This window comes from Fukomys damarensis, unplaced genomic scaffold (assembly GCF_012274545.1).
Source record: "Fukomys damarensis isolate Sample0158 unplaced genomic scaffold, DMR_v1.0_HiC HiC_scaffold_21, whole genome shotgun sequence".
Lineage (NCBI taxonomy): Eukaryota > Metazoa > Chordata > Mammalia > Rodentia > Bathyergidae > Fukomys > Fukomys damarensis.
The window spans coordinates 649,635-721,723 of NW_022900933.1; positions in this window are offsets into that span (position 1 = coordinate 649,635).

Genomic DNA, 72,089 nt, shown 5'->3' on the forward strand with positions numbered 1-72,089 from the left:
GGAAGTCCTCTTTCCTGCCTTTGTGTGGTGTGATCAAAAGTGCAGTGAATACTGCTGCTCAGTGCCATCCAAAGGAAAGGCAGCTCCCAAAAGCATCACGGTACAGTCGGTTCACGGTACTCACCCTGTCCGGCCCTGTGCAGCTTCCGGCTCTTCCTCAGAGTTAAGTGGCCATGACAGGTAAAAGTTTTCAATCAGTTCAGGACATCAAGGGCGGGGGATTTAGCTCAGGTTCCACTGCCAGCCTCGCAAGTGCAAGTTCCCGAGTTTGATACCAAGGCAGCCAGAATAGTGCAGTGAAAGACACAAAAGAGAGCTTCCGGAGAACGACGGGGCTTACATTTGTTGAAAGTGAAGAGCAGCATTGTGAAGGGACTTAAAGGCAATGTGTTTTTTGCTGTAATATATTTTTTACATTTAAACATATACTATGCATTTCAGTCTTACCTCCTAAGTTTTTAAAACTATGAAACATCGTGTGCGTGTTTAGATACTCTAAAATTTTTATTATAAATTAGTTTAAAAGTATAATTTCCAACGTATTAAAGCCATTGACATTTTGAAAAAAACCTTTACATTGCCCTTTTAAAGTTATCCAAGAGAATCTAAGCATCACAATGATTTTATACACATTACCCACTTAAACAATGGCTGTATTACAGCTAAGAAAAATCCTCTCATGTCAAAAGATATATAGAGATATTTAAACCTCGGCTTTTAAAAAATTGGGATTCTACACCATTTCCATTTTTCCTTCACCTTACTGCCTAGAAATTTATTTTAAATCAATATTTTCACTTAAAAATCTTACATTTGTTCCTCTTTTACATTTTGCAACAAAAACGTGTACTGTCTCTAAAAAAATAGATACATTTTTAATCCCTGTGAACAGGTCTTTAAGTGATAAAATGTCTTCTAGACCGATTGTCGTTATAAATATTAGAAATATTAAGTTAGCCATAAACAACAAAGTTCAGAAATCATTAAATATAACAGGAAAGTTTTATTGCAAAGTTATCTCAATATGATTAGAGCACTTAAGTCTTTCACCAAATCACGTATCAATAAACGGATGCGTTTATTGCTAACGTAAATTAGGATTCAGCAGCAATTCCATTCCCAGTCTTACTTTTACTGATGTAAACTGAGAAACTACAGTCAGCCCGGCATGAGAATTATCTGCACAGACTCCACGGCCAGTCTACTGAATTCAAGTCCCAGCTCTGCCATTCACTACCTGTGTTCGTTTTCTCAGGTGTTTGTTTTTCAGAAGACGAGGTCACAAGAGGGTCAGCTCCAGAGAAGGCTGCACCTCAAAGTCAGAGATCATCCAGTTGGCCCAGAATACTTCCCTTGGCCTTGGCCAGTGCGTGAATCCTGCCCTCGCTGTCCTTGGGAGCCCACTGAGAACCTGTACTTCCTCTGGTTAAGTGTACTGCACAGAATTAGCTGGAATATCCAGTTTATCAGCGGCCTGGAAATTTAGGCACCAATGGTTTGGTACAATTTGGCCTTCTGTTTGAAGCAGGAGGTGCCAAGATGAGAAGCTCCTTTTTCGAGAGCCAGGAAGATGAGTGTACAAAAGAATCCATCACCAAGGGTCACCAAGTACTGACTGCTGGGCAAAGAACTGTCCTAGGTTCAGAGGCTGCTTCTTCAGGGGTTGCACTTTCACCTGTAGGAATCAGCTTCTATTTGTTGGTCAAAACACTGAGCTTCAGCGGCTGTTTGCTCTGGGGTTGGGGACAGGGTGGGGGGCAGGGCAATGGCCAAGTCCTTGGCTCACAGAGCACAGTGTGTCTGGCATCAGCAGATAAGGAAGCAGTAGCCAAGAGGGGCTAAGACGAGCCACATCCTCCTGGGAGCCACTGTGCACTTCCAGTGCCACCTCTTAGCATGACACAAAGCCGGAAGCACAGCTCCCTCCGAGGCGAGAGCTCATCTGCCCAACGCACGGTGGTTTAAATTGAGGCATATGTGGCTTTCCCTTTCCCGCTCATATCAAAGTCTCATGCATGTATCTCTTCTTTGAGTTGCTTGGAAATAGGATTTTTTAAAAGTTGTATCCCCATGCCTCCTTTTAAAACTTAGAAATGAACTCAAATAGCCAGTTATGTTTTGAATTACCAGTTATTTTTCAAATTCCACATCACAGTTGGCTAGGAAAGGCTCCTTGGCTTTCAGGAGATGCGTGTGGGTGTGACGTTGCCTCATGGTCCCCAGTGGGGCCGTTGTTTCCCCCAAACACATCGAACCTCCTTCTGCCCTCACGCACTATCACTCCATACCAATTAAGTAGCTCCCAATCGGGGCTGTGTTATCTGTTACATTTGTTATATTTTGTTGTCCCTCTTTCTTGGGAAAATTAAGAAATATGCCAAAACTCTGTGTAGTTGTAAGAGGCTTTGCAATGCCCCAAACGTCTTGTACAATTTTCTGAATTCTGTAATCAAAAGCCAGAATTTGGAGAAGTGATAGGAGGCTCCCATATATAGAAAGAATGGGACAGGATCAAAGAAAAGATTAAAAAGTTCTATTCCAAAGGGCTCTAGATTATTTGTAGAAACATCAGACAATGAGAACTGACAAAATTACTTTCCAGTATTAGATGGTCGACTATCACCCAGAGAATTTTTCATCTGATTGAAAATAATTATTGCTGGCATTACATCCAACTGGCGTCCCCTGCATGATTTTCTTTTTCTATCTCATGCTGCTGCCGTAACCTGACATTGTGGAGCTGGCACTCTGGTTCTGAGAATTCGTACTTTGTAAATATTAGGAGACCCGGCCCTGGCTGGCCCAACAGTCCTGAAGGGAAACAGGTGCAGACAAGCCCGTTTCTTGTGTTCCACTCTCATTGAGGTATCAGACCCCAGACCACAAAGGAAGCTGTGGGTCCCTTTCCGAGAAATCTTGTTCAGAGCGAACAGTAATCAGAGACATGTGACTGGACTTTGTGGCATGCACTGTGCTTTCTAGAAGAGCACACCATGTCTCTGTCTGGCTAGCACTGTGTAGTTGACAAACTGCTATATTTAGCCTAATCCAGGATAAGTAGGGTCCTTGGGAAAAGGGAGTCTTTGCACACGGACATGCACAGGTGTCGCGGAGAGATGGAGATGGCCATCTCCAAGCCGGGGCAAAGGCCGGGAACAGACCCTTCCCTCATGGCCTTTGGAACCAGACATATCTGTCAACACCTTGGTTCTAGGCTTCATCCTCAGCACTGTGAGACAACACATTTCTGTTCTCTAAACCGCTCCACTGTGGTGCTTTGTGACACAGCATCCTGAGCACACGAGTACAGAAAGAAACAATACCGCCTTGCTCTTTGGGGCACCTATGTGTGATGGTTTTGCCTTCTGTGAGAAGGAAGCACTTCTCTCCAGGAGGGCGCTGCTCAGAGGACCCTTGTCCCTCTCTCCCTCCTTAAGGAGGTGGGATCATCAGACTGCTGACATGGCGCAGGTGTCACGGACCCCTGTGACCCCATCCACTCTCACTGTGTCCGTCCTTCTCAGATTCAGCCTCCTTCTTTCCCTCTCCTGCTCCCTCACAGTGAACTGTTTCTGCCATCCTCCCGACTGGGTAACCATCCTCACTTCCTCCAGTGTGGTAGTCATCGTGCATTTGAGGGAAGCAGAAAGAGGTCCCACGCCAGGCTCTGCTCATGTCTGCTCTCTAGCCAGCACCCACAGTAGCAAAATTAGTAGGTTGTTATCTATTGTCCCTGGTCCTTGACACTGGAATTCTAGGTCCCTGAGGAAACTTCTTAGTGTTTATTGAACTATTAGGTGAGGCTGTTCCAGGCTCTTCTGGTGACCAGAATGTGACAGTGATGCTCACCCTACTTGTTTATGTGAGGGTATACTATCAAAAATTGAAACTTTTACAGAAACATGAAAATAGTAATTACCATATTTAGCTACCATTGGACCTAAGCTGAGACTTTTCTGCTCGTGCCATTTGTGGGCATCTAACAGTTCCAAAACAGCCTGGGAACGTGTCTGATCAGTATTTCCTTGGTGATAGCTGCTGATGCTTCAAGGACCACACAGAAAATCATTCCCTAGTTGCACATCACTTCTAATGGACTTTTAGAAGGGAATTCCCCATGTGGTGATGGGTGTCTCCACAGGGACCCTGTCCTCATTCTGAATTCTGTGGCCCTCAGTTTAGCAGTTGCCAGAGGCAAGACTGACTCTCTCAAGACACTAATTTATCTCTTACCTGCTTTCTCTGTTACCTTCTAATTGCTGAGAAAAAATACCTGACACCTGCAAGTTAAGGAGAAGAGGTTTATTTTAGCTCACAGTTTGTAGAGGTTTCAGCCCATAGTTGGCTGGCTCCAAGGCAGGGCGGCGTGGCAGAGAGGCATCGCAGAGGGGAAACAGTCCATGACAGGGCAAGCAGGGCAGGAAGCAAGGAGCCTTCCTTCTTCTTTTCCTTTTTATCCCATCCAGGCTTCAAGCCTATTGGGTGGTGCCACCCACACCCCCCATACCCAGGGTGGGGCTTCTCTTCTCAGTAAATTCATCATCCACACCCAGAATCCTGCTAAACCAATCAGTGGACTAATCCATTATCAATACATCAATACATGATCTAATCTCTCCGCAAAGCCCCAAAAGCTCATAAGGCTTTTGGGAGACATCTAGATATAAGCCATAACACCTGCTCATTGTGAAAAATCATTTTTCCACATTGAATATATCTTTCTAAATATTTGTGACGTGTAATTAATCAGGGTGGAAAAAATTTTCCCAGTCAGCAAAGTCAAAGACTGGAAGCTCTTTGGTGTAGAAAATTAATTGTGTAGAAAATAATGTCAACTGCCATTTAAAATGAAGAGCAACAGAAGAAATAAGAGAAAAATATAAGGCAAATGAGCAACTTTGTTGCTATTATAGCAGCCAGAAAAGATGCTTTATAGGGGTAGAGAGTCTGCTTTTCTTGTTTTTCTGAAACTGTGAACCAGGGCCCAGTCATACAATCAGAAAAAGGAAGTGGGGAGTGGAGGGCAGGCCAGGAAGATTCAAAAGTGACTATTAGCAGGCTTTTGAGGGACCAAAATAAGAAGGAGGTGTCTGCATATATTTCCTTCTGAATAAACATGCACAGGTAAAATTAAATACCAGGGCTTTTCTAAATAGCCACCAATTTCTATAATTAAACAATAGACAATGGCATTTAAAAATAGCATTTAGATAGAAGGTGAGTTCATGGTTCTTTATCTCTTACCAAACAAAACTACCTCACATAGAAAAATAAAATAAAATCAGGTTTTATAGCCTGTGTGCGCAGCTGAAATGAGTTCAACACCTACTTAACAGAGAAAGAGGGTGACTTGGGAAGAGCATTGTCAGCATTTTCTGCCAGCTGGTGAGAAGAGCGCGTTGTGTGAGTCCGACCAACAGAAGGAAAACACGCAGGAGGCCTTGCGGTTGAAGTTGTTCAAGGTGCCACAGTTCCCTTGCTGGTTCTCACCGAAGTGGACCCTGAGAGGAGAGCAGTGGAGCTGGAGGAGCCCATCATCACCCTGCTCCGGGTAGAGAACGTTAGAAGGCGTGGCGTGGGCCGCAGGGCAGGAGTGGCTGCATCTCCCTCGCTGTGGCCTGAGCAGAGCACCTCAGTGCCGTGAAGGGCTATGCCACGATGATAAATTAAACCTGCGGCTCCAGGTACATGTTAAGAAGTTTTGGACCCTTCAGAAACAGACATGGACTGTGCTTGCTTCAGGCTTCAGGGCATTTTAAAGATATAATCATTGCCATGCTTTTGAGCAGTTATTGGACTTGAAGCATCTCAAAGACAGGTAGGTCCATCTTTCACATGCCTTTGGGATGTTCCCTCCTCCTCCTTCCTACCTACCTCATGTTTCATTCTTCTTTATCAAGTGTAAAGTCTCAGACATGCCCCCCGCCAAGATGAGGATGAAGGACATCATCAGTCTGGCTCTTGGTTCTCCATCACACACGGCCCCACCATAGCCTGGCCTTTTGTCCTTATTGCGCACTGCTGAGGTGCTCCTTGTCCATGCCCACCTGGTCTTTGGGGAAAGTCAGTGCTACCTTCCATGCCACCTGAGTTTAGGGGTGTCTATGAAGGCTGAGAGTTGACGTCTAGGACACAGGTTTCCCCAAGAATACCCCTCTGCCACTTGTTTAGGCTTGTCCGTCCCTATAGGGTACTACAAGGGTCAAGGCTCAGAAGACCTGGGATCCGAAGAGCTCAGCACAAGTGTAATTGCAAGGAAGCTTCTCTACCCTGGTTCCCTATGTCATGTTTAACTCTAGCACTCTGAGCACTTCCTGTAAACATTCTTCATCTGGAGAATCGCAGGTGACTGCAATTATTGTATTTGAAAATACATCCTGAAAAAGGATTTGGAGCAAGATTGCCAATGCCAGTCAGTTTTCTCAGTTACTCATCCAGTTGTGCACTCATTTCACACTCACCATACAAACATTATATTAGTTTTGGGTTTTTTGTGGCAGGGGGCCCCGGGGATCAAACTTGGGACCTTGCGCTTGCAGGGTAGGTGGCAGCACCACTGAGCTAAATCCCACCCTCTTGTTCATTACCTTCACAAGTTCAGTGTCTCCTCTACCCAACTAGATTGTAAGTTTCTGCAGGAAACTTATATCAAGCTTTTATATCCTTTGCAGTGCCAGAAGCTAGGTCCCTTTTCTTTGCTGAAATTCCTAGTGAATCCAGCTTTCTTGTAGAGGTTTTAATCCTCCCCACCCCCCAGTGCTAGGAATCAAACCCAGGGCCTAGAGCACCCAATTTGTCACTGAACCACACCCCAGCATCCCCAGTTCCTTCTTTTAAAGAAGGGTGGGACTCACTATGACCTCCAAAGGCTATGCGTATGTTAGGATCTGATTTAAATGTCATCCCTTCCATGATGCTTTCCCTGATGTCTGTAAATAATGTTTCTTCTCTATAAGCCAACAAAATACTTTAGCCCTTTTTTCTTTTGTTCAGTCCTAGATCCTGAAGAAGTAGGAGTGAAGTGGTTAAGAACACCGATCCTGGAGTCAAATATCCTGAGTCCAAACTCTGGCTAAGAGCCTTCTGCATCTCAGGGTTGTTTTCACAAGGACCCAAACTAAGCCATGTCTCTAACACCCTTTGAAAAAGCAAAATATGGCCATAACTAATTCCTGTAAGTATTGTGATCATTCGTATTGAATATGTTGTTCTGATAAACAATCACCGAGTTCTACAACTTCACCGATGTGTACCAACTTAGTGTTTGCCTTCCTCAGAACACCATGAAACTGGGCTTATTTAAGTTATACAGTGCCCTCTTTTTTAAAATTTAGAACCACACCCATGTATAATTTAAATAAGCCCAGTTTCATGGTGTCCCGAGGACGGCAAACACTGAGGTGGAGGCTGATTTGCGGGAAGTTTATTGAGAAGCGCTGAGGACCCTGAGAGTAGGACTGGGCAGCAGGAGAAGATGAACAAAGATCAAGGGACCACAGAGGGTTTGTTTGATGCCACAGGTGACCTCAAGTTTGGGTGGCTCTCTGGAATGATCCAGCATCCAAAGAAGAGTGGAGCCCTTGCATACCCACCCCCACACCCCGCGTGTAGGTACGCTGGCCTGCCTGAGGAGTGAGGGGCCGAGCCCTGGGTGAGGTCGCTTCCCTCCCCTGTGGGCCCCTCCTCAAGGGACAGCTCAGCAGCTAGCGCCCAAGGGAGCTGAGAGGATGAGCACCTAGATCCTGAGAACAGGATCCCGAGAACAGCACCTGCCACACCACGCAGAGTCAAAAATCCGTCTAACTGGACTTAGGTTCTGTTAATGAGGCAGAAGATGCCGTAATTTCAGTGCTAAATAAGTTTCCTATGTATTAATTATATCCCCCCCACACACACATGCACAGGGATTGAGAAAAGAGCCTCACAGATGATAGTTAAGGTCACACTGAGCTACACCCCAGCTCTCTTTACTTTTATTTTGAGACCGGGTCCCCTTAAATTGTGCAGGCTGGTGCGGAACTTGTCATCTTCCTGCCTCAGCCTCCCGGGTATGTGGGATCGTAAGCATGTGCCACCATACGTGGCTAAACAGGGTTTTTATGTGGTCATTAGAGATGTTATTTAAGAAATGGCCATGTTGGAAGCAAACGTCACCTGGATCTGTATGAAGCTGTATAGCCAAGAGTTTTCCTTTATCAAGGCTTTTACAGCTTTAAGAAACAGATTCCCAATTCTGGTGATACTTGTTCCTCTAGGACCAAAAGAATGGTGCATCCATCCCTTGCCCATTGAGTTCATCTTCATCCTCTGTAGGCAAGTGAAGGTGGTGTCAGTGTGGTAACTGCATGGACAGTGAAGCTCAAAGTATTTTCTTCTACACGGAAAATAGAAGCCTGTTACAGTGCCATAACTCGGTTCGTTGGTTTGAAATTTGATTAAAACTCAGGAGTAAAGAACACATATTAATTGATCCATGCATGTAAGTAGATGATAACTTTGGGCCCTTGGGTTGGTTTTCTTGAGTAAGCCCATAATGTGAATTAGCCGTTCTTTATTGATCACTGGTCATGCAGCTCAGTCTTCAAGCCCACACAGTGGTCCTGCTTTCTGCATCCTGTGTGGTTACAGGAAAGAAGCGGACTTAATCTCGCAGAGATCGGGCTTTTCTACAGTGTCAGAGTTTTGCTCTGTGGCTTTCAACCTTTAACAGAAGCATCGCGATGAGCATCTGGCTTTCTCACTTGTCGTGGCAGTGAGAATATGAGCAAGGGAAACGTGTCCGTGTGGACCTAGGGGACAGCACCACAGCCCAGAACGAAGCCAGGCATTCTTCTGCCAGTCGGATGAGTCACATTTCCTTTGGGCTCAGTTATCACCAATGACTTTAATTAAAGGGTCGCACCAAGTTTCTGTCTTGGCAAACATGGGCCATGTGGGCTTTGGTGCTTTGCTGTGATCACCCTCTTCCCAAAGACCCTGTTAACATTCACTCTCTTTGGCGCTGTATCTCCTAAGCTTGCAAAGGCCGAGGGCTCACTGTGCCAGTGGCCAGGTTTACCCTGGGATTTAACTGACTATGAAGCTGGAATTATTCTTGCTCATTTGAGGCTTCCAACTTGGAATTCGAAAGATAAATGAGTCAGTTGCAGCTATTCTCTAGCAATTAACTGGTAATTGGGGCATTTAATCAGAAAATTGACTTGAAGGACTTTAGCCTGATTAGATGCTGTTGGCATGAAAAAAGATTCAACTCCTAGCTCATCTCATTCATACACTACGTCTGCACCCCAAATCCAGATCAGACCGAAATCTGGCTTGTCAGTGAATGTTTTTTGAAGAGGTGGGCACTCATGAAAATGTTTTATGGGAAATTCTCAGATCAATATTCACTCTGTTATGTTTAACTGTGCTTCTACTTGGTACAAGGAAGCTACTTACAGGTATATAAACCTGAGCAATATGGGTGTTGAATCACAGAAGTCTGGTTGACCTACACTTTGCTTCGACCAGAGTATAAATAAAAGTAAATAACTCCCTCAGTTTCCTCTCTGAAAATCAGAGAGACACCCCAACATGACGGTACAGTAAATATATAAGATAAGCGAGGCTTAGTGGTGTGCACAAAAATAGCCAAGATCACGCACACACATAAAAAAAGTCAATCATTTAAGCTTGGCTGTGTGTTAGAAATGCCTGGAAGGTTTTAAAAGCATGACGCCTGGTCGTTCACCTCCTGTGGTTTGGCTGTGGGGTGAAGGGGACCCCAGGTGTGTGTGTTGGGACTGGGGTCCTTGGTGTGGTGACACCAGATGCCATGAACCCTGTGAAAGCTGGGGCTCCGAGCAGGGAAAAGAAGGGGCTCGGAGGGGGCTGATGTGGTTCTTGTGGGACCCAAGTTGCTCTGGCAAGAATGGCTATCGCCGGAGGGAGACTGGCCTCTACCTCTCTAGCTTCCTGCTGGCCATGCAATCATGGTCACAGGCAATCCTGCCATTGCAGTGCCAGCACTGTGTGAACCCTCAGAGCTGAGCCCCTGCCGGCAGCAGGCCCTCTGACCTCTGCAACAGGGAGCTAAGTGAATCCCCTTTCTCTACACACGTCCAGCTGTGGAAATTCTGCTTTGGCAATGTAAAATGGACAATACAACAACTCAGATCTGCTAAGTCTGAATATCCAGGAATAGAACCCTTTCACCAATTTTTAAAGCAAGTTAGATTTTTTTCCCAAGTAACTAGGAATTGATCTCAGGATCTTTGCACTAAGCTACATCTCCAGCCCATTTTTAAAATTTTAAAAATTTTGAGTCTCCTTAAATCGTTATATTGCCCAGAGTGGTGTTGAACTTGTAGTCCCACGGTCTCAGCCTCCCAGAGTGATGAAATTACTGGCCTGTACCACCACGCCTGGCTTAGGTTATTTTAATGAGTAAAGAATGCCGATGTAAGCAAATAAGAAAAGGGGATGGATACAGAGGCAGCACAAGAAGACGGTGGATCCTTAGTGTGTGGGTCCCAGGGAATGCGGTGGTGATGTAAAGAGGTGGCATGGGAGCCAGGAAGTTCTCCTCTGCCGTCTGAGTCTGCTCGGAAGTTGCCCGCCCTCTCAGGAATGGATGGCCTGACGGGCCCGCAGAAACAGCTGCAGGAGCACAGCCTCCTGTGTCACATCTGAGTCCAGAACTTAAGTGAGTATCAGGCTCTTTCCTTCTGCAGAATGGGAAGATTGAAAGAAGGTGAAAGTGGGTTCAACCACACGATCTACATATTCCTCACCCACGTATTCCCCCACCACCACCAGTAAGGGAAAGGCAAGCATCATTCAGCCAGGTCATTTGATTAGTTTTCCTCTTAGACCGGACCCTTACTAAGGTTGCTGTTCCCAGGGTTCTATGCCTGTGGCATTTCTTGCTCAACGGGCCGAGAACAATCCCTAGAGACCATATTCATTCTCTGTGTTTAAACCACTGTCTAAATGATGGTGTTACTAAAATCAGTGCCTTTTCCTTGAATTTCAAATTTGTAACTGTGTGCTAGGCAGCCCCACATAGAGTCCGAGAAGTTGCAGCACCGTCTACCCAAGCACCTGGCTGCTTTCCCGCCTCTGTGTCCAGCTCCTAGTTTGGCACATCTGTAAATAGAACAAACATTTTTAAGCATTTTATGTATTTGTTTGTTTGTTTTGGGTACCAGAGATTGAACTCAGGACCTTGTGGTTGCAAGGCAGGCGGCGGCACTACTGAGCTAAATCCCTGGTCCCTACCATTTAAAAAGATAAAGAACCATACAAAAGCAAACTAAAAAGCTGGTACTGTGAAGACTATGGCACACATAGAGGCCTGTGTGTGAGCTGCACACGCAGCCCAGGAGGAGGAGGGAAGTGAATGCCAGTGCTGTAAGGTTCTGCGGTCCGCACAGCAGCATGACATGACTTGAGAGGAGACAATGAGTCAGTGGCGGTGTATAACATAACCTTGAAAGCAACTTTTAAAATAAAATAACAAAAGATCGTAATAAGTCAACTAACCTTAAAAGGAAGAAGAAGGCTAAATGAGGGACAAAAGCTGAAAAGGAAGAAGCGAAACTGTATTTGCAGACATGATTGTGCGTGGACAAAATTTTATGAAATATAAAAGCTATGGCTACCTGAGACAAGATAAATAATTTTAAAATAAGCTGTGTTGCTCTATACTATCAATGAACTGTGGGAGACCGCAATATTGGTCATTCCCAAAATTGGCAGTAAGCAGTGCAGTCTGTGAAGAGTGAAGCCCACAATCAGCTCGTTTTGAGAAGCGAGTCCAGCCAAGCCCTATGTGCTGAGGTCAGAGTAACTCCCACCCAAACTCCATTTCCACAACTGAAACCTTCTTAACTAGGACAGTGCTCTAACTACAAGCATATATTTTGTCTAATCTGTTCCTAATTCGAGAATGACTTCTCTTATCCGTTACAAGGCTTGCTTACATTAATTTCCATAAAAACCTCATAACTACATGTCCACGCATATACTTCTACCCTCACATGTAGCTTACCTTTACCCCTATTGATTACCAGTAAAAATCAGTGGCTTGGACTGGCCAGCACCTTTGGCCATCCTGGCTTCCAGCTTTCTGACCCTCTTAGCTCTATCTTTTAATCTTTTGTTCCTCAGGCTTGCGTCATACACTGAGCAGGCGTCTAGAACCTGCCACAGAGGTGTCAATAACAGTTCAGAGGTCTACAGTGGTGGACAATGTAAATCGCATTATTTCATAATAGCATCAAGAACATGTAATACTTGGGGATAAATTCGACAACAGATACTCAAGACCTATACATTGAACACTATACAACATTGTGGAGAGAAACTAAAGATCTAAGTAAATGAAAAGATATATATGTTCATGGATCAAAACTCTCAATATTGTTAAGATATGAACTGTATAGACTTCATCCAACCCAGAAAATGCAATCCCAACCCCCAAAATCTCGGGGGACTTTTGAAGAAATTGACGGGCCAATTGAGAGAATGCAGAGAACCTAGAAAGACCAAAATAACTTTGAAAAAGAAGAACAAAGTTGGACAGCTCATATTACTTGACTTTTTATAAGGCTGCAATAACCAAATCTGTATAACACTGCCATACAGACAAATACATCAGTGTAACAGAATGGAGAGTATTAGAAAGAAACTCACACGTATAGTCCACCGATTTTCAGTAAGTGCAAAGGCCATCAAGGGAGAACAACCTTTTCAATAAATGATACTGGAACAATTGGACATCCAGGTTAAAATGGACCTTCAATCTGGACATTCAAAGCTAAGCTATGAAATGTCTAGAAGTACACAGAAGAGAAGGTTGTAAGGACTTTGTATTAGGCAGTGATTTCTTGCAGAGGATACTAAAAGCATGACGTATAAAAGGTGAAGTTGGTAAACCACATATCATCAAAATTAGGAACTTCTTAAGACAATGTGGAGTGAAGAGTATGCAAAGATACCGGGTGTCATGGTGCATGCCTTTGATCCCAGCACTGAAGAGGACGAGGCAGGAGGATTGCCACAAGTTTAAGTCCAGCCTGGGCTACATAGTGAGACCCTCTCTTAAAAAAGCTTCCAAAGATAATTTGTGGTCTAAGGGTACACTTGAAAATCATATATTTGATAAAAGACCTATCTAGAGCATAAAAAGAGCACTCAGAAGCATTAAGAACATCAACAGTTCAAGTTTTAAAAATCGTGAAAGTGTTTTGAATAGACATTTCCAGCAAAGAAATGAATAAATGCTTCTCGGGGGGGATGAGAAAGGCTATGACTTCCAAGTGCTGCCGAGGATGGAGAGCAATTAAGACCCTCAGGGGCTGCAGGGATATGTGTACAATGACTCAACCCCCTTGGAAAATGCTTTGTCCATCTCCTACCACTTAACATAGCCATTTTATTTCTATATTCACCCATGAGAAGTGGAGGCATATGTCCACACAAAAACTTGCAGCTCTTCTGTGCAAAAGCTGCATTTGTGATACAAAAGCAAAACAACCCAAATACTCATGACTAGGAAAAGGGACAATTGTGCTATATCCAAGCAGTGAAGGCCACTCAGTATTTAAAAAGAATGAACATATACAACAGCGTGAACAAATCTTAAAAATAAGTATGCTGAGTCAAAGAAGCCTCACCTAAAACATGATTCCACTTTACAAGGTCTAGAAAATGAAACTGATCTATGGCCACAGGAAGCAAATCAGTGGTCCCCAGAGTCGGAGGAGGAGCAGGAAGCAGAGAACAGAGAATGTAAGAGAATGTGGGCAGGACGGCACACATCTGCGTCACCGTAACCCCGGCGATGGGCTCGTGGCATGCGGATTTGTCAAGACTTAGCAGATTGTATGCTTTCGTGTAACTTATTTTAACAGTGGAAACAACTGCAGTGTCCATCAACGGGAACAATAAACATAATACACGGACACATATGCACTTATGTATTATAATACAGGAGCAAATTCTAGCATTGCCGTAGGATGAAATGAAACAGGGAAGGGTTCTAACCTTTGTATGTGAAGAAACCACTGGAGAATGTTTAGTCTGGCATGGAGGTTGAGATTTGAGAAATAGAAAGGTGCAGGGCTGGGGATGAAGCTCAGGGGTTCTGCCGCCTGCCTGGCAAGCTCAAGGACCCGAGTTCTACCCCTGGTACCCCGCAAAAAATGAATACATATAGAAAGGTGGAAGCCTACCTCTTAGTGGTGCTGCTGCCACCAGGCCGGGGAACACAGTGCATGTAATATTGCATGGATACACTAGATTTATCTACACCAACATGGGCAATGCTAGGGTTTGAGTAATTTGTTTCCTCTAACTGCGTGCAGAAGTTTAATTCCTAAAGTCTCATCTACGGTATTAAGAGAATAGGAACTTCATCTGACCTTAGTGTTTAGAGGCTGGGCCTCAGGGATGTGATGAGGTCAGACTGGGTGAGAGGATTAAGGCCCCACGGAGAGAAGCCACATGGACCGCGAGGCATGAGTGACACTGCCATGGAGTGAGGTCGCGGAGGAGGAGCTTCCCCGGCTCCTCTGCCACGCTCTTTGGAACGTGTCCATCTACAGTCATAAACCCAAATAAACCTCCTTTCTGGGTCAGGCATACCTCTTCAGGTGTTTCGTTACAGTAACTAACAGTGGAATAATGCAACGCTCAGATCTGTAAATGGAGAGGGGAAGAGCAAGTTGCTGGAAGAGTTCTACTGCGTGACAGTTTGGGCATTAAAGTTTAAAAATGAAAATCCATACTAGACTTTGTTCATGGACGTGACTGTGTGAGGCCGAGGATCAATACTGACACGGGGATCAGAAGACACTGGGAAGTGTGGTTGGAGGAGCAGACAAAAGGGAAGAAATGCTGCAAATACCACCGTGCTCTGTTTTATTCATGTGTTTATTTAAAACTCTAAAGTAAAATGTAAAATAGTAACAGTTAGTCTTTCTTTTGGGTGTGTATACAAATATTTTATAGGATCTTGTGAACTATGAAATATTTCAAGCATATAAAAACAAACACAAAAGGAAATTAATGCTCAAACTGCACCTGCCACATGAATTCAGATTTGGCACAATTATGCCCAGAAACTTGCACTCAAGTGGGCTGTGTTGCCCTGGATCTTGAGGACAGACGCCCAGGAACCTATGCCGATGAGGGGCAGCCTCCCCATCTGGATGTGTAGATTACCTCGGCAGGCTCTGCCAGGCTCCCATTTGTGGCCTTAGACTTGGTCTTAATCCATGTGATGCTGCTATAACAAAACTCCTGGCACTAGGTGGTTACTACTACCTCACAGCCTGGCTTCTGGGAAGTCCAGAATCATGATGCCGACACCAGGCAAGAGCCTCTGCTTTCTCTTCCCTTGGTGAGCAGTGGGAGCAAGTGATGGCGTGAGAGGGAAAGTGTGAAAGGGAAGGAGGTGCGGGTGAGTCCATCCCTTTAGTGAGGAGCCCACACCCACAATGCAAGCCTTCTCTGTGATGATGTTTTGGAGCTGCTCACTCCTGAGGTGCCCCCTCTCCACACTTACAGTGGCAATGCTGTGTCAGAGGGAGTTTTGCAGAGCTGTTGAGACCGCAGAGGGCTCCCAAGCAAGGTCCACTTTGTACAATTTCCTTTCTTTGGTCATCAGATTGCACCCTATGGCTGAGACTCTTTGGAGTTTGTGTGATAGGTGCGTATCTGGCTGGTGCAATTTTATCATTTGTGCGCACGCACACACACACACACACACACACACACACACACACACACACACCGAATGGGGACAGGGACGGAGAGAGACTAGGGACTGAAAACAGGCCCTTGAGCATATTAGGCAAGTGGTCTACCTCTTAACTGCATGCCCAGCCTCTGACCATAATGCATTTTGGGTGCAGATGGCAAAGCTTGCTTGAGTGGGGAGATGGCTACCACCACCTGATATTAAAGAGTGAGTTACTGCAGGCTGCTCTCTTGTAGTATCAGAAAATGGACCAGCCTCCAGGACTGACTGCTGCCTTTTAGAGAGCTCAACTTTAGCTGCCCCCTACAAGGAGGAGACCCAAAGAGGTCTGAGGAATCAGGATGGTTCCTTACTGGTGTCGGAGCTCCTGAGACCTCTGAACATGCGGGCTCTTTCTCCTCACCAATCGAATGAAGAATGACAACAACCCAGCTTCCCAGAAACCCACAGGCCATCAGAGAAACACCCACTTTAGAGTCAGGCCCTCTTTAACTGTTGAGAAAGTTTAGCCCATCGTTGTAAAGAGAGTCCCCCTCTTTTTCCTTGCTTGGTTGTGGGAGGACAGCAGGGGCACTAAAGTGTACCAGTTTCTGGTGTGGAGAAAGACCACACTTCCCTTCCCAAACTAGGAAATGACTGGACCCCGCTGGAGGTTCTTCTGGGCCTTGAGGCCAGAGCACTGCAAAGGGAGCCTCTACTTGCCCAGGTGGTCCTTGTGGGCAGCAGCAGGCCCGCTAGGACCCGGAGGCCTGGGGTCCTTGCAGGCCACAAAAAGGCCCCACTTGAGGTGAAACTTGGCTCCTGTCCCTGCACCTGTGGAGGTGGGAACGCACTGCACTCATTGTTGGGAAGCTGGACTGACGCCACCATACCACATGGCCAATGATCTTGTCTCCACTCTGGTAAAATGAGAAGAATGCTTCTCTGTCTTTAGCTTAGCCAGAGGGGCCGGGACCAAGAAGGAAAGGTTGTCAGAGAGGTTTATTGAGCCCTGAAGTGCTACAGTGCTTACTATATAGCTGACTGTTTCACACAACTGAGTTCTTTTCTACGGTGACACATCCTGCCACCTGGCTAGCGCAGGAAGACCCTGGTGTGAGCTAGAATCACTGCTCCATTCTGTGCCTGCCATCCCCAGACTTCTCGTTCCCTGTGTGGACTCCTCTCCAAAGACTCCATTGTCCTCAGCTCTTAGGAGGCCAGCTCAGGCCATCAGATAATGGCTGCATGGATGTCGCTCCAGGAGTGGACAGGATTTGAGTCCTCTGTCTTCCCAGGATACTTCAGTCGCCATGTAAATTAGCAGATGAGAATGGATGTCCAAGGGAGGGAACAGAGTCTAAATCTACTTACCAAAGACCTCCAGGGCTCCAATCCCACCTAAAGGACACTAGGCTGTCGGTATGTACCCCCCATGCAGGCATGTGGGTCCACACACCTTACCCTTTTGATTACCACATGAATTCTCTCAGCTTATTTTTTCAGATATCTCCCTGGACATTCAGTGAATCATAAGTGAAGCAGTAGTTTGTAGAAGAGAGAAGATAAGATGAGCTAAGTTTGTTAAAAGAAAGATTTAGAAAGCAACTGTGAAAAGTGGCATTTTAAGTTTGAGTCTCTGGGGAAGGTCCATAGCCCAAGCAAAGAATTTAGAGGCAGGAAGAGCTCTGTCTGCAGAGAGAGGACATGAGGAGACAGCGTGCTGGGAAGTGGCTGGAGGTAGATGGAGTAGCTCTGTCTCAGAGCTATCCCACATCAGGCAGGAGCGCTAAGGCAGGCTATCCAGCAAGGACAGGAAGTCCTGCCCAGTACTCACATGAGGTGGTGTGGACGAGGTCAAGAGAGTGGGAGGAGAGAAAGCACTTACGTCAGAAATTACTACAGGACCCAAAACAACAATGACCTAATCTGAGGTCATAGCAGAAAAGAACAAATCTCAGGCATTTCAAAACCAAACAGCACATAGTAGCAGACAGAGACTAGGGGGATGTAAACGTTCACGGTGCCTAGGAGAAGCTCTGCCGCAAATGGGACAGTTGGGAGGAAGAGCCATTTTGGAAGGAAAAACAAATCCCTGTGAGACACAGTGAGCTTGACGTGACAGAAAAGTTTGAAATCCACCAAAAGATAACTTTTTAAAGATATACATCCATTAATTATAAAGATGGAACTCAACTCTGGAGAGGAGCAAGTCAGGATTGAGTGTCCCCATATTAAGCAACCATACAATGTCTGGGATGTTGCACAGATAGACATGGGCGAAGTGGTCCTGGGAACTGGAAATAAGAGGATGGTCACCAGAATAACTGAGGGACAATTGTGCTGAACAGTACAAGACCAAGGCAAGTGTTAACATGGAGGGAAGCACCTTATTCATTTCTGTTAGTCATATCATGTAAGAATGAGAAGTGTCAAGCAAGGCATGGTGGCACACACCTGTAATCCGAGCACTCGGGAGGCTGAGGAGGAGGATCGCTGTGAGTTCGAGACCAGCCTGGGCTACATAGTGAGTTCCAGGTCAATCTAAACTACGTAGGGAGACCCTGTCTCAAAAAAACAAAGAGAGAGAGAGAGAGAGAGAGAGAGAGAGAGAGAGAGAGGTGTGGGCCTGGTAAATCAGAAGAGAGCAAGTTTCTGAGATCTCCAGGGCTCTGGGCATTGTTTTAGTAAAAGACAGACATAGTTTAGCTAAAATCCCAAAATGGCAATGGGAAAACTGGGCCTGACCTTTGAACTGAATCAACAATGTGAGGAAGAAAATCACTATTCTAATAAGGACTGTGTTCTGGAAAGCCCTTCTTATTTGCTGAATATCTCACAGATTTCAGTCACGTGAAGTTGACCCAGGGACTCTGGAAGTTTGAATGGCTGTGTATTAGATGTGAGGAGCTTAGAGAGTGGGATTTGGAGCAGGAGATCACTTGGCATGTGTGGGAGGGACGGACAGGGGCTGAAATCTGTAGGAAACATCTCCGTATGGAGGGGCCAGTGTGAAATCTCGGTAGAGAAGACAGTAGATACATCCAATGTCGAGCAATGCTGAAATCCTAAGTGAAAAATATAACTTTTTGAAGTGGGCAAAAATATCTAAAGTACAACTTAAAAATGTATGAACCACAAAAGAAAAATTTGACATCAAAATTAAAACATTTTCTTCTGAATCAAAAAAATGAATAGACAAGACAGTGGGAGAAAATGTTAGCAAAATATATATCTGATAGAGGACTTTAATCCAGAACATATAAAGGGATCTCACAAGTCATTAGCAGGAAGACAAACAGCACAGTAAAGTGGGTTAGAGATTTGAATAGACAAATGAGCCAAAAGAGATATGCTAGTGGCAAATAAGCATATGAAGATATACAACATAATTAATCACAAGAGAAAGGCCAATTAAAGCCACACTGAGATACCACTACACGCCCATTAAAACAGCTAACATTAAAAAGACTGCCAATACTCAGTGCTGGTGCAGACTAAAGGAGCTAGCATTCTTATTGTTAGGGAATTGATCATGTTAAAGTATTTTATGATGCTACCATCACAGGCTGCATTTTCCTAGTGCTTCTTGGCTCTTAAAATGACCTCATGCTCTTATCTTTAGTTTCCCTCCCACCAAGGCCACAGTGAGACAGAAAGGTTAAACCTAAATTTCTGCAAAACTGAACCCATAAAAGGCAACCTGGCCTGTGATAGGTTAAAAGTAGCCCACCCCTCATAAGTAAGCAATAACCCAGCCCAAAACCAATAAAAGGACCTTCTTTTCTTTGTTCTCTTCTTCTTCCTTCTTTCTCTGTGCTCTCTCTGCTCTCTGTCTCTACTCCCACTCCTTGAATAAAATCTCCAGTCAGACCTCTCGGTGTGTGGCCTAGTTCTTGAGCGTCGCGGTTCCCTTTCACTTATACCCTCCTGGTGGGATTTTAAAATGGCAGCATGATTTTGAAAAATAGAACTCTTATGAAATTATTCATACCTACCATATGGTCCAATAATTTCCAGTTCTGGGTAAGCCTATACACAGACTTTTAAATTAATGTTCATAGCGGACTTATCCATAATAGCCAGACAACTCAAATATATTCCAACATCTACTCGCAAGTGAGTAGATGAACATTTTACATCGTAGCCATGCAGTGAATGCTGTTCAGAGGGGAACTTAATACCCGAATCTTGATGTAGGCATTCACTACTTAACCGGAATCCCTCCTGAGAAATGTACCCATAGGCAATCTCATTATTGTGCCAGTGCCACAGTGAGCACTTACATGAATTAAAAGTGATGGCACCACTGGGTGTGCAATCTTCTGGGGCCATTGTCACATACACGCCAGTTGTTAACCATATCATGTGCACTGTCTGACTATACACGCAGCACAGAAGTGTCTCAAAACCACGCTGAGCAAAAGAAGCCAGGCACAACAGTCCGAGTGCTACTGATTTCATTCATGTGACATTGTAAATAAAGCAAAACTATATACAGGCATAAAGCAGATTGGTCGTTGTCTGGGACCACAGTGCAGGAGATGGGGAAGGACCAGGGCTCAGAGGGCATTTTTTAGAAACAATGCAAGTGTCTTACACCCTCATTATAACGGTGGTTACGAAATAACTACATTTGTAACATGTAATTGAACCATACTCTTCAACAAGATGAGTTTTACCATGTACACATAAAACAGATTTTTAAAAATTTTTATTACCTCAAATATTCAATAAACTACCTCACACATCTAAAGCCATGTGTGTTTCAGAAATGGAAATATTTCACAGCTGTGAACTAGCTGAGCAAGGATGGGCCCCTTGAGCCAACAGTAAACATGGGTACCTGAATGCAGACTCTCCCTCACGCCTTCGCCAGACCTGAGTAGGTCTGCGGGCAGAGACCTCAGCTCCCACGTGGGCAATCTTAACAGTAACCCTCCTCCCAGGCCCTCCTGATAGGGTGCATCGGATCAGATAAGCTTTTAAAAACTTTGCATCAGAACTTGAAGAATGTTTTGAATACACCCTACCTGCAGTGCGTGTTACGCTACTCTCACTGGTGAGTTTTCTGGACGATATTAAATACAGCAATTAAATTCTTTTGCTTCTGCTCTTTGTAAAAGCTACAAAGTTAATCTTGTCTCTTTCTCCAACCCTCCTTCACTCGTCTATATTTTGTGGGGCTCCTTCCTCTCATTTTATGTTTTTCTATCCTTTTGTCTTTGTATTGGTTTAAGAAAAATGTTTCTCCCACTTGCAAAAAGGGGCACTAAATATGCAAGAGTAAAAACTAAGATTTGATTCTTTAATATTGGGTATTATTTTTAACCCCTAATCCCATACACAAGAAAAAAATCAGTGAAAACTGGACTTCAGATAATTTGTCTACATGGTACAGTTTATGAGGGTGCCCTGGATCAGACATTATTGAATCTTCACCTAAAAATAAAAAAATAAATTAGTTAAAACTGACCCAAAGGTCAGCTGATGGATAAACGAGAGCCTTTTATCAACCCACACAGAGTACGGCTGTCCTCACGTTGTCCTTCGTTTGTAGCCTTTCATAGTAAACACCAAGCAATACATCGCCAATACCAAGCCTGCAAGTGCTCAGCACGTTTGCTGACAAGACTAGCAAAGGCTGAAACATGTTATTTTTGTGTTTCTTTTGTTGGGACTGTTTTAAGTCTGAGCTTGGTAAAACTAAGAACACAATCAATTTTGAGAGAGACACAAAAATCCTCTGCAATTCTCTGGAGAGAACAGAAATAGCTTCCAACGCAAGCAAGAATAACTGACTCGTCAGAAAGCCTTCCTCTCAGCGTTCCTTTTCTGTCTCTCCCCAGGCTCCCAAAGCAGCTTACAACCAGGGAGAGAAAAACCTTGCGGAGCTTGTTCTAAGGGAAGTTATTTTGGGGAAAGTGTAACTGAAGAAATCATGGCCACTTGGCTTAGAATCTGCTCATGTAAAATGCATGCCTTCCACAGCACACAAAGGAGTCCTGTTAGAAGCCTCCCTCACACCCAGGAGGAGCAGGTCTATGGGCAAGGGTACCTAGGGGGCTCTCAGCTTAAGTATGATTGGTCGTCTGTGAAATCTTTTGCAGATGGTAGAATTATTTTAATTCACTCTGATGTCCTCCAGATGAAAGCGAGAAGGGGGGAGAGGAGGAGGAAGGAAGGGAGGAGGGAAAGGAGGAAAGGAAGGAAAAGGGTTACAGAAGGAGAAAGCAAAGAATGATCTGTAAGCTGTGAATATCGGAATCTAATTAGTCACACAATGCAGATATTTCACAGGAAGCTGGACTGTGTAGTTGATGTCAACAACTCCTATAGAAAAACAAAGACAAATTACTATTTCTCAAATAATTGAGTACTTCGTGGCAACACGTTTCCCCCTAAATCAGACCTACCTTGAAAATAAGTTCTAGCATGATTTTAAGAGATGTCTTGCAAAATCGGGCTCATCTTCAGGAGCTGTCTCTCCTAAAATCCGGGTGGGTCTTATTTTCAGGGAAGTCGGGTAGGTAACGGAAAAGAAGGAAGGGAAGGGACGGAGGGAGGGAAAAAGGGCAGCAAGAAGAGAAGCAAAGAACATAGGATTGGTGAAGGGCAGACTTTCCATCTCGTTGCACGAAGAGAAATTTTACGAGAAAATAAAGTCCACCTATCCCTCTCCAACAGCATCAGTTTTCGGCACTCAGACCACGGCTTTCAAGTACTGCGCCCCTGTGCGCCGAACGTGTGTGGACAAGGAAACCTCGTCTCGCGTCCTGGCACCAGAACGTCTCAGACCCGGAGAGCCAGCCTAGGGTCAAGACCAAGCCGGAGGTGAGGGAGCCCAGCAGCTCAGGGCTCGGCCCAGGGGGACAGCGGACCTGCGTCCTACTGGGGCTCTTTCCGTGATCCCTCCCTCAACTTCTCTCCTTTATCCCAGCCCCCGAGTGTCCGTCCACCGTCCCAGCAGCCGTCACTACCACAGAAGCCCAAGAGGAGAGGGCAGGGGTGGCGCAGGGGCCGAGCCCGGACTCGGTCCTGCGAGAAACACGGTGCTGTTTGCGCCTCCTGAGATAGTTCTGGCTCAGCCTTAACCTGGCAGCTCTTCTGTGCTGCTTTCAATGTGGGAAGGACGCTGTGACGCAGAGGCCTCAGACCGCTCCGAGGCCCCTGGGAGCAGCTGGGCCGCAGCGCTGCGGGCCGGCGGAGGAGGAAGGGAGGGTGCTCCTGTTCCACGCGCTCCTGGGGAAGATCTGACCCAGGTTTCCGACTCCACAGGGCTCGCAGCCCAGCCAGAGACGCGAGCGCAGCAGGGCTGTGCTGCAAGGAGAGTGGTGGGGTCAGCCAGAGCCAGAGCAAGCCCCTGCGTCCTGACCCAAAGGAGCACACGCTCTCGCGAAGGTGGACGCGCGGTGGCGGTGGCCGCAGGGCTGGCCACGAGCAGCCTGAAGCGCGCTCAAGTCACAAACACCTGAAGGGCCAATGGGAGCCGCGGCGGCTGCGTCCGAGGTCCCCGGGTGGGGTCCAGGTGGGTCACCCTGCCCCGAGCTGGCTTCCTTCTCTTACCGCGGCGGGCCCCGGGGGCCAGACCCAGCCTCCCATCCTCCTCGGCTTCCATCCGCCAAGGTAACCTTTGGACAGAAGAGCCGCTTGCTGTTTTTAAAAATTTTTTCGTTGAGCTTATTGGTACATTTAGGTGTACAGCACAGTTACATTCATCACTGGGATCTTGTACGTGTACATGACAAGTCTTGATTCTCATTTTTTCCCCTTACCCCTGCCCTCCCTTACCCCCTCCTCCCTATTTACAAAGACTTTGTTTCCATTTTTTTCTTTTCTCATATTTTCTCTTGTCCCTTATTTCCTTTCCTTTCCCCTACCTTTCCCACTTCCCCTACAGCTTTAGCCCTTTTCTTCCTATTTCACATTGTCAGTTATACAATTTGGATCTTACACTTTTAGTTTTTCATACCAGAAAAACTATTCAGTATTTACACGTATGGCTTATTTATTTCACTTAAGAGTATGGCCTCAATATGCATCCATTTTCCTATGAATGACTCTAGTTTCTCATTCTCTATGGCTGAGTAGTACTCCATTTTATAGAAAAACCACATCTTCTTTATCCAGTCTCCAGTCGATGGGCAATTAGGGGGTTTCCAAGTTTTAGCTATTACAAACTGTGCCACTATCAACATGGGTGTTCATGTATCATTGTGGTATGATTCTTTTATTATTTGGGAAAGATACCCAGCAGAGGGACAGCTGGGTCAAATGGAACCTCTAATCCTAATTCTTTGAGGTATCTCCATATTGATTTCTACGGTGGTTGCACCAGTCTGCACACCCACCCACAATGTCTCGAGAAGGCATCATTTCTCCTCATGGCCCCACTGCCATTTTTTTATTGGTTGATTCTTGATAGCAGCCATTCTTTCTGGGGTAAGGTGGAATCTCAATGTTGTTTTCATCTGCATCTCTTGAATGACCAGTGATGTTGCACATTTTTTCATATATTTATTTGTTGCTTTTACTTCTTTGTCTGAGAAATGTCTGTTCATTTCAGATGCCCATGTTTGAATCGGTCCTTATATTTGGGGGCCTGATTTTTTGTGTTCTTTATATATTCTAGGTAATAATCCTTTGTCTGAGGAGCAGCTGTTAAAAATTTTTTCCCACATTGTAGGTTGTCTTTTAGCTCTGTTAGTGGTTTCTCTTGCAGTGCAGAAGCTCCTTAATAAAATGAAATCCCAGTTGTTGATTCTTTGTACTAGTTCCCGTGCTACTGAGGGTTTGTTCATAAAGAGATGCGTGCTGTTTTAACAGCACCTTGAAACTATCCACACTCATTCTTTTAGATTTGCATTTTTACCAATCAGTTTAGTCTCATCACTTTTATAACCTAAATCTGCCTTGCTCATTTGATAAATATCAGCAATGACTTGTTCTGGTTGGTTAGAATTTCCTCAGAGAAGCACTCTAAGTCAAACCAGTGTAGCTAGTTGTCCTAATCCTTAAAGAAAAACAGGACTTCTCTTCAGAGACCAACTCTGGGCAAAAACACACATCCTGTGAATGTGGAATCCGACATGTTCCTCCACAGTAATAAAGCAAAACAAAAGTTCAGAAAACAATTTTTATAACTGATTTAACTATGTATTCAAGTATTATTCAGTATTCCCAAGCATGATATTTTTCCTCTGCAAAGTCTGTGTAAATATAAGAAAACAACAGGAAAAGTGGGATTCACTGAGGCTTTTATTAATTCCTTGATATGCTTCCTGTTTACGTCTTAAATGGGTTACAGAGTGTGGGTGGCCTGAGAACCACAGTGTAGGTTAAACCTGTGTTTTACCAATCAATTTAATGAGTTTCAACCAGCAGGGGTTTTTTTTTCATAAAAAAGGAATACAAAATACCAGCATTTATCACATATTACAAAGTAACAGTTTTTCATTGTTTGCTTCAGTTGTTAGTGTATTGGTTCTTAGTCCTGGTGTTTCTGTGGGTCTCATGAAAACGTGAAAGCTACTGTCTAGAGAGCACAGCAAACTGCAGTTTTCATTAGATGGAGAGAAGTATTTTTCAGAACATAAAAACATAAAGACAAGGAGCTTGACTTCATGTAAAATTCATTTCAGCTTCTTAAGGAGAAATGATATGATAAAAGAAAGTGTTTTTTAAGAGTCTGGCCGTGGAATGGGTGCTAGTTTATTGGGGGAGAGGCCAAGCACAGAAACTGGAATATTGCTGGAACCAATTCTTGCTGTCTTGTGCAGGAAGGGAAGTTTGCAAGTGGTCTAAAGCAGCGCTCTCAGGCATGATGGGTAAGTGGAGGGACCAGGTTCGGCAGTTGAGCGGAAACTAAACTGGAACCTAGTAGAAACAGCTCCTTTGCTGTGCACCGAGGTTCTCACAGCACATATGCTAAGCGCTGGGTACTCTAACCAACTGGGGGTGCTGGATCCTCCTGTGTGACCCTGATGATATCCCCTGGTACTGCTACTGCTACTGCTGCTGCAAAGGAACTGTCAATGAGCTCTGCCTCAGCGCCCTACTACCCCGGAGAAGGGATCGAGGTTGGGGTTGCTCCTAGCCACATCCGGGTACCTGAGTTCCCACTCCAGAGAGGCTGGGAAAGAGAGCTTCTGCTCCTTTGGCTTCCCCAGCACGAAGTGTCTCTGTCTCCCCTCAAGAGCCACACAGCAGAGACTGGAGAGACTTCTGTTCATCGTGGACAGGGTAGGCTATTGCAGAGGGCCAGGGGAGGTAGCAAGAGCTTGGAGCAGGAGGATGACAAAGAAAAGAGGCCAGAGGAAGGAATCTGAGAGGCTGGGGAAGAAACAGATTTGGTGAAGGATTGGGTATAGACAAGGAACAATGGGAAGGGAAAGAGCTCACCTGAGTTTCTGTCCTGGAGTCAATAAAAGAAATTTGTACTGGCCAGGTGTGACGGTGTACACCTGCAATCCCAGCACTCAGGAGGCTGAGGCAGGAGGATTGTTGTGAGTTCAAGAGCAGCCTGGGCTACATAGTGAGTTTCCAGGGCAGCCTGGACTACGTAGTGAGATCCTGTCTCAAGGGGAAAGAGAGAGAGAGAGAGAGAGAGAGAGAGAGAGAGAGAGGGAGAGGTTTGTACTTCTGGTGGATATAAGAACTGAGAGAAGAAGAAACTAGTAAACATCATGAAGCCACCTGAATGCGGACGAATGGACTAATCATGTCTGACTTAGTGGTTGTGGTGAACATAGCTCCATCAGCAAGCCACAGTCTCTGAGGCCATCTGTAGACTGACCGCGTGTCCTTGTCTTGCATGGCTCCTCTATATAAGGTCACCTGTGGGTGGGTTGTGTGTTTGGGACTTCTGGGGTCAGTGTTCCCTACACCTTTTGATATTTATTTGTACAAACATTTTGAAGATCCGGCTAGAAAAAGCTAAATGTGCTTTATTTCTTTTAAAACTGTAACACTTAGCACCTAAAGGAGTCAGGATTCCCCCTGAGGCTTGGCAAGTTGAAGGACACAAGGGTGTGGGTCCAGAGCAAACACAGGAGCACAGAGAGGCACTGCGTGGTGACTCCATGTGGCCATGCACGGCCCCTGCTTTTCTGTCCCCAAATGAGGCACTGCTCTGTATCTGTCCTAGCGCCAGAGTTCTCTGCCCTCCCCAGCTGGGTTTAGGGAGCAACCTCTCTGTTACACAAACTTGTTCCTCTACTTCTTGTCTGACTACAACTTCTCATTACTTCAAACTGGGCAATTAAGAGAATGTAATAGGCTGGGCTATGAATAGATTAAGAGAAGATCAGAGTGGGTTCAATTTCATTTTCAGCAGTTGACGTCTAGAAGAATGGACTCAGAGCCACTAAACATACCGGAATATTAGTTTCCTGGTGTCCTCTTTCCTAATTACTCCCTCCCACCTCCTTTCATATGCAGAGCTCTTCTTAGGCTTCAAATCTCCTAGCTTTTAAGATGAAAGCAAGATACTGAAGTCACCCTAGTCACTCGGGAGCTCTCTTCCCATCTGGTATCCCGATGTCTGTGCTTGGCAAGTTCTGCTCTTCTCCTTGTCGTGTTTCAGAAAGCAGTGAGGAAGTTATAAGGAAGGGATTGAGCCCTGATGGGAGTGAGGCGAATATCCAGAAACTGGGGAAGAGGGGAATCTTTTCCAGTTCTGGGTAATATAAAAGAGGACCAAAGACCAAGGCCTTGCTCAGTTTAAAATGCATTTCAATACATTTTTCATTCGTAAGATTTTTTAAACCATGCCCCCAAAAGTCACCATAGACTCCAGACTTCCCTTCTCCCCTAATACAGCTAAAGCTGGCAGATTCTTGCTGCCAGCAAGTGTTAGTGATTGGACATTATGTGCTTACATCACACCTTTCTAAGTCAATGAGAGATTAAAAAAAGAAAAAGAAAAAGTGACAGCCACAGTGTGCTTGACTTGCTAGGCTAGAAGTTGTGTCACACTGTGGGAAACTCTCAACACCTCTGCATCCTGGTCCCTTCCACTGGAATCTCCTTCTGCTGCCTGGCCACATCCTTCAACTCAGGAACACCACTCCTTCACCTCATGGATTTCAGCTCAGATGCCATCTCCTCCGGGAAGCTGTCCCTGAGCCCAAGACCAGATCATGTGCCCTGTTACCTTCTTTTCATAATACTCAGGTTGTACTCTATTAAGTACAGCTTGAGTTCTCTCTGCACATGGGGCAGGAGTATGCCTCTTGGTTTGCTTATCTGTTCTTAGATATTGCGCAGTGCTGACATGTGGTAATTGATCAATAACCAGTTCTTTAATTAATTCCTTTATCATGAGTCAGGGTCCTAGCTTCCAATGCTAACCTTCCTTCCAAATACCTCTGTGACCATGAAAGATCTGTCTTTTTCTTGTTGAATTTGGTTTTTTAATCATAAAGTGAATTTTTGAGACCGGCTAAGACCTTATGAATTTCCACTTCAGATTGCATGGTCTTAAAATGTTATATATGTACTCTTTGAAAAAAATAAGTAATAATAAAGTTTTGCCTTTAAGAACATTTCTATAGTAAATTCTTATTGATAGAGGCAGGTAAGAAACCTCCTTACTAGTTCAAAGATATTATCAAGACAAGAAATCTGATTGTTTCAAACAGGAGGGGAATACTTATTTTGAAACGCTGGATTTTTCCTACACTCATCGGGTTGTCTGTTCCTAGGAAATTCAAACTTGGACAAACTGATGAGGACAGTGGTGATTGCAGGAGCAGCTGTCAGAGAGAGCTGAAAAGGCCGACTGATGGGAGAACGAGAAATGGATGTTTATGTGCGTGTGAGAGGTTTCTACATTGCCCGGGCAGACAGTACATCCTTTTGAAAGTGAATAGTTGTGTGCTGCAGGTTTCATCTCACGGATTCTGAAAACCATGTCTAAGAACATTTTGATCTCTCTCTATGCTTCTTCATCCAACTCTGTGTTCTGCAGTCTTCCAGCCAGGTTTTAGAAAGATGTAGGTGCAAAGGGATCTTGAGCCCTACCTGGCCCTCTGAGGAGGATGCCTTTCTGCCTCAGAGAGTGACCAGAAGGAAACAGGCTGTGCTGAGATTTGAAAATCAAACAAGGCTTTTGACACCTGCTGATGTGTTTCATAAAAATGTCAGTGTTGTGAATGGGGCTGAGAGACATAACATCTACTGGCCTGGAGGGAGGCGGGAAGACGCTTGCTGAGCTGGTATGCTGGGTAAGGCATAAACTCCAGCCAAGGCTGGTCCTGGGGGCCAGAAGGGAGAGATTAGGGGGCATTGTGTCACTGCCCCTTGGGCTCAGCAGCTCAGGGCCAGAGCAAGTGCCCAGTTAGAGGGATGAGAAGACCAGGAGGCTCAGGGGGCTGCTGCCCTCAAGAATCCATGCTGTTCACCAAAGGAGGGCAGGCAAGTGGACATGGAGGCCCCGCCCAAGGCCTGCTCCCAGCATGCCTCAGGCCTGCAGGGCCGCTTCATAGACAGCAGTGACACTCCCAGCCATGGTGGAGTGCCCCCGGGCCACCACTGCCTGGCTCCTGTGGTTCCCGTCTCATTCTCTCCTCTCCCAGCAGGTAGGTGGTGAGAGTCTGCTCCAAAAGAGCAATGAAGAACTGAGGTTTACGGAGCGGCTCTGGGCCAAAGTGGTCAGTGCCCCATATACAGGACCTCTTTATTCAAACAGTGACCTTACATTGCAGAAGCTATTTACTTTTCTCTTTTTTATTTTAATTGAGTTTATTGGTACATTTTAGATATACAGTACAGTTACATTCATCGTTGGGATCTTGTACCTTTACATGACAGGTCTTGGTTCTCATTTTTTCCCCTTACCCCTTCCCTCCCTTCACCCCCTCCACCCTTCCCTATTTACAAAGACTTTGTTTCCATTTTTTCTTTTCTTATATTTTTCTTTTCCCTTATTTCCTTTCCCCTACCCTTCCCAGTTCCCTTACAGCTTTAGCCCTTTTCTTCCTATTTCACATTGTCAATTATACAATTTGGATCTTACTTACACTTTTAGTTTCTCACACCAGAGAAACTAGTCAGTATTTACACGTGTGGCTTATTTATTTCACTTAAGAGCATGGCCTCAATATGCATCCATCTTCCTATGAATGACTCTAGGTTCTCATTCTTTATGGCTGAGTAGTACTCCATTTTACAGAAAAACCACATCTTCTTTATCTAGTCTCCAGTTGATGGGCAATTAGGCTGTTTCCAAGTTTTAGCTATTACAAACTGTGCCGCTATAAACATGGGTGCACATATATCACTGTGGTATGATTCTTTCAATTCTTTTAGAAAGATACCCAGCAGAGGAATAGCTGGGTTAAATGGAAGCTCTTGTAGAAGTTATTTCCTGGACTAGGAAATTGAGGCACAGATTAAATAACTCACTCAAGGCCTATGGCTGGTCAGTAGTAGAACCAAGGTTTGGACCCAGAATATAAGACTTCACAGTCCACAGACCCTAGGTACATGATCGAATGACCCCAAACACTTAGCCCAAGCTCCATCAGTATTTACAGATGGATTAAGAGGCATTTAGGTCGATTGAGCTCAGTGGTTGACACAGTAAAGATCAGTTGCAGCTGTTTACATGAGTGCTTTGCTTTGTTTTGTTTTGGCAGCACTGGGGGCTGAAGCCAGGGCCTTGCAAGCACTCTCCCACTGAATTACATCCCCATTCCATTTTATTTATTTTGAGACAGGGTCTGAAGTTGCCCAGGCTGGCCTTGAACTTGTGATCGACTTGCCTCAGCCTCCCTAGTAGCCAAAATGACCAGCATGTGTCAGTCACTATGCCTGTGACTACATCACCATATCTTATCACAAAGGTTTTCTCTTTTTTTTAGAGAAATATTGAAAAAAGCAAGGAAATGATCTCCCTGGGATTGAGATCAATTAAATGGCTTATAAACAAGATGCAGCCAGGTAAGATTTGTTTCCATGACTGATGTGTGGGGGCCTGTCCAGCAGGGATGAGGATGTCTTGAGGCTTGGGGCACTAATTTGAAAGACCTGCAGTCTAATCGTGAAGAAGGGCTGAGTCTTAGATGAGCTCTGCCTCCCAAGACTTTGAAAAAGTGCTTACACTGGGGCTCTGGTTCCTCTTCCAAAAACTAGGGGCAGTTAGATCAGGTGCTCCTTGTAATCACCCGGAGAGCTGATCCCCACCCAAGTGGTTCTGATTGACTCTGTCAAGCTTGGGACCTAAATATTCACAATAATTTTAAGCAGTCCTGGATGCTAATGTACACCCAGGTTGAGGACATCGTAACTGATGACCTCTTGCTTTCCTGCTAGATCTAAAGTTCCAAAATCTTCCAAAGAGCCACAGGGCCAGGAGAGAGGAAGTTTCACATGAGATTTAAGGGTAGTTTGGTTTCAGAATCAGGAAGTGGAGAAGGATGGATGTATAAAAATTTTATATATTACAGTCCTGGATGCTAATGTACACCCAGGTTGAGGACATCGTAACTGATGACCTCTTGCTTTCCTGCTAGATCTAAAGTTCCAAAATCTTCCAAAGAGCCACAGGGCCAGGAGAGAGGAAGTTTCACATGAGATTTAAGGGTAGTTTGGTTTCAGAATCAGGAAGTGGAGAAGGATGGATGTATAAAAATTTTATATATTACTTAATGCTGTTTGTGGGCTAGACAAGGTCTGTGTTAGGAAAATGTTGTGTTGTCTCTTAACTGGCTGAAATAAATCAAAATTCCCTCAGTCATTCTTATTTGCTTTTAGCCTGTTGTAGCAAACTGGGGGTTGTATTGTTAAGAATAGAGCTATGGCCTGAAAGCTGGGAAAGAGCCTGAGCACAGGGCCAGGGATCTAGCTCAGTGGTTCTGCTGCCTGCCTCACAAGTGCAAGGTCCCGAGTTAGATCCCTGGTACAAAAAAAAAAAAAAAAAAAAAAAAAAAAAAAAAAAAAAAAAAAAAAAAGGAAAGTGAGGGGAAGGTATTTGCTTTGTAAATATGTGGTCTCAATGTCTTTGTTGGTGAGTCATTTTCTGAATTAAGGTAGGACCATCACTCCTTTGGTCAAGGGGATAGGGAATAATGTTGATATGTTGGTTAAGTGATATGCTAGTAAATATTTAACAACTGGAGAAAAGGCTCAACCTGTAGCATTTACCAGTTTCTCTAGTGTAAAAAACTCGATGCCACCAAGTGGAGAGTTGAAGGGATAGGTGCAGTTGATTCCTGCGAATCATTACAAACTGCCCCAGCATGTATTTTAGGTTCATAAAACAGCACAGTGGACACATAAATTAATCAACCGGATTGACAGTCTCTGTTGTTGAGCTACCCGAGCAGGAAGAAAGCTCGGAATTGAGAATGAGGTAACAAAAGCACCTGTGGGAGGTCAGGCAAAAGCAGGAAAGAAAGATGGGAAGTAACATCTACTTGGTTGTCACGCGTGCAATAGGTGCTCATAAATTGTTCTTTGCAAACTCCTTCAACACGTATGTGGTTGGGAACTGGAGAACTGCATTGCAGATCGGACTTAACTGTAACTTGTTCCTTCCATTGGTCTACAGTCTGAGTTGGCTCAGATCTGAATCTTGGATAGGGCTCATGGTGATGGAGGATGGTCCTTACCCAGGGGTTTACACTGAGGAAAGTTTAAAATGAATCCTTTGTAACAGTGAGGAGAAGTAGTAGACAGGGTTTCTGTGACAGTGATTATCTCGCTCCTAACACCTAAGGGAAAGAAGCAGCAATCCATAATGTCATTTTAGGAAAAGGAGGAACATAGCTCATTGTTATCTGATCATTCACACAGAAGCGTTCTGCTGCCATGTTGCAACTGTGGGTCCATTACTCTTGTACTGAAGTAAATACAAAACCACTTCAGGCCAACTATTAATAATTATTTGAATCATTCCTGGGTTTTGGCATCCCCCCCAAAAAAGAAGAAAAGCTTGATCTGTAATCCTGTTTTATTTCAGTAGAAGAGTTAGATGATAAGATGGTGCCACATTGCAATATCTGCTACCTGAAACAGTCAGAGTACTCTCAATTCCAAGCAACATCAGTTCAGTTATTCAATATATTCATTCATTCAGTAGGATTTTATTTAGGATCTTCTGAGTACTGGGCCCTGCAGTAAGTACTAGAGATACAGCAGAGAATAAGAGATATGCAGTCATTTTCTTGATTATACTTAAAATTAACTGGAAGGACTCAGGTAATGGCAACCCAATGGTTACCCACTGTGGAAATATCGAGTAAGCACCCTAATCAAAAAATCTGAACCATGGAATGTGCTGGAATCCAGAACTGAGGTAGTGCTGACTTCCTCAAAAAGTTTTAGACTTTGGATTTTTAGGTTAGGGATGCTCAACTGATGAAGTCTATGCAAATATTCCCACATCTGTAAAACTCAGAACTGGAAACATTACTGGTTCCAAGCATTTGATAAGGGATATTCAACCTGTACTAAGAAGAAAATAAACAGAGAGTCATGGTAAAGGAACTCATGGGGAATGTAGTCTCCAGGCACTCAGGCAAGCCTGGAATGGATTAGATTTCAATGTAGGCAAAAGAGTCAAACCAAGTGTGAGAAAAGGAAGTGGGGATCCCTGGAGGGAGGCCCCTGCAGGGCCTTCAAGGCAGAGGAAATAGCATTTACAAGGATCTGACACAGGAAAGAGTTTGGTGTGTTTAAGAGCTAAAAATAAGACTGGAAAAATCTGTAAAGACAGAGAGTAGATTACCGGTTACCTTGGGCTGAGGAAGTTGGGGGAAAATGAGGAATAATGAGTGCAGGATTTTGAGGGAGTGATAAAATATTTTAAAATTGATTGTGATGATGGTTGCACAGCTCTGTGAATACAGAAGTATTGCAGAATTGCACTTTCAACAGATGAACTGCAGAGTATATACATTATAACCCAATAGAAGTATTTTTAAAAATTTCAAGCTCCTTAATATTGGGGACTCAGGAGCAAGGGTGGTGGAGAAAGAATGAGATGGAGTCAATTTCTCCAGTAGGCCCGCAGGCACTGAGGCCTGGGAGCCTTGGCATTTTACGTAGGCACAAGTGGAGCCATCCATCAGCACTGTATGGATTTGGGACAAGACGTGGAAGGAGCAAGAATCAGTAAGAAACATTTCAGTAGGTGAGATGCGATGATTCAAACCACGTGGAAGATGTGAGTGTGGAGACAAGTAGGGATCCGAAGTACTCATTGCCGCGTGTTGTGCTGAAAGAGCAGGAGTAGAAGGGAAATGACACAGCAGGAGAGCGTCTTCAGCTTGGAGATTCTGAGGCAGGAAACACAAATAAGCAGGACCTGAGGCCAGTCCAACAGGGCTTCCCTTCAGAAGTGTGCCGGGCAGATCCTGGCTCTGCCAGTCTCTGTGGAGTCCCTGTCCAGCCTGTCCATCTGCGTGGATCTCAGAGTCCACAGGCCAGGCCCACGGCTGGCTTGCTGTGCCTCGACAGCTGGTGAGGATCCTGTCATTGTGCTGAGATAGTTTCAGGAAAAGGCTTTGGCTGGGCGAAGGAAACAGGAGGAGGAGCCTAGTGAACGAACCCCTACACACTCCTCCCTTGTGTGTCGCCTGCACTGCAATCCCATTTGGCAAAGGGACGTGTGGCCTAGGTTGGCCTCCTCTCTCCTCACTTGCCTGTTCACCTCCTAAAGGATCCCCACGGAGCGTGAGCTCCCAGGCTCGCCCTTCCTTGAGCCTCTCCCTGCAGTGCACAGCGAGACTATGGCTGCAGGCACCCTGGGAGCCAGAACCCGCACAGCACAAGCTGGTCCAGCAGCGGCTCCTCCGCGTCCAAACTCAGCCCTTTCCTTTCTCTGGTGCCTCTTCAGTTACCCATAGGGCTTGTAGGCCAAAAACTCACCTCTCCTCTTCTTGTCTCGCACCTGCATCCCTGTCTTTCCCACCTGTCTCTGGAAGAAGAGTGCACAGCACTGACATAGTGGTTTCAGAGCCCTCTTGGGAACAGACCGACCCCCTCCCCACCATTCTAACTTGCTGGATTATGTTGACCAAAGCACTTAACTTTCCTGCACTTCTGTTTTACAGTCTTAACCAAGAGTCACTCCCCTCAAAAAAAAAAAAATTATGGATACATATGAATAAAGCAGGATGCAAATCCACAATTGGATTTTTCACTCATTCAAAAAACATTTATTGGCACCTGTTAGATAAATGGTGACGACCCAGTGAAGAATACAGACGGCCTATTTTGGGGGTTGCAGGCAGGACCTCCTGGGGTAATTCCAAAGGTGAGTCCCTGTCCGGTTTATTGAGCCGGGTCGTTTATGGTTGGGGGGTTAATGGGACAGAATTAGGTGGGGCGATGAAGGAGAGAGTGAGGGTGGGGAGCAAGGACGGCTGAGTAGGGCTGCAGCACCAGGCACCGTGACCTAGCAGGTGGGGCAGGTGTGCCCTGCCCTAGCAGAGTAGACTTCGTTTTCCAGGCTTAGCCGGCTGACAATCAGCCCGTCCAGGAACTCAGGTGACTGACGGGGTTCGAGGCACCTACTCTGGGCTGGGTCCCTCGGGTGGCGGGGGCGCTGCAATGAACAACACACGTGGATACCTGTCCTGTGATTATATTCTTTCCTCTAACTGTTAAAGTACTGTGGTATGAGAGACTCAGAAAAGTGCACAGATACTAAGGGTACAGCTTGAGGGGGTTTTCTACATGCATCTGCCAATGTGACCACCACCGAGGAAAAGAAGCAGGACCTTTCCAAAGTCCCAGGGTTGTTTAATTCCATGCTTCTACCCCATCAGCACCCCCCACCTGCCTGCACAAGAGGCAAGCCCCATTCTGACTTCACTTACACTGGTGCGGCCTCCTTAATTCGCATAGGTGAAATCATTACAGTCCATGCCCCTGGGAGTGGCTCTTTTGTATGTGTCACTGAAAACCACCCCATGGGTGCCCACGTACCTGGCTTGTTCGCTTGTCCATTTTTTTCCTGCCACATAGGATTTCTTTCCTTTCCTTTGGATTTCTCTATTTTCTAGCTTTCTCTCTCCCTTCCTCCTTCCCTCCCTCCTTGGTGATTTTGTTGGTTTTTGTTTGGCAGTGCTGGGGGTTGAACCCAGAGCCTTGAATGCGCCAGGCACGGCCTCTGCAACTAAGCTATATCTCCAGCCTATATTCCTGTGTGATACTCCATGGAATAAAGATATTATTTATTTATTCACCCTACTGCCGACAGAATTTTGTTTTCATTTTAAGTGTTATAAATAAAGCCACAAGCACGTTTTATACGTGCATGGACATATGTACTCATTTCTGTCATGTATACTCAAAACTGAAATTCTTAGTAATATGTATGCTTTGGTACCTTTGGGACACATTGGCCAACAGTTTTCCAAAGGGGCTGCAACAATCATGGACCCACCAGTGATGTATGGGATTCTAGGTGCCAGTGGGAAAAGGGAAGATTCTAAACACAGAAAAGATACATAGACTTCTAGGAAGCAGGAAATGCTACTGAGAAATGTAATGAGGAAAATAAGACTTCACTTCAAATAGTGCATCCATGTATGGTGCCCCTGTTTGCTTTTTTCTAACCATGTTCCACTTAATGCATTTGGAGATGATTTAGGAAAAAGCCCTCCCGGAGCACTGTGTCCTCAGGGCTGCATGAGCAGGACATGCGGTGAGGGCCCATGGCTGGCGGAGACCGCAGTGCTGGTGGAAGTCACCGCACACAAGGACCAGTGGAGGGACAGCGCTGCACAGGACAGATGGCACACGTCATGGGCTGGGGGAAGGGCAGGAAATGCCGCCTCCAAGGGCAAAGGGAGATCCCAGAGGAGAGACAGCTGTGCCAGAATGGAGCTGTGTTTCTCCACGCTTTCTTCCTATTTAATCCTGTGCACACACATGCACACATGTGCGTGCTGAGACCCGGCCTTTCTGGGAGTTCAGAGACCCACACCTCCCTTCAGATTTCAATCACTTCTTGTTCTTTCTGTAGACATCCCTTTTGGCACTTTTCCAGATCCCAAAGGATACACCAAAAGGTGCACCAAAAGTCTCTGCCCTCACAAGTTTATGGAAAGAAAAACCATAATAAAAGAGGAAGAAAAATTCCTAAGAGAGGTGTTAGCAAAAGTTTCAGGGGTTTGGATGAGATAGACAGGGAGAAGTCAAGTGTCCAGATTTTCACATAAACAATACATGTGATCTCCCCCCGCTGCACACACAACACACAAAAACACGTACACACCCTCCTCCCAGAACTAGGTGATTCTGTAGCCAGGAACAGAATCCATATTTGGCTGAATGGCTACAGCTTTTCTATGTCATTCCTTTGGTTTCACCACCTAAGAACAAATCCTCTAAATGCCGCTTGGGGGAAAAAAGGGAAAATGCCTTCACTGCAACTCCTGCCATCCTGTAGCGGGGATCTAGTCACCTCCAAAGGAACCTAGGAAGAAGCCACTTCTGCTGTAAGTGGTAAGGCTGGCCGACCGGTGTGGCTGCTGGAGCAGGAGGAGGGGAGCTAATGTAGAAGGAGACGAGGGAGTGAGGGGACCAAGAAGGCCCAGCTGGCCTGCTGTCCTGCCTCTCGTTCTGTCTGTATGCTGACTCCTTGAACGAGGAGGCAGGGAGGCGAGCGATGTAGGAGAAGCCATGCAGACTGTGGGGCTCAGATGTCTGCCTTTGTCCTTCCTCTGCTCCCTTTGAGAGCAGGAGCCAGGCAGCTCCAGCCCAGCGCACTGCACACCGCCCGCAGGAGGCCACACGCCAACTGGAGAACTCGGAAGCGTGCTCCAGGCTAGGGCATCAGCCCTGGATCGTCTGCCTCTGAGGAGTAATGTCCTGGCTCGGATAAGTCACTGCCTTATCGGTCTTCCATTATTCACAGGTAAACCTCATTCTCGTGGTTGCAGAACAGTTCAAATACAGGATGATTTTCATGACAAATTAAAACTTAAAAACCAATTCCCGGATGATTATCATTACATGGGATTAGAGCTGCAATAGTCTTGCTCCCGATTAGATTTTGTAACAAAATAATCTTATACTTTTAGAAATGGATATATTATAGGAAAAATGGGCAGTTTTTCTTTGAAATTTCCTTTCCCCCCACTGCTACCCTATTCTAATCTCAGTGTCCAGAATCAGCAGTGTTAAGTACAGTAAACATCTCTAGTTCCTCATGGAGACACTGATAAACCAATTGAAGCCCTTGCAGTTTTCCTTCAAAACCATGGTCTTAAGAGGCATGTTATTCTGTAATTTATTGCACTTGACAATGCAGTATGAATTCTGTCTACACTGGTGTATTCTTTCCAACCCCTTTGAAGTACTTCACAAGTGCAGTGGAGCCATCACTATTTAACCCCTTCCCTCTTAGCGTGCTCTCGGGTTGTTTCCAGTTTTCAAGGCCCAAGTAGTCCTCCCACCAACAGCCTTGTACTTATGAGGGAGACTGTACTCGGATGGATTGCTAGAAATGAATTTACAGGGTTCTGAACTTGTGATGTGGACTGTTACATAACGGTTGAAAGTCACATCACAGAGTTTTGATTTGCCACCCCCAAGAGCAGCTACAAGATAGCAGAACTGACCACCCCTTCCATCTCTCTTCCTCACCGTCATACATTGTTCATGGCTGACTGGGCTGAGTTTAGAAAGGAAAAGACCTTTCCAGAGATGACTATGCAATCCATTTGTTTTACCTTCCCCTCACCGTGCCGACTTTTAAGAAGCCCTTCATCCTGTGCTGCGTGCTGTTCACTCTGCGAGTGCCCCCCGATTCTCGTATCAGTGAACACATCACACTGGCTGATAATTTCACAAGAGCAGAGTGCCCAGGGTGCTCTCAGAGCAGGAGACTGGATCTAAAAAGGCCAGCTATCTTGGGAAGGAAGCCAGAGGCTTCCTAACCAAACAAGCACAAGCTTCATTTTCATTTGCCTTCAACCAGATCCTTTCATTTCCGGTCTATTTATGGAGCCTCTGGAATAGGTCACATCCTTCTCAGTACATTGCAGCTCAGCAGAAATCCTTGAATTATTGACCAGTCTTGGTGCCTTCAAGCTCTGGACTAGAAGTTTTTGACCTTTCTTCAGGCCATGGATGCATCTGGCAGCCTGCTTCCTTCTCAGAGTAATATTTGAAAATATTTGACATAAAGTAAGTGGGCTTTTGAGTGAAATTTTTATTTTATTTATTTATTTATTATTTATTTTATTTATTTATTAAAATATTAAAAACAAATGTGATTTGGTATGTATGCTTTCTTATTAACATTAAATAATAAAGTCTAATAGAATCATTGTGAAGAAGTAGTAAGTATGAACAATATTTCAACATGTCTTCAGTTACAGAAAAGCCATAAAATAACCCTGGGATTTCTATTCAGAAAGAGTCAAGGGAATGGCTCATACCACTGAGGGCCATTGCCTACCCACATAAGGAGAATTCAAACTTACAGTTTGAGGTAATGTGAAAAAGATGTGGTTTATTCCATCCAAGTGTAAAAACCACAGATTCTCTCATTCTGGAAGCCCCTGTCCTCTTGCTGCTGAGGGTTCAGTGGGGACTCACATCCCTGCCTCTCTCCTCTCCTGTACCCACAGACTCATGGTCCCTGTTGGAGCCTGGCGAGGCTGCTCTGCCCTGAGCCTCCTCAGTCACTGTTCTCTGTGGTGCTCCTCAGCAAGGTCTCCTCCTCCTCACACCATTACCTCCTCTTTGGCGTCACCCGGATGGGCCCCTTGCAGTGCCCGCTGGTCTGCCTGCCTCAGCCTCCTGCCTCTCCAAACAGCCCTCCCCACACCTACGAGAGGGACTGGCCCCAAACAACAGTGTTCATGGCTTCCCTGTGTTAACATTTTTCCGTGACTTCAGTACAGAGCCAGGTCTTCTTAGGGGGCACAGGGACCTTGTGAGGTCTGCCCTTGTCACAGTTGTGTCCCCCTCACTTGATGCCCTCAGCAGTACTCCAGGAACCAATCATGAGCAGGGCTTCCTGTCCTCCAGCAGCCAGAGACCTTGTCCTCTCCAGCCTGCTCCAGGCCGCGCTCATCTCACAAGGCTCTGTTCAGGCCCGCCTTACCCATGAACCTTGTCTTATCCACCTGCATCCCGAGCTTGGCTGGGCTTGCAAGTGTGAAGATTCCCTCCCTCCCTCCCTTTGTCTCTCTCTCACATGCAGAATGAACCATTTTCTGTGGGTTTTGTTTTGTTTGCCTCACCTCATCCAATAAATACTTCAGTCAACAACAGCAGCAACTATAATATTCTCTTTGACTTGTTTTTTATGAGACAATGTTTTTCTGGTAGACACTAAGACCTTGCCGAGGGCTGGCACCATGTTTTCATTTTGGCTGGAATTTCCTTTTTCTCTAACATCCAGTAGAGTACTTAGCAATTTATGTGAAGAACATACAAATAAAATGTATGGGTATTTAAAACTATAAACAAGCAAAGAACAAATGAATTCATCGGTGAGGAGAAAGAGATGCACCTATAATTTCTTGAATTTGAATGAAGTGTCAATCACGATACTGAATCATATTAAAGAATGTGGACCTACACAATAGAACCTCCGTAATCTCCTTTACTCTTCAACCATTCGGACGGGTGGCTCTGAGAAGAGCTCTGTGAGGGAAACAGGCGGGTGGAAGAGGTCTGTACTCTGTTTTGTGTCTGAAGTTTGATAGAGAAAACCGTTTTTCTTAGTTGCTGGGAAACAGGTCTGGAAAGTGCAGGATTGCTGGCCCCCAAACTCACTTTCCCAACAGTGAGTGGGAATTCCAATGCTAAACAAGTGTCTGCTTTGAAGAGTGAAGAGGTCTTCAGCAAAAGTCCTCTGTGTCTCATAGAACCAAGTCATGATTTGGGCTTCCTGCTTTATCAGATCTGCATCTTTCTTTCTTTCTCTTCTTTCTTTGTTTCTTTGTTTCTTTGTTTCTTTGTTTCTTTGTTTCTTTCTTTCTTTCTTTCTTTCTTTCTCTCTCTCTCTCTCTTTCTTTCTCCCTCCCTCCCCCCCCTCTTTTGGGGGATACTGGAGATTGAACTCAGACCCTTGCACTTGCAAGGCAGGCGGCAGCAGCCCCCGGGCCCCGCCCCTGGCAGTCTGCAGTGTCGATGGCACTGTTCACAGACATTCTCCCTGGACTTCCAGTCCTCCCCTTGGTTGTCATTCGTCAGCCAGCACAGCCATTTACAGGGAGGTGCTCGATAGTGCTGACCTGACCGTGCAGTGACTTTACCAGTCAGGCACAACTTCCAACCAAAAGGGGCAGAGCAGAGGTGGGGGGGCAACTTTCATTTTCTAGAATTCTCCCAAATGAGGAAGCAGATCTGACCTTTCTTCTCTGTTCAGTTACATGTTTGTCATAGCGCAATTCTGCAGGGGACTGAAGATGCTTATAATGTACTGCGATCACTATTTGAGTACTGCTATCATTAGAAACATTAACATCCGAGGACTGCAGCCTCTGGCCGGCTTGAGTCTCCTTCAGCTGTTAACGGCATGTGAAATGTTAGCACACTGGAGCATCTGGATCCTCGTTAGGAAGACCCTCGTTATTGCAGACTTGAGAACTGTTGCCAGGTTCGAGACAGATGTGATGGTGCCATAGTCATTCATCAAAGGAAGGGAGAGAGGGACCTTTGTCATTTATCAGGATGACATGGGAGCTTCGGTGTTTACTCAGTTAGGCTGGCAGAGAGGCCCAAATCTGCCCTCTGAAATCCAGAGTCTTTCTGCTCCTGCACAGAAGGGTATTCTGTGTGATCCAGTCTCTCTTCCCAAAGCCCAAAGCCTGTCATTGTCCTGCTCTGTGAGATACACCTCTTTCAGTACCTTACAGGCTTTTAAGAAGAGGACACACCTTCTCCTAAATGCTGTTGGGATTCGCAGTCATCTGGTTGCAGCTTCTTTAAAGAAAAAAAAATACCTCCTATCTGAGCTAGCTATGTTTAGTGAGGTCTCCCCTTTTTCTTTTTTTGGAAACATGAAGCACATATTTCTTTGGCTAATTAGTATTTCCAAGCAAGCTCAGAGACAAGGCAAGGAATCTAGAAAGCTTCTGATTTGTAAAAATGTTTTGGTTTTGATGAAGCCAAGGGAATTTAAATACATACTTTATCAAAAGCAAGAAGGCGGCCTGAGATCGGGTCTGAGATCCTGAGAATTCTTGGGCCTTGTCTTTGCACACAGTATCTCGGGCAGAGGATGCAGACTCAGCACGGGAGTTTGCAGGCGTGGTCCTCGGCACCTCAGCTCCTGGACCTTCACATGTGTCTGCTTGGATTCCCGATACTGACACCTCTGCCTCCCTAGCCCACCAAGGAAGCCGGATGCCTAAGAGACAAAACTAGAGCAAGAGAAAGGGGTGTACCGATGGGGCTGGGGTGTTGGGAAGGCTCAGGAAGCAAGAAGCCGGGGACTGAGTTATAGGCTGAGGTTCTATGGAGCAAAGGCATTGACAGAGCCCTGGGCAGAGGGAGAGCTGAGGCTCTAGGAGCCAGGGCCAAGAACGAAGAGCTATGGCTGGAGATGCAAGGCCAAAGGGGTAAGCAAGAGAAGGTCTCAGGTTACTAACCTCAAAGTTAGGGGTAGCAAGTGACTCAAGAAAGGCTCAAAGCTAACAGCCCATGGGCTGAGATATAGCTGCAGGACCTCACTCTTTTCCAGCTGTGTACTGTATGTAACTGTCAAGGGCATTCAGAGTCAACCCCTGCCCTCTTTTCTGTACCAGGAAAAGGAAGCCCCTCATCCTCTACTCCAAAGCCTGTCAGTGTGCAGGACCCTTAACCCTCTACCCTTCCTACCACCATTGCTAGGTTCAGATAAACGTCCCCCAAGGCCCTGTGGCACTGTGGAGGGATGCTGTGGACCCCTAAGAGGCAGGGCCAGATTAGTGGGGGCATGACTCCAAAGGACATGGGGCCCTGGCTTGAACTCTCACTCTTGCCCTTGCTTTCTGTCTCTGCTGAAAGAGAGAGAAGATGTGCCCTGACACATGCCCTGCCCTTGTGGGCTGCCCTTGCCAGGGGCCCACTTAATCTTGAGGGGGAAACTCCGGAATCAAGAGTCAAAATTAACCTTTTCTTCTGATAGGTTAGCTGCTTCAGATATCTTGTGATCTGTGACAGAAAGTGGGTTAATATAACGGCAGTCTAAATTCTTTCTGTCTCTAGCATCTTTACTCTTTCTCTGTCTACTGGATCTGTCCTATCTTCCTATAAACCTATTCCATTTTTTTCCCCAGTGATCAAATCTCCATGGCCACCCTGTCTTGGGAAGGAAGGTATGGTGTAGTCTGGGCAGGGAGCATGAAGATCTTCTTCAACAGAATTGTAGGCAATGGGAAAAGGTAAGTGGCCACAAGACAGACAGAGGACTAGCACCAGAAAAACGCAAAGAATGGTATGCAGTTGAGAGTACTGCATGGCCACTAGATGGAGAATTATTTTTCTTTTTCTGTTACTTTCCCCATTCTGTGCGTTTCCTCTCTGCGATCTCCACAGCACCGATAGGAAACAACGACCACCATCCACACCTTCGGTCCTGACTTGGCTCCGGAGATCCACCTCACGTATCACTTGTCGACTGGACATCACCATCAGACGCCCCTCAACCCCGCACTGCATTTCCATACTGGATTTCTCTCTCTCCCCACTCATGTTCTTCTACTTGGCCAGTTGGACACTTCCAAAGCATTTCTGACTCATTTCCCTCCCTCGCTCCCCCGTCACATCCGCACCACTAGTCCTGTTGTCTGTGCCTCTGATGTGTCTGTCAGAAGTTTCCCCTTCTTTCCAACCGGGGTTATTGCCCTGATTCAGCCCGCACCACTTCACATTTTGACCCTGAGCTTGACTGCCCACCTGCTTTCCAAGCTTCCTTCAATTTATGCACACTTCACACATAATCTTTCAAAAATGCAATGTACTTATGCCCTGCTCCTTGGTCAATGCTTTGAAAGGCCCCTATGTCCCTAGAAGAACGTCCAGATGAGCACCCTTGACCTCAGCGTCCCTCCCTGTCCACACGGGCACCCTCGGGTGACTGTGTCTCTACGTCTTCTGTTCTTTCTGCCTGGACTCTCTCCCACTCACCATTGCAAAGCACGGACTCACACTCAGCGTTCACAGCCCAACATGACAAGCCACCCACAATGGTGGAACCGTCTTACTTCAGCAGCTTGAGACCTAAACTCGGTAATACTACACGCATTGTGCTTAGCTGTTTATGAATAAACATTTTGAATGAGTGAATGGATGCATGCGATAGAGTTCTCTGCTAAAGAAAATGGCTCCAGCAGCCCCACATCATAAATGGCTCTTCCGGGCAGATAATAAATCACTCCAGGGAAACAATGACCCGACTTTCCCACCACAAAGCTCTCCCACTTCTAGTCCTTCCCTCTGAGAATGTCAAACCTGACAATGTATTTAAACCTCACCTCTGGCTGCAGCCAAACATCTACCTCCACTAGCCAACCCCCTTCCCCTTGCCCACATAAAACCTCACCCAACCAGCCCCTGGCTGCTGCTCTCACCATTGTTTGAGACAGCTTGACACCCCACCCGCCTAATAAAAGTCTAGTTTCAGGTGTTCATGTCTTCGGTTCAATTCCCATACTCTAATTTCTGGTGCCGAAACGTGGGAAGGGTACAATCAGAATTTTGCAATGGTCCTCTGCTGGCCAGGGTCGATTGGCCTCCAGATCATCCTTCTTGCCCCTGCCAAGCTGACACCCAACTGGGGGCCCTCACCCTTGCTGCTGCTGACACTCACAGCCACACCAGCCTTCAACTCTTGGGTGAGTACTCAGACTAGTCTCTCTCTCTCCCCCCACCCTCTAGTCCTCTGCCACTCACTGTTCTCACTCAAAAAATCTTAGCACTAAATCAGATGGACTCTTTGGCCCACGGCCAGGACTGCAGCCCCTGGGGGAACACCATCAGCCTGGTTCCTCTCACTCTCTCTCCAGAGATCGTCAAAGAGGACGAGGACACTCCTCCTCTTGCCTTTCTCCTAGGGAGTTTTTCTGGTACTCACTTTACGTAGCTGGCCTCCTTTCACCATGGGAACTGCTCGATCCAAACTCTCATGTTCAAACCCTTTGGGATGCCTTTTGGCTAACTTTAAAACTCTCAGCTCACTGGTGACAGCAAGCCTAAACAGCTTATTTTCTACTGCAACCAAGCGTGGCCTCTATATAGATTAGAAAAAGTGTCCCAATGGCCAGAAAATGGAAGATTTGACCCAAATGTTCTTCAGGATCTCCTTACTTTCTGTTACAGGAACAGCAAATGGTCTAAAGTGCCCTATTTGAAGGCTTTCTTCTACCTCTGCATCTGTCCTTCTCTTTGTCAGTCCTGTTCCACACCCCAAATTCTCCTGGCCCATGTGGCTTCACCCACCATCCCAGACTTTTGATCCAGCTGACCACGCCTCTCTCACTCTGCCTCTGCCCTACAAGCCCCACTCCCTCACATTCTCCCTCCCCACAGCCTCTCACTCACTACAATCAAAACCACCCAGACCCGATGCTTCTCCAGCACAACCCACCCTCTCCCTGCTCCCCCAGCCCCTCCCAAACAGGAGCGTGAGTCAACACCCATTGCTCTGTGTGCTTCTCCTTCCCTGGCTTCCCTGAAGAGAGAAGGAAGCAAGACTGAGAAAGACAGTAAAATCCTCTCCAGGCCCTGCCTGTTTACATATCAACACCTTGTGTGGCAGGCTACACTACCAAGAAATTCCACTGGATCCTACTGTTTTCTACATAAACATTGGAAAATAAAATACAGGGTTTTAAAACAATTCAAAGAAAATGTGCTTAAGAGCAGAGCTCACAGACCAAATGCTAGGTTCCAGCCCAGTGCCAGCTACAGACTGCCTGCTCCATAGTAAAATCAGCTGTGATGTCCTGCCAGGCAGGTGAATCTTAAAAAAAGTAAAATTATAAATTCTGGCTAATTGACACATGTACCTTTCATGTTCAACTTAAAATAATGTTTCATTGGTGTTTGGTTTCCAAGCGCTTAATTGATGTATTTGAAACATTTCTTTTATAATTCACATTCTTAAATTATAATTATAGGATTAACTTGCCCTTCTCTCTACTTTGTACTTACAGACTTCTGACAATAACTGTAACACAAGATCATGCTATCATAAAGCGTTTTTATTCCTTCTGATTCTAATTACAAGAGATCTCTGTTAATTGACCTGCAAAAGTTTTGACTAGCCTTAATTAAAAGAGAGGTTATAATTCAGTTGGCCAAATATATTTGAGTGCACTCCAGTTTCATAAATTGTCTTATGTTTTTCTGTGTCTGTCCAAATGTTTGTTTGTATTTCTCCAATTATATTTTTGATAAATGTTATTAAAGGTGTGGTTTCCTTTTCTCTCAGGTTGCTAGCTGATCAAGATGACGTCAAAGATTAATTTTGATTGTAGTGCATATTGCTGTCTACATTGAATAACTCAAATAAAATAAATTGTTAATTGTTCCAATCTGGTTTTACAGGTTAAATAAAAATTGTCAAGATAATTAAATTAAACTTTTAGGTTTGGATAGACTCCTGTTGGTGAATAAGGAAGCAGCTGCTCAGAAAAATTTATTCTGATCTTTGATCACTAATGGAAGCCCCAGTAATTTTCATAGCCTTATGGGAAGACATACACCCAATAAATATCACTTAATATATTGCTATAAAATGTTTTCATTGGTTATCATAAAAGTATTGAGTTCTACATATGTTATTGTGATATCTTTATATTGGTTATCTTCAAAATGTACAATTTTCTATGGAAAAATGAGTTATTAAAAAAAGATCTTTTTGGTAACAAGCTACATTACAGGACATAAGGTCTCATATAATTGTAATAATTATTATTACTACTTTTCTAGTGTATAAAATGCATTCATGTTTTCTGACTCTGCAGGTCTTCCAGTGTATTGTTTATGGCAATAACCTCCTTTTGATCCAGGTATTTGCTCTTCTCTTCTACTCCACCTACTCATGATTACAGGTACATTTATAGGCCTATACATTTTCCTTAGGTGGCATCCTATTAAAAGGTAATAATTGGGGCTAGAGATTTAGCTCAGTGGTTCCGCAGCCTGCCTTGCAAGCACAAGGACCTGAATTACATCCCCCATACAAAAAAAAAAAAAAGTAATAACTTAAGTAAGAGTTTCCTGGTTTTTATGTGTATTTGGAGGCAAGTGAGTACACTTAACAATGGCTATTTTATACTAAGATACATATCTAAATTTGTTACTAAGATAATGTCATCATGATTGTCATGATAAAGTATTATGTGTGGCTCTTGATTCAAAGTTTTTTCTGTTAATATACTACAGAAAATCAACTACTAGAACAATCATGATTGATAAAAATAACAATCCTCTATATTTTGGATTCCAAAATGTCTGCTATCGAGATAAAATGATAATAGCTAAGCTTACTGCTCCTACTACACTGCTAATGTCATTGATCTTCTCTTCTGGGTGTTCAACAACTAAAGTTTGGAGACCAAAACTAGAAAGGTATTGAGAAGACTGCCAATATTTTGGCCCTAGTCCCTCAAGGTCAACAAAAACTCCAGGACATGAGGGTACCTTTTCTATGGGATCCTAAATCTCTGGTGAGTCACCCAACTTCCTGGCCAGGCAGATTGCTGGACACCAGAGGACAAATACACTGTGTGCCAAAGGAGGGTCACAAAGAGGGGGAAAGTCTCCCACTCTTTCACTAAAAGCAACATGGTCAAGCAAGGCCTTGACCCGTCCTGATGGCTGACACTGACAGAGGAGCTCAGAGGCTCTCTGCATGGTTCCAAAGTAATGCCTGAGGAGACCTAACTCATCTTGATAGATAACAAGATGATCATAGTGATTAACACAGGTCTCACTTTAACTTGGTCTTAAACACCCCGCAGAAAAGAGTAACCAAAAGAGGTATAAAATAATGCCATAGTAATAAAGCTAGGTATAAAAGGGGGCTCCAGCCAATGACCCCTTCTGGCAGATTCCAGCTCTACCATATGGGAAAGATTACATCTCTAGATTATTCCACATGTAAGGAAAGACAAGGTACATGGCCTGGTGAACACTAACAACATACAGGAAATCATTAAATCAGTGACAGGAGGATTTAGAACAACTTATAGCAAAAACCCGTGAAACATCTCCCCCATATGAAACCAGTGATCTGTCCTCACAGAAGAAAGCTGCTGAGACACATAAAGGCTCCTGCACCTCTTCAACACCACCCTGCTTAGCTTGCCAGGCCACCAAACTGAGTGCTGAATGTCCCTGTCACCCCGATTCCAGCCATGTGTCCCCTACCAATTCCCCTTAACAGGACTATCCCTGTCCCTGAAAATATCACAACAGTATCAGGTCCCTTTGTAAATCCATTAAAACCCTCCGCACATGGTGGTTGGACTTGTATAAATTCACCCATCATACATCAGTACAACTCTACCCCTTGCACTGAAGTTATCGTATTTCTGCATCAGGCATAACCCGTCTCCCTAAGGGTTTGTCTTATATCTGTCACTCCCAAGCCTTTCACTGTCTCAACTCAACCCCGTCTTCCTTCTGTTATGTGGGCTTCCTTAGCCCTCCCCTCGCAATGTATACAGAAACCCAGTTATTACAGCAAGTCTTGCCGCACAACAGCCACCTATCTACCACCTCAATAAACATGCCCTCCTGCACTTCCCTTTCTGATGTGAGCTGGTATTCCGGCAGTACCAGGATGGCAGGAATCTCAGTGTCAACACACTTCTGTTACTTCCTATCCCGAGAGATAAATGAAGACGTGAAAAAGGTGGCTGACTCTCTGGTCACCCTGCAGTCCCAAATCAATTCACTGGCAGGCGAGGTACTCCAGGATAGGCAGGCCCTGGACGTCACGGCAGCAGAAGGAGGAGGAATGTGCCTCCTATTAGGAGAAGAATGTTGCTACTTTGTAAACCAATCTGGCATCGTTGGAGACAAGGTAAAGAAACTCAGGGAGCACGGAGAAAAATGTAGAGGAGACCTAGACCGGCTACACTCTCTGCCAGGATACTCTGACCAATGGCTTCCATGACTTCTTTCTTCCCTGTGTCTCTTCGCTATTCTTTGCATAATCCCGCTGTTCGGACCCTGTCTGTTCCATTGTTTTCAAAATTTCTTGCAGGAGTGTATGTAGACCTTCACCAACTAGACAGTCCGAGAACTCAGCATGGCTGGTCAGCAGCCCCTTACCATGAGGACCACACCACTGTCTCATACAACTCTATCTGTCACCCGACCCTTGCCAATGCCCCTGGCCAGCAGGAATGAGATACAGAAAAGGAGACCTTAACCCCAATTCCATAACAACTAGAGTCTGGGGTGGTAGAGCTCTCTGCTATATAAAATGGCTCTGCAACCTCTGGCTGCCACCAAACATCTACCTCCACTGAGCCCTCCATGACTCCTTGCCCATTTAAAACCTCACCCAGCCAGCCCTGGCTGCAGCTCTCACCACTGTTTGAGGTACCCTGTCCTCCACACCCCCTAATAAAAGTCTAGTTTCGGGTGTTCGCATGTTCAGCTCAGTTCCCATCCCCTCATCCAGCAGGTGTGAATGAACTTCAGGTCTGTCGTGGGTAGGGATAGCATACAGATCGTATTAAACAAGCTTTACAGTGCTGGTCTTTATTGCAATGGTCTATACCTCCTTTCCCTTGCAAACAGAAGTTTTGTTTCTGTATTAACAACAATAATAATAAATCATCCCAACAAAGTATTGACATGTAGTGCCTACAATGGACTGAGGGATGCTGACAGTTCAGGGAGCACATGTTTTCTTTAAAAAGAAACAATCTGTATTTTTATCTCACATCCAGATGAAGAGACTCTCTCTTGTTTTGTTTCCGATAAAACCTGTCTTACTATGAGATGATTATTTTTGAGTCCTCACCTCTTGACATACCTGTCTGTTAAAAGGCAGAGTGCTGGCTAATAAAGCAACAGAACAGTCTGTAGTGAAGCCAGGACCCTGAGCACCCTGAGGCTCTGCTTCCTGTCCGACTCCAGCTACTAAAGTGCTTGGGCTTGAACTCTCTCTCCTCTCACTTTGCCAGGAGAACAATGCAGGCACAAGAAAAGTCAGGTTTGACTAGAAGGAAAAGAATTGGGTTTGTGGGTTCTCTTCTGTACTCTAGTTTCTAGGACACACTTGGCTTCTTACAGAGGATTAAATAACTCCAAGGGGGAAATTAAGTAAAGAGAACTGATTACTAAAGAAATAAGGAGCTTGTTATCATGAAAATGGTTTGACTGAAGGCAAAGAAGTGAAACACAGAACCAAAGATGGACTGTGGAACAAACACAGAATCCAAATAGAGTGTTTCTCAGATGCTCATCTCCCTTGTGTGACTTCTGTAGGCCAAGGCAGTGTTAAAGTTTAACGTCGCTCTAGTTACAATGATGCCCAAGATGTCCTGATATTAACATTAGAGTATCTTTAACATGAAAATCGGGAGCTTTCATAAGCTTCACTAGATGATAAAATCAAATACTTGGCCCTACATCGAAGTTCCTTTGGCTTCAGTCTTTTCTACCACAATAAAGGTCTGAGGCATGAACAGTCAGACACACATTTTCCCTGGGGCCTTCCTCCCACACCCACAGCCAACCGCAGAGCAGCACAGCACTTGCCACTGTGCTCTGTGCCAGCCTTCAAGCCCTCAGCACAGTGTCACTGCTGGCCCTCATTAATTAGGCACCCATCAGGGAAGATGGTACCCACAAGGGAAAGGGAACTACTGTTAACCTTCACACTGCTAGGCTGAAGGCGGCAAAAAGCCAGCAGGAGTGACTGGACAGGAGCCCTTGGTGAAAAGACAAAGTGCAGTCCTCATGGTCAGGCAGTGGGAGAGCTGGAAAGTCACCTTGGCCCTCGCTTGCTTGCTCTCCTCCCAGCTCTGGTCCACTGGAGCACACTTCATTGCCCAGGCCCAGCTGGTGCAGTCTGCACCATCACCCCTTGTTTCACAGAGTAGATGGAGAGAAGATCTGGGTGGGGCAGTGATAGCAACCAGACAGAGGCAGGTAAAAAACATACTTCCATTCGTAGTCTACCTCACGATGCTGTGTTTGCAGGGGGAGGCAAAGGCAAAACAAAGAATGGTGGACTGTGGATGCTCAAATGCCCCTGACCTTTCCTGTCTTCATTTTCCCAGGCAGCAGACTGCTCAGATGGATGAGGCAGGTCTCTGAGGTTAGTATCCTAAACTCACTGGATTGCTGGCAAGTGAGCACCAGCCAATGTTGGAGAGACGTGATAGACTATCTTGTTCCTAACATGTCTCAGGCAAAGCGCCCAAGAACAACTTCCTCCTTCTTCTCATCTGTCTGCAGATGGGATTCTGCCTCTGCTGTCTGTGCTCACAGAGCCCCATCTGAAGCCACAGCCAGTGGAGGAGAGGAGCTTTCTGGGATCTTTCCAGGTCTGGTCTGCATAATTTTGGCTGAAACCCAATCTCTTTGCTCCAAGAATCTCGAGATCTAACATCACACAAATCTGAGTTCTCATCTGCATGGTGTTTACTTGGGCTGCACACAGGAATTTCTTAGTTTCTGTTGTGAAAAATGTTTGTGGGCCAGTTTTCACACATAAAGATTCTAAATCTGTCCCAGGACATTCTAGGAGGGACCTCAAGAGTGGAGAAAGCCTCGCCTTGTAGGATTTGCATTCGCATCTGCACTGCACTTGAATGATCGCATGAGAAGCCTAGTTAAGTACAAACTTTACTGTTAATGTGAAGGACAAAAGGGAAAGGAGAGGAAAATGGATGTTAAAAATGAACATAAAGGGGAAGGGGAACAGAGGGGAAGAGGGGAATGAAAAAAGAGGAAAAAGATAGAAACGAAGCTTTTGTAAAGAGGGAGGGGTGGAGGTGTTGAAGGGAAGAAAGGGAAATGGAGAAAAATAAGAACCAAAATATATCATGTACAGGTACAGATTTTCAATGAAGAATGTGATCACTATGTATATCTAAATTTTACCAATAAACTTAATGCATACAAGAATGAATTTAACATATTGCTTCCCTCTGTTTTTGGTGAAATGGTAAGTAAAACAAATATCTACACACACACACACACACACACACACACACACACACATATGTTCTCATCCGGTCATTTAAAAACTTATGCAATCGATGTGTATAGTCAGTGTGGTCAGTGTAGCTTATTTATAATATTTCATCAGGAAAATGAAAGGAATGGTCCACGGCATATTTTTCTAACTGTATTTAAAGATGTTTGTCTCACTTTACTATCTAAAGGTTCTTCTAAAATAACTACATCTACCACTTCTTTGTGCTTTATGTTTAAAGATCTTTCAAAACTTCATAAATAATAAGCTTCAAAATATTTTTGTAAAAATTTGGTTTCCTTCTCCCTGAGCCAGAGAAATCATATTAGCAAAACAAAGGCCTATGGCGGCTAGGCCTCCCCTCTCTTGCCTGCCAGGGGGGTGGGCTGTGCCGCTGTGCTCCCTGGCCTTTCCTTTCTCTCTCCTGCCTCAGTCCTCTCCCACTGTTCCGTGGTCCCTTTATTCATTCTATGCTCTCTTTCTTCAATTCCCCTTACCATTCAAGTTCCCTGCCTTCCCTGAGCTATCGTAGAACTTGGAGTTGAGTCCAGGAGTGCCTGGGTTAGCCAAACACTCACCCAGTCCCTCTGGTCCTTCCTCCACTCCACTCATTCAATTCAAACTGGCTCAGGTGCCGTGGGAAACCACCACTGTCAGCATTTGGGACACAAAGGTGACTCCAATAAGCGCCTGGTGATGCGGGAGCCATGGTGACTCAGAGTTATGACAGACATAACAATGAGTTCAGCAGTGATAATCCATAGGGTGAGAGGATTTTCAAGGCAGAGGTGATTCTGGCCAAGGGTGGGCCTGGAAGACAGTGAAGGAAGTGGACTGGGGATGGGCTCCCTCCGGAGGAGGGTGCAGGAAGACCTCCTGCCAAGCAGGAGGACAGAGAGGGTCACGGGAGTGAGCTACGGCAGGGAGGGAAGGAGCACAGTGGTGAAAAGAAAGGGAAAGGTGAAGCTAGGAGACTGGTTATCACAGGAAGAGAGGAGGCGGAGGCCAGCGAGGGCCCGGGAAGACACAGACACCTGGGAGAAACTGGAGCAGACCTGAGGGGGGCATGGCAGGAAGCTCAGGGGTGCGAGGACTTCCCAACAAAGGCACTGCTAAGGACAGCTATGAGAAGAATCACAACCAACATTAACGGTCTCGTCCTATATGCCATCAAACCAAGTCAAGCAGGAACAGACGCCAAACTGTACCAGACGAGACCGCTGCCAGGGCACTGTACTCTGCAAACGCTAAACAGCATGCAGCCTGCGGGGTGCACCTTCTTCCATGGTGATTAGGACCCCAAGGACACATCGCAAGTGAGAGACTTCAGTAGATGCTTGGGGCTAGTTATATAAAAGAAAGTAAGAATAACAAGCTTAACATCTCCTCCAAAATGTGGGCAACTGTCTCCATCATTTTCCTTGCTGTGGGGAAAAATATCTGGCACCCACAAGTTAAAGGTGAGGTTTATTTTGACTTACAGCTACAGTGCATGATCAGTGGGCTCCCAGGCAGAAGGTGTGGAGGGAGGGTCTGCAGAGGAGAGCTCCTGAGAGAGAAGGGAGCAGCCAAGGAGGAAGACCGGCTCTGCAGGGCACACCCCAGTGACCACCTCTGCCAACTAGGCCCCGCCTCCTACAGCAAGTCCAGCCACAGTGCCCCATGGTCCATCCAGCCCTCCTCACCTATGGCCTGTGGGTGCTTGGAGCTCGGGGAGACATCTAGACAGAAGCCACAGCAGGAGAGATACGTAAGGAGTAGTGCAGTGGCCTAAGGATATCAGAAGACTTTTTTTTTTTTTTTTTAATGGGAGCTACTTAAACATTATCAGCTTAGAATATGAGCTTGAAAATTTGACACAAGATTCCTGTGAAGGACTCGTGATGAAACGAAATCAAGAAGTTGACAGAAAGGTTGTCTTGGTAAGACGAGTGATACAGCATCCTGCCCCCGGGATAAAGGAAGGACAAGATGAGCATTCGGCCAATCTGGTGAGCAGGCAGAACAGTTGAGGGGCTTTCCTTGGGTGGTTTCCATCTTCCCACTAAAGGTCACTAACAAAAGAGGCTGGAAACCCAAACAGAAAACAGTGGCTCCTATGGGTCTGATGCCTGGAGAAACTGACCTAGACACAGTACTAAGTGTCTACCTGGAACACCTGAGAAGTACATTTGGGACCCAGAAAACAGCAGGAAACAACACTGCCACGGAGTGAAATGGAAGCTGCTTTTGAAGGTAAACCATCGCAAAGACAACAAAAGCAGGCTCACTCTCCAGCTGAGTGCGCAGACTTCTTACCTTCCTGATTTCAGGCCAAGCAAACAGCCGGCCAAACAGTTTGGACATGTATGTACCACAGAGCCCTCTGATAAACTACAAGTCACCTTGGCAGAAAGTGACAGTCTCAATGCCCTGGTATAACAAAGGTTCTTTGTAGCACAGACTTCACAGAGCAAGGGCTGCAGGCAGGAGCTTCTCATTTACTCCGAGAGCAAAGGGACAGAGCAGGAAAACCCCTCAATTACTGACAATTCATTTGCCTCTCCTAAAGAGAGCACGGCTGTTGGGCTGAGAGAGCCCTAAGATTAAGTCCAAGTTCTCCACTTACTCGTGTGTGGCTTTTTGCAAATTAGTCACTTTTAACCTAATCCAAAAAATTGAGGTAGTAATATCCTCTTTCCTTTCCCTTCACTACTTGTCTAGACACTTTGAAAATCTCTAATTCTAAATTGGAGGAAAGGCTATATTTATTATATCCATAAAGTTTTTTAAAGTCCTCTCTCAAAGCTATAAGCCTGATTTTAAAAGTCATAAAGTAGAGAAAGAAATTATGGGAGATAATTCCAGTATAAATACGGGAAAATCATGAAGATGCCAGACCTCCCTGGAGGTGCTCCGACTGTAATTCTGGGTCTCTGGCTCGTGGCCATTGCCTCCATAGCACGCTTTCCTGAGCATCTGAGGAGAGATCTGACCGAAAGAGAGAGAACCCACAGAAGAAGGAAAGTCAGGCCCTTACGGTGCCCTCCACCAATGACATTGGTTACACTTCCTCCAAGCCATCTAATCTGGGTGTCAGGAACTTGTTCCTAGAAAGATGGTCCCAGTTCTAGGATGTAAGATCATTGCTACAGAGTTTCACTGAATTAGGCATGAAACTAACCATAGCTGCACAACTCTATTGTAGGTTTCCCAGTCACAAAATCCTCCACAAGGAATTCTTCAGCTCCACAAAAATGCTGAAAGCGGCCTCTTTATGTGAAGTGTACACTACTTCAGCATGAAAGCAGACACTGACATGGCCCAACTGTGTCTCTCCCAAGCAACTCGCCACTAGCCCAGCCACGGCCATCCCTCCTACCCCTGCGGTTGCCTGGCCTTACTCCTAGCAGGGGTCTACCTAGACACTAGCCCTGTGCCTCCTTCCCACCCCTGGACACCCACCCAATAATTCTCCCCAGCTGTCCTGCACTTTGTTTTCTCTATCTGTGATCATTTCAATCAGATCCCAAACATGCTGACATTTCTGATCTCTTAAAAATAGCCCTCTTCTGAGCCGGGCACGGTGACATATACCTGTAGTCCCAGCACTCAGGAGGCTCAAGCAGGAGGATCGTAGAGAGTTCAAGGCCAGCTTGGACTAGTGAGTTCTAGGCCAATCTGAACTACATAGCAAGACCATGAGTCAACAAATAAACAACCCTCTTCTGATCCCACTGCCTTGCTGGTTACACCTCCTTTTCCTGCTTCCTTTAAGAAGGAAACCCTTTGAAAGAAGCTTCTATGCTTCGGACCTCCAGTTGCTCCTCCTTCCCTCTCTGCCTCCCTCCCGCACCCACATGGGGTAGGTGTGAGCTCCACCTCCTCCTCAGTGGCTGCACCGAAGGTCACCAAAGGTCTGCACTATTGTTAAGTCTGATGTACCTTCTCAGACTTCGTGCTAGGGGGCCAACAAGGAGCAGCTGATGAAGTTGCGTTCTCCGCTCCTTGAAACACTTTCCTCTCTCAGCTTCCAGGCTCCCGAAGTTCTTTGCACCTCAGTGCGCAGCGATATCTTCACCTCTCCTTCAGCAGGGCTCAGTCCTTAACTGCTTCACTAGCCTCCTTATGGTTCTGCTAAACATTTCCAGTCTTGTGGTCCTAAGACCATCCCTGAGCTCATGACTCCCAAAATTATATCTTCATTCTGGACTTTTGCCTTAAATTTATAAAATTATCTCCCCACTTGACATCTCTCATTGGACATCTAATTGCTAATGCAGACTTACATGTCCAAAATTGAGCCTGTAGCATTCTCCCTGAAACTAGGTTTTCCTGTGGTCTCCTGATGGCTACACTATTCTTCTAGTTATTTCTACCCAAAGATTTGAAAAGGGAATCTGTGGGCCAGGGATTTAGCTCAGTGGCTTGACCACCTGCCTCATAAGCACAAGGTCCGGAGTTCGATCCCCAGCACCAAAAAAAAAAAAAAAAAAAAAAAAAAAAGAATCTTTGATTCTTTCCTCTCGCAATCCCCGTGTAGCTCTGTCACCTGATGCCGCTGTGTCTTCCCTCAAGATAGGTATCGCACTCACATTCTTCACATGACTACCCTGTGCATCCTGGTCCAGCACTCCACCACTCTTCACGAATGTGGCCATCTAACTGGTCTCGCTCTTCTCCACCGGCCCCAGCCTGTTTCTTCGCAGTCTAGCACCCAGGGCTAACACGTTAAAACACAAAGTCTGGTCATGATGCTCCTGTACTCAAACCCTCCCGAAGCTTTTCCATCTCGTTCGGAGTAAGAGCCAAGTCCCTCTTGCCTCTTGACTCCATCACCACTGATTTTTGCCTCAACCACACTGGTGACACTATGCTGGCCTCTTCAGTGTTCTTCAAGTGCACCTGGGCTGTGCTTCTGCCCAGAAGGCCCTTGCATCTCCTGTTTCCACTGCCTGGATTTCTCCCCCTTCAGATTCTCCATTTCCAGATCTCGCTTCCTTAGTTACTCAAATACAACCTTCTCAAAAAGTGGGTCCCACACTCCTAATCCATTTTCCCCTCTCCTTAACATTTATCATCACTATGCAGCTATATATTTTACTTCCCTGGTTTCCCAACTATTATAAATGTCCCTAAAATGTTAGACGTTCTCCTCTGATTGCCTCACTGTTCCATTTCCTAGGACAGTACCCAACACGTAGCATTTGTGGAAATATTTAACAAAAGAGGTCATGACTACATGGCTTTCAAAGGTATTTGAAGGGAAAGGTGGCAGAAATCTAGTGATCACTAGATTATGCACTCTAGTGCATAAGCCTCTGCCAGCTTGGGAACATGTTACCCAGCAGCGAGCTTACCCTGCGTTCAGGAATGAGATTATCGAGGATGGTAGTTGCACTCTGATAACAGGCCTTTAGCCAGAGCGGGTCCCATTGCCAATGAAGAAATTTTAGGAATGAAATGACAGTTGGCCACACTACCAAGTGTGGCAACACAGGCGGAGTGAGACTGCTTTTTAATGATTTCTCACATCAAAGGGTTGGGGAAAAGGCTCAGGCAGTAAGGAAGGCACTGTGTCGCTTTACAGTTACTGATGGGAAAACGTGATCAGTCATCTGTGTGACCAGTCACATTTCAAGGGTTCAGAAACTGGAACTGAATTAGATACTTGATGTTCCTGCTGTAGAAGTGAAACACAGCCAACACGGCCCTTTTGGGGAGGTGCAAGCTAGACATCAAGCACTCAGATATAAGACACAGATAATAACTATGATGCAGCATCTGAATTCGCAAAGAAGTTCCAAAAACTTTTCCCCCAAAATACTAATTAAATGACTGTGTGATAATACGTAAGTCTTTTGATTTTGAGAGCTATGATGTCTGCATCTGTAACATGACAGAGCACCTATTTTGTCCTTATATTCTTTTAATATAAAATCACTTCACCATTTTTCTTTTTTTCATATGTAAAATGTGGCATAATCAGGTAATGGAAAGCTATTCACACTAAATACTGGTATGTCCTACAAAGGGGTGAAGTTTACATTCATGCCGAGCAAAAAGAAAAGGCAGATACAAGAGTACATGTGGAATTATTTTCTACTTACATGAAACTCAAGAGCAAATAAATTTATCTATGGTGACAGAAGTCAGAATAGTGGTTAACTTGGGAGCAGTGGAGTGCTTATGGGGGATGCGAACGAGGGCCTTTTGGGGTGCTAGTGTTGTTCTAGGTCTTGACATGAGTGATGGTGATATGGGTGCATGTATTTCTAAAAAGAGAGTTATACAGTTTCATTAACCCCTTTCCTGATAAAATAATACAATACTTTTTGTCTTATATGCTACACATTTTACTTATGAGGAATGAATGATATAATATTTTTCCTGAAGTTCTTGATGAACTAAAACGCTGTATCTGTACAAAGCTTTTATTGCTATTACCCTCCACTGGTTTGAGAAGATGTGTTTAGAATATTACTGTCCCAAAATGTTACAAAACACTAGTGAAGAACAGATTTTACTATCCCGATACACAAAAATACTTGGATAGTTTTCATTTGAGCTTTATAAAGTGGGACCTCTCTACAAAACTGTTTTGGTTATGACTGCTTGGGCTGTGAGAGATAGGTAACATTACTAGTCAGCCTATTCAAACGCTTGAATATAAATTTTAAAAGCCTCAGGAATACAAGTGTCCCTGCTGTAGGTGGATCAGGCTTAATGATGTCACCAGAAATTGATTAGTCTTTCTGCAGCTCAGCTTCTTCCCGTCAAGTCCCCTCAGCCAGGGCTTATCTAATCCTGTGGTGCTGTCCAGCAAAGGAAGGCTGCACCCCTCCCAGTTGGAACACAACAGGAATTAGCAAAGCCTTTGGCTGTCCAGTTATCAGCAAACGTCTAACAATTCACATGCAAACCTCCTGAATCAGTTTCTGCGACCAAGTAAAATACAACATATTCACAGTGTACAAATTGTATTCTAAAGCTGGGGCAGAGCCAGCCCATCGACTAGGAGTAGATCCCCCAGTGGTCCTCAGAAAGAAAAGCAGGGCATGTGCATTTTACAAGAAAAATATAGGCATTGACTCTTGCCGTTGTTGCTATATGATCTCTCCAATTGCCAAGAAAGCAGCACATCCTTTTTACTGTGAAAACAAGCAAGCCACTGGGAGCCCATATTAACTCTTGCTAATAGAAAGCTTTGAGCTTGCAGAGTAGAACCAAACCTCCCTCAAGAGCTGGTCTAGTAGCTGTGTTTATCTTGTCCTTGCTTTGGGGCAGGGCCAGCTGAGTAGATCAGCCATGCCACTGAGGACCAGGAGAGGGCTATCCCTGTGCAAGCTCTTGACAGACCCTTTCTGGGGATCCACAGTGAGGCATCGCTGTCTCACAGCTCAGAGAAGAAGGCAGTCAGCCTGTTCTCCAAGAGCAAATTAAACAGCGTCGTGGGTCTGGTGGTTAGCTGCCAACAAGAAGACTGATCTCTGGATTAATAGTTCATGACAGGAGACTCTGGAGCTCTTGGCAAAAAGCAGTGTTTTCAATACCAGTGCTGCTTATGGAGAGCAAGGCACATATGCTAAGTGGTTCCTGTGTATTGGTAGGATTTGCATAAAAGATAAGCTCTATTATTTTAATCAATGCCAAGATTTTCCAAGATGAAGGAGGTGGGTCCTCAGCATAAATATGGTGAGGTAGCCGGAACCATGACAAGCCCTGGAAACAGTGTGAGTGTGGTTGGCTTGACAGTTTGTCACAAGAGATGACACTCTCCTATGAATATGGATTCCCTTCTGTGGTGTCTGAGAACTGAATCTTATCACGGAAGCTCTGCCACAAGGAGGCTTGGTGGTGCTGTCAGATTGTTAAATAAATGGTCTCTCACAATTTGTTTATACCTCTACTGAACGTAACATTTCAATAAAGGGGGAAATTTTAGCTGCCTGCAGGGAGATGGAAAGAGATTACAGCGTTTGTTTGTAGCTGGCCTTTATCTTATCTCAGGGACTTTATTTTCCTAGGTATCAAGGAGAAAACTCTTGGAAAGTTGCTTCCAAAGATTCAGAGGGAAACTTCTCATCTGCTGGGACATCTAAGTGAGCCCTGTCAGTCCATTCAGGGTCTTTTCTGCAGTGATTTATATTGGGGCATTGAAATCCAAGGCTGGAGTAATGAAATAATTTTGCCCTTTCCTTACTTTCGTTGTGATGCCTTTTGATTTAAAGTGACACTAAATTTGTCCCTTGTGTGACGGCAAGATTGAACAGAAAAGAAAAAATATCCTGAGGTTCATATTATTTTCCCTGCAAATGGTTTTCCTGCCTAAATATTTTGAGCTTTTTAGTTTGTATGACTGCTAAATTTTGTCCCAGAATGTTTGTCATCAGAACTACTACAGAAGAGTCTGGCCGACAATGAAGCGGCCAAAGCTCGCTCCAAGTACGTACGATGTCCCAAACAATGAGGACCAGCTGTTTTCCACACGGAGCTCATCTCGGGCCAAGTCTGTCTATACTCCCAGCTGTAAAACAGCGCATATGGACTGGTGTGTGCATACCACTAGGACCGTTATTCCTTTACAGTAGGCCTGCTCACACACTCAAGGATGCTGTCCCTTGGAAAGTTCTAGGCAGAGTTTTTTTACCACTTGTCAAAGGCAGGCAGGTAGGTGTTATAGTTCAGTGTTCAAAGGTTTCGAGCAGATTGATCTACCTACCCTGCTCTCTATCTCTGTGATGTTAGGCAAGTCACTAAATTCCTCTCATCCCATTTTATCTCTAACATGAGGATAACACAAGTTTTGAATGCACTATTGTCTTGAGAATTAAACAAAATAATAGATACAAAGTTCTTAGCATAGTTTCAGGCTCATATTAAGTGGTTGATAAATGTGAACTTATTATTATTTGATTTACTTTACTTATTTGCTTTTATTCCCATCAATTAATGGCTATAAAATCAGATTAAAAACATGATAATGTTGGAAGATGCTTGCCTCCATGTTTTCAGAAACAAAGACAACCAATCTGTTCTGCTCAAATATATTAAATCGTACAAATCCAAGGTTTTAATTCCAAGAGCTAATTAGAAATAGTGAGGGATTTTAATTTGGAACACAACACAAGGCTGATTCTAGGATTATGCTAATGAAATATTTAAAAAAATTTTTGAATCTGCTGTTGCAGAAAAAGCTACTAAAAAGGGCTGAGCAAGGTGTACAGGTAAAGTATGAGTACAAAATCTCCCCAACAACCAGCCCACATGTACATGCATGTGTGCGCGCATGCACACACACACACACACACACAAAGTGCACAGATACAAACTGTAGCAGAATTCAGTTTTCTCTCTGAAAGAAGTTGCTACCTTTTTGTCGTACTGCCGAGCTGCTGAAATGTCTCCATTCATGGTAGTACATTTGAAAAGGGGATTTAAAAATACAATAGTATTTTCTTTGTGGGCTTGGCAGAGCCCATCACATCCTGAGGACTGCAAGGGGCCATGTGGCTGAGAGCTGGAAGGCCCCGTTGCTGCTGATTGTCCATCAGGGGCAGCAGTGATGGGGAAGAGGAAAAGGGGAGCACACACTGCCCCAGCGGAAGAGATGGTCCCTATCCCTCTGCCAAAGGCGTAAAGCAAACGAGAAGCACATTACAAATACAGGCGCTCTGAAAAGTCACCACATGGACACAGATGTGTGACCTTGCTTTAAGAGAAAAACTTCTTCTAACTTTCCTTTCTATGAGAAGTATTAAATAGGGAAAATAGAAAGTGAGACAAAAATATTTTTATTTCCTTGGCCAATGACCTTGGAAACACTGGAATGCCCTTTGGCAGAGTTAAAATGGAAACCAGGTAAAAACTCACATCACCTCCTTGGCTCCCTTTGTCGCCTCACATGTGGCGCACGGCTGCTGGGGCAGCCCCCCAGGAGGACTTATACGTGGGGATGATGGACGATGGAGTCTCAGTCTCAGGTGGTGCCCGCCTGGGCTTTGACCTGCAGACAGAAAGAGAAGGCCATTTAACAGTGTGCCGCTCTGCTAATCAGTGACAAATCGGGCTAGTTTCTACATGTGAGGAGGCTGGCGGTCACTCTGGCCTCATCTGCTCTGAAAATCACGATAAACAAATTTTAAGCAAAAGCTTGTCTTTCGTGGGAGCTTCTACTTGGTCTTTCATTGGAAAATGACCTGCAAAGATTTATATTTTCAGCATTGTAGTTATTTTTGTTGTTGTTGTTTTACACAGCTAGAAATGTTTTTCAGTGTCACTGCTCTTATGAGACTTGTTAACGAATCCCCCAAATCTGAGGAAGAACTTTGTTTCTTCTGTTCATTTTCCTACAAACCCAGAAATCTGCAGAAAATGTAGTCTAAACTTAGCTCTGCAGGGCAAAGCGGCTTCCCTTTCTTCCATCTGCCTCCCTTCATCTTTTACTGCTGAAAGGAAGCCATGCTTCCAAAAGTTGGCTTAAGGGGAGGCCAACTTTTCTTGGAGAAAATGTCAGGAGATCTGCCCTAACTTTACAGTGGTCTTTGAGCGTGGGGAACTCGTTTTTTCTTTTTTCTTTGTGTGCTTATTTGTTACTTTTTTTGGTCAGGCAACAATTGCTTGCTTTATCTTGTTTTTATCATATTTATCCAAAATTCAAAACAAGAACAAAGTAAGTTTTTTTTAAAGGGCAAAAATTTATCAAAAGCAGTGGATAGCTTTCCTCATATCCTACGTACAGATTCCAAACATAAGGAAAGAAAGGTACACACTCTTTTTGTTTTTCCTCTTATGGTCTGTGCAGAGATGGGTACTCCCTTTAGTTGGGCCATTTAATTTCGTTCTGGATTATCTAAGTGCCTTTAAGCATAACCTTCCCGGCTGTTATTCCCAGTAACTCCCAGCTGCTCATTTCCAGAAACATCTCTCTTAATCCAGTAAGAAGCCAAAGTCCTGTGCTACTTATAGCAATGGACATTTTTCTGGTAATTAAGTCACTGTGGTCCTATTGCCAGGAGAAGGACTTCGCCTGCATATCTATCTGCTCTGTATCCCCAAACACCTGAACCTTTGCTGAGGAGAGTGTGCCTTTGAGTTTGCAGAGATTAATGATTTTTAAATTGATTCCATAGACCACTAGTAATTAAATTGACCATATCCAATTTTGAAAGCCCTCAGGCTGGTGAGAAATGGCCAATTAGCAGTGGGAAGATAGTGAGTTCCTGGTGTCCCAGTGCCCAGGCTGACACAGGCCCACTGGCATGCTGCAGAACTGAGAACGGAAGGTCAGTGTCCACCCTCTCAGTAGACTAAGGGGCAACCTGGATGTGACATGAGAGGCAGCCTGGGACATTAGTAAGTCCTGAAGGACTGAAGTAGTGACAGGACATTTGCTGGTTCCCTAATGGCATGAGACACAATCAAAAGCAAAAGAAAGCCTCAGAGGCTATTATCTTGCCTCTGTAGAAGAAATCCAGTGGTAGCAAAAGTACCAGCTAATGCTTGTTGAATATTTATAATGTCCCACATACAGTATGTAGTATGAACTATTCCGTTAGTTCTCACAGAACCCGTTAGAAACAAGAAAAGACAAGCAAAGAAAATGCTCCTGTCCCCATGCTTCCTCAGTTAGATCTCCACGCTGCCAACAAGCCCTCAGTGGGTCCCTTCCCATTGTGACATCTGGGCACCGTCCTGGATGAAATAGGCAGCCCACAGGCCTGAAAAGCCTGAAACTATGGGCCAAGTGACTAAATGCTCACTTAGATGCAGCATGAGAAGGTGTGTAACTGGGCTCACTCTCTCTTGCAGACCAATCCCTCCCTTCAAGCACTGCAATATGGCATTTGAAATGTAGCTGAGGAAAGATTTATCCACGCATTTCCTCAAAGTCAGGCTTGCCTTACTGTCCTGCGTTAGAGTGAAAGTGCCATTTGAAGACCGACTTTTATGAGACCTAAAACTATATTCCCTTTCCTTCTCTTTCTTCTGCCGCCCCCATTCCCCATCCTCTTTAGCATTTCTCAAGAGCTCTGTTCTCAGTAATACCACTTTTTATTTATTTACTTATTTATTTTTGGTACCGGGGATTGAACTCGGGTCCTTGCGCTTGCAAGGCAGGCCACCGAATCGCTGAGCGAAATCCCCGGCCAATACCACTTTTTAAATCGAACGTGTGCTTTACGATAACAAAAGCTCAGCTAAAGAATAGTGTATGTTCTGGAATGATTTTTCAATTGCTTTTAAAGAAAAACCAAGACAGCTTGGCTCAAACCAATATTCAGCACTTGGTTTACGGCCTCATTCATTTTTCTTCATGTCTCTGTACACACATTTCAGACTAACCTCACCTGGATTATCTCTTGGGCTTGGCCAGTTGTGAAGTGAATTCCATTTGTGTGAGATCGCCTTAGAAAAACAAAGGGAATTTTTGATCTCCAGCACTAGAAAAATGTGCCACAGCACTCTGCTGTTTTCCCTTCTCTTCCATCTTTCTGCCTGACTCCATTGAACAAGGACTCTCATTGAATGAAACTCATCTGTACATCAGAAATGGAACAGATAAATGGCTTCCTTTGTCTTCCCATAATTCTTTATCAGTTTAATAAACCAAATGAAACACAGGTTTGCATTTGTAGCTCATGGAAAATGGCATCGTTTTTCCTAGCTGTGTCCCAGTTCATCTAAATTTGAATATGAGAGACAAGAACCCAAAGTTAGGTTTTCTGGCTTATTTCTATAGCAACTGGAGCAGCGTGCTGTCTACAGGGAAGCCACTAACTCCAGCACAACTCAGCCTTACATCAATTCTACAAGGCTTGAGAAGCACGAAGGAGACGGAGATGAGCATGACGGGTCCAGGAAGGACACAGTGATGGGATTTTGCTGATATCTCAACTCCCTGGAGCCTCAGGAAATCGTGGGTGTGGGCTTCTGATTTCTGTGGGAAACTGGAGGGGAAGTCTCAATGAGTCCACCAGAAATAAAACATTCCTCAAATACACTGACATACACAAGGGGAAGCATAATTGCTATTGAAAAGAGGATGGGAACTCTGACCCAAACTTGATCACATCATTTAATTTAAAACTGTGAAAGCACAAAGGACTATGGTGTTATTAAGAGCACTCCCGAAGTGTTTATTCACAAATTAAAGAAGGGCTAGCACATGGAACGGGTTGAGTCCTGATGGAACGCAGGAAGGAAGTGAAGACGCAAGAGTTTCTGTTTTCACTGAATTCTTTACTTCATGCTGTCGGCCGCCTTCCCCTTCTCTTTGAAGTCAGAGGGACATGTGTGACACAAAAGCTGCAATTTAGGACCCCAACTCAGGAGCCACAGTGGCAGAAGATGAAAGTACAATAAATAAAAGTGTTCTTTGGTTTTGCTTTTTACCAGTTCAATATGCATTTGGGACCTTAGGATCCTCTTTAAAAATACAATCAACAATGGTTACTTCGGAGGGAAACCTGTTAAATGGTGAAACATGGGACTGCATCTTAGTTCTGTGATGGGCCAGGTGCTAATGCTTTCCAAATATCAGCTTCTTCACCTGTCGAGGTGAGACCAGGCCTCACCTCTGCCTTTCACGGGGAAGTTCGTTTGAGGGGTCCCTGAGATTGTGGTGCTGTGGCTTCCTGGGTGTATTCACTTTATAGGGCTGCCACCGTAAATCATCACAAAGTAAGTGGTTTTGAACAACAAAAGATTTATTATTGCATGGTTCTGAAGGTCAGAAATCTAAAACGAAGATGTTGACAGGGCCATCCTCCCTCTGAAGGAGAACTCTTCCTTGCCTCTCCCATCCTCTGGTGGCCCCAGCAGTTCCTTTGCTGGTGACTAATTAACAGTTATTTATTTTAAATAATAGCAAATATGTAATGAATATTTGTTTATGTTCTAAGCACTGCTTTAGGCTCTGATACTCTATTATTTCTTCAATTCTCACAAAAATCTTGCAAAATAGAGACATGATTGTCTCCCACTTTTAGGGTTAAAAACTGATGATCAGAGAATTTAAATAACTTGCACAAAGTCACATTGCAGGTAGGTAGATGACCAAGCAATCAAACCTCGGCATCTTTGGAACACATGCTATAAGCCACATCTACGGGAGGCGTACTCAGCAAGCTGTTTTCACAGGAGAGAGAAGTGGGGAGGGGCCAGCAGAAAGCAGCTTCTTACGAGGAGGGAGGGCTCAAAGTCCTAAGAAGAGAGACCACGTGACAGTGACAATCTGTCACCACTCAGCACCCTCCCCTCCTATGTCCTTCTATGTCAGCACCAGCCCCCTTCCAACACTGACCCTGCAGAGCAGCCCTGCCTGCCTGCAAGGTGGTAGGAGCTCACAGTGCGAGCAGGGGTCAAGTCAGCTTTTACTGGAACTTCTGATTTGAAATCACGATAGCCTGCATGCACATGCACACACACACACACACACACACACACACGCACACGCACACGCACACGCACGTACCAGATGTTGGTTATTCTCAGAAAAAAGTAAGATTCCATGTCTTTGTTTAATATAGTCAACCCTGTCTCGGGTACCTTATTACCTTCTCATGACTTTTTCAATTCCAAAGCCACAGGACTGGTTTTTCCACAGTGATGCCACAAACACATCTAGAAACTCACTGATAGAGACTCCTGTGCTGAGTGGGCAAGCAGCAGTGAATAATTCCGTTAAGGAATTATTTAAACTGCTCAGCAATAACTGAATACAGCTGAATATTTCTAAATAGTATTTATTTCAGAGTCAGGAAACACCAGAGAAACTTTTGTAGCTTCAGTTAAAAAAAAAATCTGCTTGACAACTCTAGTTCTAGGAAAATACTGTAATTATACATGTGCTGGAGGAAGAAAACCAGGTGAACCTTTTGATATGTAATATATAAACACTTGTCCAGGCCATGCCCCTCAACTCATAAAAGAAAATAGAATTAAAATGTCTATTTTTCAAATTACACTCATGAATGAAGAAGGCCATCTTTCCTGTTCAAAGTTTTTTTTTTTCATGTTAACTCCATAAAGGTTGACAATAGACCTTTTTTCTTTAAAGAAAAACTTCTAGTTATTATTGCTGCATAACAAACCATCCTCAAATATATCAATTTTGAACAATCACTGGCTGACTAAGCTCATCCACTCTGTGGACTGGAAGTTTGCACAGTGTGCAGAAGGGGTATGTTGGCTCTGCTCCCTGCAAGCAGAGATCTCAGCTGAGAAGAGCGAAGAGCTGAGGGTGACTCAGTGGCTGGAGACTGACATCCTCTGCAGGCTGCTTCAGCTTCACAACTCAGGCACTAAGATAGCTTATAGGCACGCTGACCAGAGCCCCTTCCGGTGGCCTTTCCATATGCCTGGTGCCCTTACAAACATGGTGGCTTCACGGGTCCCTGCACATATCCAGCAGCCAAGGCAGAAGCTGAAGTTATCACCATAATGTCATCTGACCACACTGGGCTGACCAGAACAATCGCATGCCCGCCAGAAGTCACAGGGAGCACTGTAAAAGATCAGGGAAGATGGGAACTACTGTTTGTAGTCTTCTTTGGATGAGTACAATCAGATATCACAAAGACCAAAAATTGCCAAGATGGCTCAAAAATGTACACAAGTTGAAAGGCGGAGGGAAAAACCTTAATTGGAATATGCTCTTTGATGGGGTATATGCATAAGATACAAGTACTAATAATGGTAGTGATGATAGTGACATTTCACAATGTTCACTGTGTTCCAGACACTGTTCCAAGTGCTTTACCTCCATTAATTCAATTTGTCCTCAGTGGTAACAAAGGGGTTAAGTAACTGGCCCCAGGCTGCCCTGCTTCACTTGCTGCTGGCGTAATGCTCAAAATAACCCTGCAAGGTAGGTATTAATGTTTCCATTTTGCAGAAAAGAGAATTGAGATGCAGAGGTAGTCAACTGCTTCCTCAAAGTCAAAGGGATGGCGAATAGTGGCCCTGAGATTCAAGTTGAGTCCACCTGATCTTGAGCTGCCTGTTCTTTCCGTCCTCCATAGCTACTGACCTCCATCTCTCCAGGGACTCTGTCAGGGTCCGATTGAATCCTAGCTGGAAGAAGCCACAGTGTAGTCGGTTGCTTCTTGACAGCAGGGCATTTGGGGGATGTAGCTGAGTAATCTGGAGCAGTCCCAAATCCTTTGATTTATTGCAACACTGTGTTTGCCTTTGTAAATTCGCATTGGATGTAAACTGTGACTTTTGTCTTAGATAATAAGCCTCAATTTGGAAAGGACTATTTTTTTCCTCTTTCTAAGAATATGCCTTATTGACTATGTGACCTTTTCAAGAATTTATCCTTTGCTCTATTAGACCATGAAGTAAGCATTAACTATACTCTGAAAAGGTTTGTGTTTTGCTTGATCTTCAGTCATCATTTGATAGGCACTCAACCATTACATTATGATCATGAAATTCTCAGCTAAGGCAAGACTGTGAATCTGCATGAAAATTTCTAAATACTTTCTGATCTCGTGCTTCTCTCTCTGAGGCCTCTTATCTCAACCATAGTTGGGTTTTTAACAGATTCTGAAAAAAGTTCCTTGAGCTGCCATAGAAGAAAGAGGCAATTGGATTTTGGGAGCCCAAACATGTCCATGTATTCTACGTGATTCCATACATGTGACTGACGGAGTCGGCTGCCGGACCAGGTAGTCCTCTTCTGTCTTGCTTCCTGCACAGAACTGTCTCAGAAGCTTGTTCATAGCAATTAGTTGGAAGCTAGAATTCACTATCAGAGAAGACCATGGGAAAAAGGGCTGACTTCTTTGTGTATAGCTCAAACCTTCCAACTTTCCAGCTAAGTGCCTTTTGTTCAAATTTATCCTTAGTGTTCAGTGGGTTAAAGCGTGCTATACAGCTGTGACTTGCCCATTACTCTTCGGGAAACATTTCTGGTGACTCATGTGATCTCCTGGGGGCTCTGGAGCTACTCAAGCACCTGATTTATATGGCAGACACTCAGGGTAACAGCTCAGCGATCAGCAACTGAACCACCCATCTCACTGGGGAAAGCTTTTTTCTTAATTTATCATTTTGGGCAGGAGTTGCTCATCAGATTTCTTCTGGATTAAACTGCTACTTCTTGCAAAGGCTTACAACGTACATGTTTTGCTGCTTGCCTTCAATTTCCTTCATAGAGCACTGGAAGGGTTGAGGGCCATCCCCTTCCGTCTTTTGAGGTACTATTAACTATAGTCTTCATCCATATTAGATATGATATCCACAAGAAACAATGATCTTGCTCTCACTACAACAAAAGGAAACATCTTCAAGCTAGCTCAAATAAAGAACGATTATTGTTGCAGTCTGAAGAAATGCCAGGGCTCTAACGATACAGCTGGGAAATTCAGGAACTCAAACGTTTTCAGGCAAATCAGATAACTTCTGCTGGTCTTTCTCAGTGTGTCATCTTTACGTTTCTTTGCAATGTCAACTTCTTCTTCCTGTGGTGACGAGCCTCTTCCCTAAGCCTTTAGGTAACTGGCCTTTGCTCGAAGGCCAATTCTAAGACAGGTTGAGTATCTGCATCCAAATACTTGGGACCAGTAGTGTTCTGGATTTGGGATTTTTTTTTTCAGATTTTGGAGTGTTGGGGGACCCAATTCTGAACAGAAAACTTCATTTATATTTATATTTACTACATCTTCTACACATAGACTGAAGGAAATTTTTTATTTAAAAAAATTTAACAATTTTGTGCACGCAACAAAATTTCATGGTGGGGAATTTTCTACTTGAGGCATCACACAGGTGCTCAAAAGTTTTGGAGTTTGGAGTGTTTCAAATTTTATTTACTTATTTGGTTTTTTTAATGGTTGCTTTTATTATTATTATATTATTTCTCTCATTGAGTTTATTGGTATATTTTGGGTATACAGTACAGTTACATTCATCACTGGGATCTTGTACCTTTACATGACAGTTCTTGATTCTCATTTTTTCCCCTTGTCCCTGCCCTCCCTTCACGCCCTCCTCCCCTCCCCATTTATAAACACTTTATTTCCATTTTTCCATTTTCTCATATTTTTTTCTTTTCCCTTATTTACTTTCCCCCACCCTTCCCACTTTCCCCACACCTTTAGCTCTTTTCTTCCTATTTCACATTGTCCATTATCTCATTAGGATCTTATGTACTATTATAGTTTTTCACACCAGAGAAACTATTCAGTATTTACACGTGTGACTTATTTATTTCTCTTGGGAGTATATCCTCAATATGTATCCATCTTCCTATGAATGAATCTAATTTCTCATTCTTTATGGCTGAGTAGTATTCCATTTTACAGAAAAACCACACCTTCTTTATCCAGTCTCCAAATGATAGGCAAATGGGCTGTTTTCAAATTTTAGCTATTACAAACTGTGCCGCTATAAACACAATTGTGCATATATCACTGTGGTATGATTCTTTTAATTCTTTTAGAAAGATACCCAGCAGAGGGATGCCTGGGTCAAATGGAACCTCTAGTCCCAGCTCTTTGAGGTATCTCAATATTGATTTCCATAGTGGTTGCACCAGTCTGCACTCAAATTTTAGATCTTTGGATTAGGAATGCTCAGTTTGTTACTTATATCACCAATTTATTCAACCTCTGTGTTTCAATTTCCAAATTTCCTGAGAGGATTTGAATGACCAAACTTGAATGCCATGCTGACTCTTGCTGAGGGGATTGGTTAGATCTTTTCAGAGTTTTGGGCAGGAAAAGTCCTTGAGAAGCAAGTGTGGACACAAGGAAATGATTGACAAATACAGCATAGGAATCTTCAAAACATAGCATGGAAATCTGTCTTTGGAAAAAAGGAGATTCTTTAGAGATTAATTACCATGAGAATATTTCAAATAAAAATCACGAAAATGAATTTCAATCTTTGTACCTAGTATGACTGACTTCCTTTTGTATTGCTAAAATATATCTTTATCTCTGAATCTGCTGGCTCTAGAGAATAATTTTATGAACCTTGACCTTGAAGGTCCTGTTTTAGAAGCCAAACAGTGAGGATAAATCCTTGAACATTTCTTGTTTCTTCTGGTAGTTTCATTTGTAATGACTATTTGCCCTAAATTAAAGTGAGGTCAGACAGAAGAAATGAAACTCTCGGGAAAAGATTGGGAAAGCTGGGGATATTTTTGAAGTTTAAGAAGAGGAAAGAGATTATAAGTAATTTTGAAACTTTTTAAAAATAATCTACTCATGTAAAAAAATTACTTTCTTCATAACAATACATAAATTTGCTTAAGAACTAACTTTGGAAATATGGATAATCATAACATCTTAAAGATGAAAAACTAAAGATGGCTAGAAATGAATACAACTGAGTATTTAAAAATGGTCTAATTTTATTTAATGTTTTCAACTGGCAATTTAATATCCTGCTACCAAGATCTTGCATCACTTGTACCCTCAATGTCTCACCTACACTAGACATGCTCACAGTTCCTGTATGAGAGTGTGTAGTTGGCTGCTGTGTTTTTTACCAGGTGACTGTTTCTTGCCATTCTTGATGGTTGGACCAGAAGAGACAGCACAGGCCAAGGTTCACCTACAGATTTTGACCTGAGGGTCAGAACATGTGTTCAGCCAATCAGATTCCTTCTCTCAAGAATGTGAACTAATAAAATGCCAAGAGAAGAAATTCATGAAGTACTATTACTGGCAAGAGTGGGACCATCATGACATAAGAGGGACTTGACTTCTATTGTACTCTTTAAAAACCAAAGAGGGAAGAAAATCTGAGTCAACAGAGGAAGTCTGCCGATAGAGAAAAAGAGAAAAGCACCAAACCATTAGCAATCGTGCTCCTCTGAGACAGACAGCTCCTGGGACCCTGGAGTGTCCCTGGTTCCTCTTTAAATCTAGGTAGAGACTTGAGGAAAAACCTCCCTTTTCTAGAAGCATTGTGAGTGGCTCTCTGTTTTTTCTAACAGGACCTAACTTCAACAATGTCTTGTCCCGGGTTCATGTTAAAAGGCGACGGGCTGCCAGCTTACATTAGATAATGGAACTTGATAATGTGACATTGAACTTTCCAATAATGAAATCTGAGCAAATGGGGAGTTGGAGATACAAAACATTTGCACATTGGCATAGTTTCCTGGAACAACAAGTTTGGGTCCCTCCCTCAGCCACACTGATGAGGACATGCCTGGCAACTGGCCGAGGACTCTGGTGCAGAGGACTCATGGCCCACAGGGGAACGGTGAGCCTGTGACTGCATCATTTCAGCCTCTGC